Source organism: Dendropsophus ebraccatus, chromosome 11 (assembly GCF_027789765.1).
Source record: "Dendropsophus ebraccatus isolate aDenEbr1 chromosome 11, aDenEbr1.pat, whole genome shotgun sequence".
Lineage (NCBI taxonomy): Eukaryota > Metazoa > Chordata > Amphibia > Anura > Hylidae > Dendropsophus > Dendropsophus ebraccatus.
Genome location: NC_091464.1, coordinates 36,311,261 through 36,383,349, shown reverse-complemented (window position 1 = coordinate 36,383,349; position 72,089 = coordinate 36,311,261).

Sequence of the window (72,089 nt, the reverse complement as noted above, 5' to 3'; positions counted from 1 at the left end):
TGTGAACCCAGCCTAAAGGAGATTTCTGGGCATGAATCTTTTTTATTAAACTGCTGGGGAGAAGGTGGGTGAAAAAATCAACCCGCACATCAGCTCCAGTGCTCGTGTCCGCTGTCCTCTCTTTCGGTCCTCGGTAGAGATGATCGAACCTCTGGATTTTGCAGCACACCTGCAGCATTTGATTCCCGATGTCTTCCCAGTCCGTGGGGAAGGAAGAGACAGCCCGAGTACCGCCTGGAATTCTGGGATAGAGCCTTGGTAATAGGCTGTATCCCGGAATTCCAGGGGGTACTTGAGCTGTCTCCTACTTCCCCATGGACCGGGAAGGCATCGGGAATTAAATGCTGCAAAATCCTGAGGTTCGATCATCTCCAGTCCTTGGTCCCTTAATACCTCTTGGTCTAGAGAGGGCATTTGGGACGTGACGTTCCAAGCCTGCTCAACCAGCTTTGCCACTGACTGGCTGAGCGGGCCTGACATGTCATTTCCCATGTCCCCACTCAGACCTATAAGTGTCAGAAAACCGTATGGAGGCCAGCGGACACCAGCGCTGGAGCCAGGGAGGTAAGTGCATGTTGTTTTTTTCACCAACCTCTCCCTGGCAGTTAAAAAAAAAATGTTCTCCTTTAAGGTTCATGCTAACTTGTATTTTGAGGCTTTTCTTCTTTCCTACTCAACTTCGATCATTCCATGCAGACTATTACCGTCAGTTTAACTGGCAGGTATGGAGTAAACTGGACTCTCAAACCCACTCCATACACCCCTAACAGTTAAAAAATACATACAGTATCTCATCATAACAATACAAAGGATATTATACCCTGTAATATGTAATGTATGAACGTATTATTATGTAATTAAAATTACACTGTCGATTTTGTATCTCAAATCTTCACGTAGAAAAGTTATAGTTTATTATCCTGCTAGTCCAGGGAAAGGTCCAAGACGATTTTTAAGTTCTGTCCTATTTTTAAATAGGACTATTAATCATTTTTCATCCCAGGGTATAAGACTTCATGGATTTATTATCATTATATCTACATAATAATCTATGTTGTGTTGCGATTTTGACACAGCAAAACATTTAAGCATAAACATATGTTATAATGGAAGTTATAAAGGTCAGTTGTCTGAAGGTTTCTGATCCTATATCCAATGCAATTTCCTAAATCTGTATATCCTAATCAAATCCTACCTCCCTTCTGATGCACATTGCTGAGAATCTGTCAAAATATACCTGACTTTCACAACCTTCCTCCTATCAGCTGTTCATAAGTTTTCTACTCAAAAAAAGAGGCAGCTACTATTAATTTATTTGCGCAGAAAAGGACTTTCACAGTAAAGCACCATCCTACTGATGAATGTATTTTACAATTTTCTGACATTATTTATTAGGAACTTATTTTAGTAATCATTTCATGGATGGAGAAAAAAAAACTTTTTCCTATACAAATCCTAAATCTTCAGCAATAGAACTTGACACTGTATGTGTCACTGAATAAACACTAAGCTGGGAGCTTTTTTTTTGTAGAAACCGATGCACATCTGTTAAATTGCCCAAACACAGGAGGCTTATGATGATGATACATATGCTATATTTTCAATTGAATGCCTCCTTTGATTTGCATCTGTAAGCAGTGATAAATGAGTTCATCTATCATATCCAGACAAAGCTGGTGTATGGTTAGTTACTCTTTTTATATAGTTTTAGATTTTTCCATGTAAAATATTGCAGTTGCAATGTCTTCTGCATATTAAGTTGTTCTTTTGAATTTTTCATCTCTAATTATGTATAATATCCGCATGATTCTGTAAGGATTACATAAAAAAAAAAAAAGTTTTCCTGATTCAGTCTCATTCACATTAATGAGTTAGCTGCAAGTAAAATGAATACTTTCCCAAAGTTCATAATTAAATAGCATTGCTAGATACCCACTCAGCCTGAGATATGGCCAGCAATAAATTATAACCTCAGTCCTCTATTAACATGAACAATAGGTATCCGAGTTGTGTCACTGTCGGTAAGAAGAGACATATCTTGAAAAGCTTTCCTGTCAGCTATGAGTGTTTACTTCCACTTTATAGCTTAATGGAGTTTACCTTTAGGAAAAAAGTTATGGTGTATTAAATCTAACCTGCCTGATCCACTGCTGCTGCTGTGTCCCTGCTTCCCACTGCTTCTTGGTGACATCATGACACATAAAATATATCCACTTGGATAGTCAATGGCTGCAATGGTGACCTGCCTAAGCTAATGATTGACAGTGGCATTTTCTGCATCTCAAACACTGCCAGGAAGCAATGAGCAATGAAGACCTAGGCACTGGCAGAACAGCAGCAGTAGATTATCATTTATTTTTAGGAAACCCTAACCACCCCTTTTTTCAACTAGAAAACTCCTAAATAATAATGATGTCGGAGGTTGAAGGTTTTGAATTAATGTTAAAGAAAATATATTGTTTAGAATTTTTTCCCTACTGATTAAAACCAGGTACTAAAACATTATATTCTTTTTCTAACCAGTTCTGATATCATAGTTTGTTTTTCCATTTTTTAAACATTATTGCGGGGGCAGCCATTTTGCCTTTAAGAACATTTAGAGATGCTTCACAGCATTACATAGATAAATAGGTAAATGCTGTCCTATTTACATGAATGGCAGAAGTTGCTGAGCATACTCTATGACCTTTGAAGAGATCATTTCACAGGCAGGGGAGGCTTAGCTGTGAGCTTCATCTATTGTCTTTTGCTATTAACTGTTATCTTTTACTGTGAGGCCATGTTCACACAACATATGTTTTGCATAAATCAGTGCCATTGTTGAAATTTGAAACAACGGCCGTGATTTATGCAACACATACTTTTTGTTTGAATGAAAGGAATCTCAGCTGGATGCGCCCGCATCCCAATTCAACAGAAATGAAAATCATCTGGCCAGTACTGCAGATTTGGCCAGGATGATCTTTGATGCCAGCCATTCCGTGAGTCAGCCGGGTCACAGAACAGCCAGTCTAATACATTGTGTGAACATGGCCTAAGGCTATGTTCCCACAGCATAAGAGGCCGCTGTTCCATGACCCGACTAGGTCACGGAAGGGCAGGTCTCTGAAAAGATTGTCCCGGCTGGTAGTGCAGTAGGGCGCCCGTATTAGAACACTCCACTGCACGCTATAGAGCGAGCAGCCAGATCCGCTCGCTCCATAGTGTGCACTGATATGGGTTTCTGCGGCCGCTATTCACTGAATAGCGGCCGCAGAAAACTGACACGTCAGTTGTTTGCTGCACCGCGTGAGATCCCGGCCGGAGCGTATGCTATGTGTATACACTCCGGCCGGGATCCCATAGAAGAATAGGCAACGTATCTTTTCGCAAAAAGTACGCCATTTGTTGGCGATTTCAAGAACGGCAGTACTTTTACGAAAAGATACGTTGTGTGAACATACCCTAATACTGTATGGATCACCTTACAACAGCCACCTCCTTCTTATTATTAAAAACAAAACAGAAAGTCCCAGCTTAGAATTAGGCTTAGCTATGAGAGTCAAAACTGTAAGATTTTGGGATCATTTTAAGGACTGCTATTTTTACCACTACAAAATATATGATTATGGCTGTGCAATTACATCCAATGACTTGTAGTCATTGGATGTTTTTTTCTTTTCTTCATCCAGATCAGATCCCCATGATGATTCTTTGTAGCCAAGATGTATCTCTGCAGAATAAACATCTAGAGCTCCACATTCTTCTAACGCCCTCCATATATTTCTCTACCTATAGTGCCCCAAATGGTAATAATGCCCCTATGCTCTTTTTAGTATCTTACACAGTAAAGTGGCTAGGTAGGTAGGTTGAAAGGAAGGGCAGTCGCACCCTCCCCCCCCCATTAGGAAGGTAGGTCAGTTAAAGAAGGTAGACAGATGCCTTCATACCCAGTAGCTAGTATACCCTAATAATTAGCCCCCCCTTAGGTAGTCTCCACATGAAGAAGTTCCACCCATATGAATTCCTCTTATACACATGGCCTTTAATATTTTTACAATAGTCAGGACCCCCTGTATGTAGTTTACCCAAAAACCTGATCCCCTGTGTGTAGTTTCTCTAGCAGTCATGTCCTCTTGTAGGTACTTACCTTAGTAGCCAGGTCCCCTGTATTTTTTTCTTTTTCTCAGTATACCTTTTGGTAAAATGTAGGGTGTCATTACAAAGTAAGGGCCCATTCACACAGCAGAATCGGCACTGAAATTCCGCTCTGATTCTTCATCCGCAGACTCGGAGTCTGCAGAGGGAGTTCTGAGGGGAATTTCAGAGCTGATTTCATAGTGGGAGCGGTCCCTTTAATTGGTACAGCTTAAAAAACGGTCCTAATATGGCTCTGTAGGTGGGAAAATGAAAGTGTTATGGCTCTAAGAATGCAAAGAAAAAATAAAAATGCAGGGGTTAAAAAGGAATTGGTCCAGCAGGAACACACTGTGGTATGGGTAGACATCTCATTCCCTTGGGTTAATGCATACCACAGAATTAAGAAGGTAACAAGTGTGAAATTACTTTAAGAGGGACATTTCTTTTTTAATCAGGTAAATATCTACGTACACTTGGGTCATACGCATCTTTAAGAAGCTCTGTCTTTTTTTATTTATTTATTTATTTTTTGCAGTCATTTACATCAGTATTAGATACAGTATGTTTAGGATATTTATGTACTCAAATTGAAGTGGTAGCTCATGTGTGCAATTAAAAAGATGCCTTGAGGTGTACTTCTTAATTACTGTAGTTAATGATGATTAAAGAAACATTTCAGATATTTATCTTTTTTTTTTAATCCTAGAAAACCAGCTCACAGATCTGTGCTGCATGCTAGGAGTGTTAAAGTAATAATGTTGAGAAAATGAATAACAGAATGACTAACACAGCTTAATACGTACTCCAAAGAGAAAAATACATACAATATATATTGCTCTAATAAAGTTAAATCTCTTTGTAATACAGGACACGTTAATATAATTTGGTTCCAATGGTTTCAATGTTAACCCCTTAGTGACCACAGATACAGCTTTCTACAGTGGTCACTAAAGGGCCGTATTCTGATCTGATTTATGGCAGGACCAGAATAAGTGAATACTGTGCTCGTAGGAGATGAGCTGTCAGTGAGACAGCTAATATTCTGCTGTAACTACCTGGTGTGGAGAATTCCGTTAAATGCCGCTGTCAAATCATGACAGCTACCAGAAACGGGTTACAGTGGGGGGAGGAAGTATAGTCACCTGATTAGAAGTCCAGCGGTGAGGTCTGACTTCCAATTTGTATCCAGGGCAGTCTCGCAGATCTTCTGAAATCCCCCAGGCCTGCCTTGGAAATGCCTCTATGTAGCCATGTAAGAGGAATGGCTGTGTAGATTGAATGTCAGAAGAATGCTAACATATACAATACATTGCACCTCAGTAGTAGTGCAGTGTATTGTGGGTAAATCTACATGAGTGTACATTAATGTTCACTAGTGTAAGGCTATGTTCCCACAATGTTTTTTCTTGTCCGTTCTAAATTCATTTTATACACTGTGCACTGGACATCCGTCATACCATTAATTTTAATGTATTGTAGTTAAATCGCAATGTCTTTTTAAATAGAAAAAGCGGACGCCTTATCTCTTTTTTTTTACATTGTGTGAACATAGCCTAAAAGTAAAAAAAGTGTAAAATAAAACATAATAAAACGAATTCCCACATACCCCCAAATAACATAACACTGTATTCCTCATTCAAAATAAACTGTTACATACAGTAAAAAAAAACAAAACAACAACTATACATTTTCACGTCTGTAATGACCCAAGCTATAAAATTATAGTATTATTTATACCACATGGTGCATGCTGTAAAAAAATATTAACAATAAAACAGCATCAGAATTGATGTATTTTGTCAAGCCGCCATTTTGTCAAAATGCCATAAAAGAGATCAAAAAGTCATATATATGTAAAACTTGGTATTAATAAAAACTAGATATTTTTCTCCACAAAAAATGAGCCCAAAACCAGCTGAGTCACCTGAAAGATGGATCTTGACAGGTTTTTGTTTTTTTTTCTTCAGGAAAATTATTTTTATTGTGCTAATAAGTGGTAATAGTTATAGTAACTATACAAATTTGGTATTGCTGATATTGTAGTGACCCAGAGAATACATTTATAATCCTATTTTTACCATACACTGAATGGAGTAAGATAAAAAAGAAAAATAAACATACATTTTTCATTTCTTGATATTTTTTATATTTTTTTCATGATATTTTTATTTATTTTTTTACACACAAAAAACTCACACTAAATAGTGACCAAATTTTGCCCCTAACAAAAAGTACACTATGGCACGCAAAAACCTAGCATACTTTGAATTTTCTCAGCACTATAACCTCATAAAGCAAGACAAGTCATATTTTGAAAAATAAACCCCTTTCCTCCGCAGGATGTACCGGAACGTCCTGCGGCGGGTGGGAAGGTTCAGAGAGGGGACACGTCATGACCCGCCTATTAGGACAGGTAAATGCAGTTGTCAAAAATGCGATCACTCGTTGGGGGTGGGGGAGTTGATCCATTAAACTGTCCGGGCTGGGGCTTAGAGTTGAAATGACACTGTTCATTGATGCTTGACAATCCATGTATCTGGTCTGCAGCAGACCAGAATAATAGAGCACTGATCTGATGGACCAGTGATCTATTATATACACAACATTGGTCTCAATGGGAGATCAGTGCTGTGTATATAGATGTCCCCTAGGCGGCTTCTAATTACTGTATGTGGAAAAAAATTAAGTGTTTTGATTAATAAAAAATCCCCTCCCCTAATGAAAGTCATAATCACTTCCCTTTTTCCATTTTATAAATAAAAATAAAAAAATAAATAAATGAATAAATAAATGAACATAATTGGTATTGCTGTGTGCATAATCGCCCAAACTATTAAATTATCACATTTTTTATCTCACATGGTAAAAAAGTTCCAAAGTGCAAAATTGTGCACTTTTGGTCGCAACAAATTCAGAAAATTTGTGATAAAAAGCGATCAAAAAGTTGCATATATGCAAGTAAGATACCGATAGAAAGTAGAGATCATGGTGCAAAATATAACACCTCACACAGCCCCAAAGACTAAAGGATAAAAGCAGTATAAGGATGGGAATAGAGCAATTTTAAGGGACACTTTATTTTTTTTAAAAGGTTTTCATTTTTAAAAAGCTGTCAAATAAAATAAAAGTCGTGCAAGTTACATATCATTGTAATCGTTTTGACTTGAGGAACATATATAACATGTCAGTTTTACCATGGTGTAAACACAAAACTACCCCAAATAAAAAATATTGGGTTTTATTTTCTGTTTCACAGCGCATATAGTTTTTTTCTAATTTTGTGGCATATTTTATGCAAAAATTAAGTCTTCCATTGCAAATTACAATTAGTGGCGCACTAAAAGTGCTGTGGCCTTTTAAACATGAGAAAGAAAAAATGAAAATTGATGTATTGGCAATCTGCAGAGCGTGGTTCTCAAGGAATGAGAAGGGGTTAAAGCCCAAACTAGCTGCATCACAAAGGGGTTAATACTTAAAACAATTATGTAAAACATTGGAGATTTATGAAGGGTGTAAAATTTAGACTGGTGCAAACTGGCCACAGCCACCAATTACAGCTCCTCCTTCCTTTCACCAGAGCTGGAAGCTGAGCTGAGATTGGTTGCTGTGGGCAGTTTGCACCAGGCTAAATTTTACACCCTTTCATAAATCTCCCTCATTGTCTTTAGGCAGATTTAGACATGACTATGCAAACCTATTCTTTCTAAAACTTTTGCAGAGTCTACAGTTTATAATGATACCTTAAATTCTTGAGGGACCTAAGTGTGAAGACTAGTAAAAAAAATTTATACAAGAAATTTGATAAGAGGAGATATAGTAAACCCTCTATACCATTTGCAGTTTTTTTTTTTCCTATCAAGATAGTATAAAAGCTCCAGGCACTTTCTGGTCATGCAAGCAGGTTAAGTGTTTATTTCATTGTAACATCGCTGTGATGTGAAATAAATGCTTTGTGACATTCCCCTTCCTTGAGAACCACGCTCTGCAGATTGCCAATCCATCAATTTTCTGTTGTCGAGATAACAATTTTATAAAAATCTTGAAATATCGTTATAGAGATTATAGTGTAACAGTTGTCATCCAAGTTGATTGCATGGGAAGGACTGGAGTAAAGGCAGAGGGCATATAGCTGGCTGAGAGAGTGCAGCAGTTATTGTCCTGGTCTTAGACCCCACCTGATTGGCTATTAGAGGGGAAGGGGAGGAGCAGTCATTGTTGTGGCAGAGTGACTACTTTAGTAGTACCAATATTTGTTTTATTCTAGTGTATTCCGTTTTAGATTTATTCATAAGAGGATAGGTTTAAGACATAGTATTCTGCAAGTATGTCTATGACTCCCAAAAGATGTTTATTGGTGGGGTTTGGCAGCAGAGGCTTCTCTTGTTGCCTAGGCAGCTGGAATGCAGCTCTGTCATTTGGGTAGGTTGCACCTTACATCTAATATATAAGGAGTAGTGTTGAGCGAATCTGTCAAAATATTTGGGTTTGGAAGTCCTGAAAAACATGGATACAACCTATGGCAGCCCTAGGGCTGCAGTCTCAGGGAATCAAACACTGACTATTCAGGTTCGAATAACGTTGTCGAGCCCGAACATTTTGACAGGTTATCTTAACACTAATGACATTTGTCAAGGGAAAAAGAAATGAGCTTTTACAGTTTGACATACATCATCCTTTTTTTCTCAGGGGAGATAACCCATTGTAATAGGTGTCTGGCGGCATTCCCCCTTTTGTAAGGGACATTACTAAGAGCTACTGCACCACACACATAGATGAGACATAGATGACAAGACAAGTGGGAGTGGAGCAGGACCCTACCCCGAGTTACGTAAAAAAAAAAAAATGATGTTTTTGATTAATGAAGCTTATATGGAGGGTATCTTATCAAAAAAAGAGAAAATGTAATTGGGTGTACCCAATCCACCTATAACTCTTTTCTACCCCCCCCCCCCCCAAGGTCCACAAGTGTTTTATTTACCCTCCAGGAAGTCCCATTATATCTGGGATTCATTCTCTGACATGCAATGTGTCTCACTATTACAGACACATGCATTATTGTAACCATCATAAAAGATCTAAAATATCTAAAATCTTTGTTAACAGCATCGATGAGTGCTGGGGAGGGGAGGATGAAAGAAATAACATGCTCTCTCCTTCCCCGCACCAGCACTGGTGCCTGTACTCTGGTCCCCCAGTCCTGCCACTTCTGGGTCTATGTGGAACCTGGGACGTGATATGTTAGGCCCGATTGGCCAGTCAGTGGCTGAGGTGGGACCCCACTATGGAAGCTGAATGACTGAGCAGGCCTAACACTGTCCCAGGTCCCCACTCACCTAGAAATGGCCTGGACCGGGGGACCAGAGCTGCAGGATAACGGCACCACCATTCTCCCCAGCAGTCTCTGCCAAAAATTACCCCTGCCGGGAGTTCTTTTTTAATCGAATGTCTGGAAATAGGCTTTATAAACTGGACAAACCGTTTAATATTTATGGAACCATCCTTTTTTACATAGCATATTTCCTTACCTTAATAAAATTCAAGTAATTTTCCTTCTAAGCATATTCTTGTCATAAAAGTAAGAATTTTATATAAAAAAAGTTATAAATATTTAAAAAGGATTGATGTGAGTTTAAATTACCTGACTATTCTAAGGCCCTATGCACACGTTCAGTTTTTTTTCTGGTCCTGAAACAACCCGTGAGAAATTGCGGATTGGACATCCGTATTCCATCCGTATTCCATCCGTATTTCCGTAAATCCGTTTTTGCTGCTGACTGCTTTATGCAAGTGATTAAAGTTGAGTAGTTTAAAAAAAAAAGTCACATGATCGCTTGTCAGCCATTTTACTTTGCCATTTCTGGTTTGCTTTGCTGTGAGACAGTTCTGTTATTTACCTCTGCTTGTCTAGCTTTGGTTTTTGACTTTACTTATCACCGTGAAGATGACCGATCAAGTAGCTGATGAAGCACTCCTGACCTGGCTTGTTTCCCGGCGCTTTGGAGAGCAGGATACGCTTAAAGAAGAGCCGAGGAGCAAGCGTCGGAGATACTGGGTACACCCCATTGTCTCTGCGCGCCCAGAAAGGGGACAGTTTCATCAGCTGTACACCGACCTGCGAAGGTATCCTGACAAGTTCCAGAACTATTGCCGGATGACCATTGCGACCTTTGATCGCCTCCTTGCTGACCTGCGTCCAGGACTGCTATACCGGGATACAGTAATGCGAGAGGCAATTTCACCAGAAGAAAGACTCCTTGTGACCCTCAGGTGCTTTATTTTAATGTTGTGTATTAAAATGCTACTATTGTTTCTTGGAAATTTTTAAATACTAATAATCTTTACTGTCTTTTATTGCAGATTTCTTGCCACTGGTAACTCATTTGCATGCCTGCATTATGAGTTTGCGTTGGGGATTTCCACAATATCCTCTATTGTTGGATTGACCTGCTCAGCCATCTGGGAGCGTCTGAGGGCCCAAGTAATGCCACCCCCCCAGCCTGAAGATTGGATCCGCATCGCTGGGGGCTTTGAAGCAACAGCGCAGTTTCCAAACTGCATCGGTGCCCTGGATGGAAAGCATATTCGTGTGAAGAAGCCATCTAATTCTGGGTCCCTGTATTTCAATTACAAACATTATTTCTCGATGGTCCTGTTGGCATTAGCTGACAGTGACTATCGGTTTGTGGTTGTGGATATAGGGGCCTATGGAAGCGCAGCGGATGCTGGTGTTTTTAGGGCTTCCAGAATTGGAGAGATGCTGAAGTCCAACCACCTGGGCATCCCGGAATCAAGGCCTCTACCTGGATCATCTGGACCTCCAGCTCCATTTGTGATTGTGGCTGATGAAGGGTTTGGCTTACAGACCCACCTCTTGCGTCCTTTTCCAAGGCGAGGCTTGGATGACCGGAGGCGCATTTTCAATTATCGTCTCACTCGTGCGAGGCGGTATGTGGAGTGTGCCTTTGGAATTCTGAGCTCCAAGTGGCGGGTAATGCAGTCTGCCCTTCAGTTGACTCCTGACAAAGTTAAGAAGGTGATACAGGCTTGTGTTATCCTTCACAACTACGTCAGGATTCATGATGCCACAGTCATCCCGGAGGAACAGATGTCAGCCATGCAGTCTGCCCCCATCCCGTTGGAAGGGAACCTGCAAGGAAGGCCTGGATCTTCAGGATTGGCTGTCCGGGACTTCTACGCAGACTACTTTCTATCACCAGCAGGAGCAGTACCATGGCAGAGGGATATCTGTTAAGAGACTTTGATTCTGGACTGGTGCTTCAAGTTCTATTAGTTAGTTTAGTTTTGGTTCCTGTGTTAGTTAGTTAGGGACTCGCAGTAGATGAGGCCCCTTGACGTGGGCTGCGAGCTTCCGATATTTGTGTCCACATTCTCATTTTGGTTTTCAAAATGAGTAATGTAGGCACAATTATCAACTAAGACCTCATCATCTGAGGACATATGTCAAAGTCCACGGGCCACCCTGAACTTTTTTGGAAAAGGAAAGGCTGATGTAGCACTATTGAGCCATTCAAATAACAAATGTTGTATGTGGTGTGAAATAAACGGACAAACCATGATCGCAAACTGTTTTTTTTTAATACTCCAGTAGAAAATCACATATTTTCTTTACATCACAAATGCTTACATCAAACACAAACTCCAATATTTGTGAAAGCTATGTTAAATAAAAACTTCAAAAAAATACTGAGAAAATGGAGGGGTAGATGCCTGCTCCACCTGTCGTGTTGACATTTTCACCAGCATGACTAATCCAGGCTGGTTGGTGGGGTATACCACTCGTGGGTGCGATATGTAACGGTGTACTATGGCTTTTGTAGATTCACTACAAAATAAACTTTTCTAAAACTTTGTAATGTGTGTTATATTAGTGATTGGCCCCTTTCCCGGTTCCCCTCAACCCTACGGCAGACCCGAAAGTGTCATGCACTATACTCACGAGAATCGTGTCAAACCCCTGGGCAACATCTGGTGATAATGAAGATGGTGCCCAGGGGTTTGCACGAATCTGGTGAGTGAAGTGCCTCACACTGTCTGGTCTGGCGTGGGGGGGGGGGCATTCACTAACATAACACACATTTTAAAGTTCAAATGTGTTGAGTGAAAAAATTATAAACAACACACTACCCCTTTAAGACACCAGTTGAACAAACTCACAGATTCAACATCAATTATTAACTGAAAATCCAAACTTTAAAAAACTAATGTGAACTAACATTTACACTTCTAACAGATCCTGAGAGTAGGGAGTGGAAGACGCGTGCTCTGCCGGTTGTGGTGTATTTTGAGGGCTTCGGCATGCCCAATCCTGGCTGTTAGGAGGGGTATACCACTCATGGGAGTGTTGGGAATGTGGACGAGGCGGGTATCGCTGTATGGGAGGGTGGTGATTGGGGGAAGGAGTGTATAAGGTTTGGGTAGGGGTGGCGATGGTTGGGGTGTCCCCATACTTAAACATATCTGCAATTTTGGAGAGTTTGTCTGGGTCAAAATGTTTGCTAAAAGTCTCAACCACAGCCAACAGAGTCCCATAGCATCTCTGGCGTTTCTCTTCAGGTACACTGTCCAGTGCAACTGCCAGGCTGTTGCAGAACAGCTGGTTTGGCTTCTGCTCTCCACGTTTCTTCAGTATTTCGAGGACCTATAAAAAGAAAAAATATGAAGTCTCTATGTACATGTCTCTATGACCTGTTGACAGTGCTTAGAAGAGCCTTACCTCACCTCACCTCACTGTCAATTTGTGATGTGGTTGACACCACATTACGGTTTTCTCTCCTACGACGTTGGCAAATTTGCACTGATTCAGCCGGAGATGTGTCCAGGTTTTCAGCAGCCTCCATGGATTCCCCCTCCCTTGAATCCGGAACTTCTTTCTCCTGATTTCCTTGGGAGCTACCAGAAGCCTTATCTTCTGCTACCAGATTATCAGATGTTCTACAAAGATGTAATAAAAATTTTATAATAAAAAATGGACATTCTAGCCATGCTGGGGGTTGTAGTTTCACAGGAGGGACACTTTAGGTATGGTGGGGGTTGTAGTTTAACAGGAGGGGCACTTTAGGTATGGTGGGGGTTGTAGTTTCACAGGAGGGACACTTTAGGTATGGTGGGGGTTGTAGTTTAACAGGAGGGGAACTTTAGGTATGGTGTGGGGTTGTAGTTTCACAGGAGGGACACTTTAGGTATGGTGGGGGTTGTAGTTTCACAGGAGGGGCACTTTAGGTATGGTGGGGGTTGTAGTTTCACAGGAGGGGCACTTTAGGTATGGTGGGGGTTGTATTTTCACAGGAGGGGCACTTTAGGTATGGTAAAAATGGTAAAAAAAACTTACGGGCCAACGTCCAGGACTTGTTTCAGGAACATTAATTGTTCTGTGTACACATATGTTCTCTTGGGCATACGTCCATCTCCACTGCGGCTTCTCATCTGCATCTCCCTCTTGAACTGATTCCTGCATGTCTGCCACCTAGATTTCAGTCTTTCCACTGATAAAACACAGTACACTTATTAAATACCAATAAAATTGTGCACTACATGACTTTGAAAAACAAAACATACATACATACATACCCAATTCCTGTTTCTCTTTCTTGGACCCTGATGCCCATTGCTGGCCATAAATTTCATGGGCAATCTCAGACCATCCCTTGTCCCTTCCTGTTCGGTTCACATAAAATGCATCTCTTTTGTTCCACAAGTAGGGGCGTTCTTCTATGAGGTGAATGAGCTTCTCCACATCCATTTTTAATCTTCTCTTTCACTTTCTCTGTCTGTTTCTGGGTCCCACCACATGTGCTGCTGCTTTCACTTTCAATTCCCACCGTCATGTGATTCTGCACTTCCTTCTTCCTGTCAGCGGTTGCTTAGGAGACAGAACCATGTGACCCATGAGTCATCCGTATTTTTTCACGGGAATACGGAAATACGGATGCCAAACATGTTTCAATCCGTAAACAATCCGTACGCAATTGATTTCAATGAGAGGATCCGTAAAAAATTCAGGGTCCGCACATGGTCCTCACTAGGACATGTCCTTTTTTTTTTACGGATTGATTTTCATCCATTTCTGCTACTGATCGTGTGAATAGCCCAATAGACTTCAATGTGCACTAACTCGGATACGGAAATACGGATCCGTAAATTACGGAACGTGTGAATAAGGCCTAACAGTTCAAACATACAGTATCTTCAACCAAGGTATTTAGAAATCTATCTTGTTATTTATCAAAGGACCATTACGTTGTACAACAATCCTTTACAAGCAGTTAAAATATTGAATTACTTTGCTACCTACCTCTAAGTTTATCAAGGGATATTTTACTTCATTTATTTTTATGAGGATTTATTAACTAGCATGACACATTTGTGTACATTACAAAAATCAATCATGATTATATTTCATGGCATTTTTCATGCTCTAAAGTGGAAATTTTTACCATTCAGCTCACTGGTGAAACTAATGGGGGCATTTAAAATAATTACTTTCTTTCTTTTGTTTTTCATGAACTGTACAATGATTTATGTTGTTGATTCTTATACAGTATATTCCCATAACCAATTCCACAAAAATTGTATCAATCCAATATTTTCTACGAAAGGTGCAAAAGCTGATTATGTTTCCTATTTCCATAACTTTAATGTGCATTATAGCTTTGTAATTTCTTTTACTATGCTACACAGTTTATGCTAAGTTAATGATTTTTTTTGGCCATTTTTTTGTGAATTTTTTTTTTCCAAACATACTGAAACAGCTAAGGAAGCTTTCTTTATTGTCCTATTTAGCTGTAAAATAATCTATGTTTAGGTCAGTAGGAGACTATGTTCAAACAATGTTTAACAGCATCCGTTGCATAGCAACGGACGCTGTTAAACTGCCGGCTGCAGAGCTGCATTCAGGACCTCTTCTTTTAGGATATTCAGGATACCTCTTCTTTTATTATTGACTTGTGGGCTCCGTCAGGTGTGCCCGCAAATCAATTAACCTTTCACTTCAATGTAATACGCGGCTTCCGCCGCACATTACATTGTGTGAACAGCTCCAGTATTATTTCCGGACGCTGTTAACAGTGGCAGGTACATTATTTTAATACACAAAAACACAGAAAAATGGCAAGATACCGCAATGGCAAGATACAGACCCGCTACAGACATGAAAATAGTTAAAAGCAGCATTCTTAACTGCTAAAAAAATTCCCACAAATACAAGCTCTTGGTTACCATTTTCAACCAGTGTAAACAGTGCTACTTGGTCGTACACTCCACCCATCCCAAGTATGTGGTGTAATTACATTTGCATGCCCAGAGCATTTTTTTTTAACAGTTGGTTGCTGCTTGTTAACTATTTTCATGTCTGTAGTGGGTCTGTATCTTGCCATTGTGGTGAGCTGTTGTATTTCTCTGTGTTTTTGTGTTTGCACTTTCAGCCATAGCAACGTGCTCCTGCCTACTGTGAATGGTGTTCTAGGAGGGCTGACCATATTTGTCTTTTTTCTGTGTTCCAGATGGGGGGGAGTGGCTGCCTCTACTTGGTCGTGCACTCCACCCGTCCCACCCATGTGGAGAGACCATATGGCCATATGGAGAGGCCATAGTACAGTGTAGGTCTGCCCCGAGCATGAGGCCACCTTATCGTGGTGGGGTGGTTTACACTGTTTGCAAATGGTAACCAAGAGCCTCATTATTTCTGTGGGATTTTTTTTTTTTTGCAGTTGAAGGGGGGGGGGGGGGCTGCTTTTAACTATTTTTATGTCTGTAGTGGATCTGTATCTTGCCATTGTGGTGAGCTGTTGCCTTTTTCTGTGTTTTTGTGTGTTTGCAATTTCAGCCATAGCAACGTTCTTGAATGGTGTTCTAGGAGAGCTGACCAAATTTGTCTTTTTTTCTACATTATTTTAATGCCAGTTCTAATAAACTGGGCGTTAGCATAAAATGTGAACACAATGGGCGGCATTGCATCGACTTCAATGCAATGCCGCCCCTGCAGTAAAGAACGGACACTGATTGCATTGCAATCAGCGCCCGTTCTTTACCTAAAAATTACGCTGTGTGAACATAGCCTATATGTTGCAGGCAAATACAATAATCTTTTTCTTTCTTTGCAAAGTCTGGGTGTCATATAGCTTACCAAACTCCAGACTAAGCATTAATATTAAGAACTCTGGATGATGTGATATTCATTTCTGTGTGTTTAAATTTGCACCAATTAATTATAATGTACTGGAAAGAGACAATAAGCAACAGCATTTTTAAAGACTTCTAATCTGTAATAAATCTCCTTGAAACACAGACTAATATTGCATCTGGAGTACTTAAATATTCAAAACATCATAAAAATGAATCATTTATTTTTCCCACTTACACCCACATAAGTTGACAAATGGTTTTATAAGCAGAAGTGATTGAACAAATTCATAATAAAATGAAAACTGTCTAACTTGAAAGTCATTTATTTTAAAGACCCAATGTCACTTTATAAACTACAACTAAGGGCAGTTTCATACTAGCGTTAAACGTAATATAGATGCAAGTCATAGCTCAACCCCCAGTCTGACAGCTGCCGGTTCAGGTCATTAGATCTGTAGTCAGGAAAGGACTTGCATTCATATTGCCTGTGCAAGAATATGTGATGGTAGTTGCCCAGGTCACTTTCATATGGCAGTATTTGGCTATGTTCACACAACGTTTTTTTCAGCTCTGTTTAAAATGACGTCCGTCATTTTGAGTCTAAAATAACGGACGTCATTTAGCAGCCTGACCTCCCCTTAGTGCAGTGACTAGTATTTGCACATTGTTCTAGTTTGGTTACTTATCGGCGGTTGGATGGGGCTTAATTGAAAAGTCCATTGAATTTAATAGCAAAAACGGAGACAGAATGGTGACAAAAGGAAAACTGTGTGTGAACTACAAATAAAAAATGTCCGCTGTTTGCAAAAGACATCCGAAAATAATGTTCATGTTCATTATTTTGACGTCTGCGGCAAAAACGTCCGTTTTTCAATGAATTGTGTGCATTGGACGTCCGTCTTCCCATTGACTCCAAAGCATTGCCAATGCAGTCAGTTAAATCTCGGCAAAAACTGACATTTTTTAAAATATGAAAAACGGACGCCTTTTCAATATTTTTGACATTGTGTAAACATAGCCTTTCAGTAAGTATTTTCTTACCGTTTTTGTAAAAAAAAAATTCCCACTCTTCGGTGTCCCAAACAGCATGTATTTAATAAAAAGTGCATAAAAAAAGGAAAATGCATAATAAACATATACATAGATTGGCTTAACCCTTAGGGGACACAGCCAGTTTTCATTTTTGCGCTTACGCTTTTTCCTCCTCATGTATATAAGGCTATGGAGCCTGCATTTTTCCACCTAGAGACCCAGATGAGCCCTTATTTTTTGCGCAACTAATTGTACTTTGCTATGGCAGATGTAATTTTTGCCTAAAATGTGCCGGGAAACCAGAAAAAAATTATATGTGTGGTGAAATTGAAAGAAAAAAGTTTTTTTTTTTTTTTATTTGGGGGGGGTGTGTGTTTTTACTGCGTTCGCCCTAGGGTAAAACTGACTTGTTATATAAGTTCCTTAAGTTGTTACGATTACAACGATATGTAACATGTATAACTTTTATTTGATTTGCTGGCCTGTAAAAAATTAAAACCTTTTAAAGAAAATATATGTTCCTTAATTCGCTCCATTCCCAGGCTTTTAGCGATTTTATCCTTTGGTCTATGGGGCTGTGTAAGGTGTCAACTTTTGCGCCATGATGTGATCTTTCTATCGGTACCTTGACTGCACATATATGACTTTTTGATCACTTTTTATTACAATATTCTGGATTTGATGCGACCAAAAATGCGCAATTTTGCACTTTGGGATTTTTTTGCGCTTACACCATTTACCGTGTGAGATCAGGAATGTGATTAATTAATAGTTCGGGCGATTACGCACGCGGCGATAGCAAACATGTTTATTTATTTATTTTTATTTATAAAATGGGGAAAGAGGGGTGATTCACACTTTTATTAGGGGAGGGGGTTTTGTGTTATTAAAAATACATTTTTCTTTTACTTTACACATATACTAGAAGCCCCCCTGGGGGACTTCTAGTATATGCACTCTGATCTCTCATAGAGATCCATGCAGTATAGTTATACTGCATGAATCCATGAGATCGGTGTTCTACTGCTTTTGGCTGCTGCAGCCGAAAGCAATAGAATGCCGAGCTGGGATCAGCGCCATTACGGCGCAGACCCCGGCCCCTTTACTGACATTTAGTAATTTCATACACAAGCTTATTTTCATTGTCCTCCATTCACCCTGGAGGCCTGCAGATAGATAACACCTATCCTTATAACACATTCTTATTTAGTTTTCATGCAAACCCAAAGTATTTAGCTATGTATGTGTATTCTTGATTACTGTTCAATCTATCAGCTCCTAAAGGCCTCATTACACCAGCCGATAAGGAGGAGCAAGCAAGCTCCGACCTGTCAGATCAGTGCTCGCTTGCTCCTCGTTCCCCACTAGCTGTCGGCATGTGTAATAGCAAGGGGGTCAGAGTGTGTGTGTGTTTGTGTGTGGGGATGGTGGGGTGTCTTTGCGGGAAGCTGCAGCGAGAGAGGTGCTATTGCACCAAGCGATTAACATTGACCTGATGCAAATAACCATCTAGATGCGGCATCGGCAGCTGACAGTTGCCTGCAATGTAAGGACCTATTGTCATACCTCCTTAATGGCTTCATAATGTAAGCATCTATCATGACTAGACCATTTGACTATCTATAGATTAAAAATAATCATAAAATCTTGTGGGAATAAATTGCTGGAAAGTTATCTGTGCAGTATTTTAGGAAAATGTGACACCAGTAATAGATTAGACAAAAGAAGCTCAGCTTCCTCTCCCCTGTAGAATAATCTCTGCACATGTCATAGAGGTCACAGAGCATGCCTACAAATGTGTCCCATAAAAAGAATAGGGCTAGGGGATACTCATTTTGTCTATGTCCATGAGGCTTGCTGTAAAGCATATCACTAAATGATGTTAAAATACAGCTTCAGCTAGATAGCATCCCAAGTGATATATTTTACTCAAATAAAATAAACTACAATAAAAATAGAAAGATAAAAAAAAATGTCAGGAATATGACTTTGCACTCCTCGGTCTGTGCTGGGCGACCGAGGAAGCGCTGGGCCTCTGGTTGTTTTTTAATTTGCAGTCATCTGAATGCTGTTTTAGCTTCCCAGCCACATCGGCATTTCCTTTTATACTCTGGCAGTGTGGGGGTTAATCCTTCTGAAGGTCTGTCCAGCTGAGCTGGTTGCTAAGATCAGGGCTGATCCAATCAGCTGCCGGACCCAGTCCCTGATCCCAGGTATATAGCAGCAGTCTCCTCATTTCCCTGCTAGCTATTGAGTTGGTTCATGCTAAGCGGTTCTTCTGTGCCTGGATCTTTACCTTGACCTTTGCTTGTTTATCCGCCTGTGTTGTCTGCTGCCCCCCCCCCGACCTTGTTGCCTGTACCCGACTATTCCTCTGCCTCACGGTTTTATACTGCTGTTGCCCGCAGTTGCCGACCTGGATTGTTGACCTTGATTTATTTTGTTTTGTACGTCTGTCTCCGTTTTGTGTGATTGCACTCCTAGTAGTGTAGGGACCACCAACGTGGTTGCCCACAGTAACATAGGACTGTCTTGAGGCAAGTAGGTAGGGTCAGTGGGTGGTACCAGTCAGGGCTCACTGTCTGTTTGTCTCTTACCTGCTTGTCCGCAGTCTGACACCATATGTTTCAGTATACATAAAAATAAATATATGTGTAAGATTTACTTTAGGGATTAGGAAAGCATATACTTTTATTATAATGTGGGGGCTCGTGCGTGTGTGTTGCATATACCTATTTTAGCTGATGTGCTCTTTATGGGTTGTCTGACATCTTGATTTCTTCTTCCTCTTTTATATAGCTTTTCTAATGCAAACTACATTTCCCATGATTACTCTGGCACCAATATGCAACCCAAAAGCTGTGCTTTACCCACATCATAGTATTACTAGTAATATTAAAACAAAGGAACAATCTATACCCTCTTGTCACATAGTAGCCATCCCTTTTTGCTTCTTATTTCATCTTTCCAGTGTTTGCTCCTCCAGATACAGTAATTTCTTAGCTCTTTTTGGCTTCAGTAAATGTTAAATAAAAGATATAGAAAAAACACTACTGGATGGTTTATTATATAGATTATCCTAAATCACTATCATTTTATTTTGATTTAAATAAATGAGGTAAAAACATTCATTCTACTGTAAAAACACATCTATCATTTATGGACACCATGCTGATTGTTTTTTTTTTTTTTTATACAAAATTATGTCAGACATATTTTTCTCACCTTGACAAGAACCAGTTTTCTTAGCACAATCCATATAGAACACAAGCTATTTATATGCAGATGAACACATCTTTAAGGTTCAAATGAATGATATTTTCCATTCTCAGGTGTAATAAACATAATTGAAAATAATAGATTTCTATTCTTTCAACAACCTGACTAAATAAACCTTTTCTCCCTATTGTTACTGTACCATGCCTCTAGTGTTTCAGGAGCTATTTTGCATGCATAATCTACCATTTTCTGGTATTTAAATAGAGGATGGTAATAAAATGATGACAATATAAAAAGCTCAATATATTGCATATTTATTACCGACTGTCTAGCTTGTACAGTGTTTCGCTAAGAAATGTGCTGATATGTCATGTATGATAAGAACATTCAAGGTAAGGTGGAGATTCGATTATTATAATAACATATTTTTAATTGAGATTTCCTTTCAAAACTGTCAATTTATTCCTTCCTACTGTCACAGTTATTTAGTTAGAAGCATTTCGCATGGCTCAACATATTATCATAGCAATGGAAGGCAGTTTGCGAAAATTCATGGACACTGTAGTCTTATAGCAAAGTTTATTCTACCAAACCCATGAAAGGTATTTTTATGTAGATGAAGCTGCTTGTTAAGTATGGAATAAAAAAGAAAAAAAATTAACAATTGGGAAGTAGTTTTTGTGTGAGTTTATTAATAATGGAACTACATAGTATGCTGTTTGCCTCTTGCTCGGTGAATAATCGATGGCATAGACACATAGCAGGAGTTTCGGGGCCAAATGGTGACGTATACTCACCATTTCCTTTTTCTCATATGGGGTATTATTAAGTACATTATGTCTTACACATGAAGGCTGTGTTCACACAACGTAAGTTCCGTGGGACTCACGGCCGTTGTTACAACGCCCATGATTCCCATGGAACTTATGTAGTACTGCCTTCTGAGGGAATCCCGGTCGGAGTGTATACACATAGTATACACTCCACCCGGGATCTCTAGCAGCGCCATAAACAACGGACATGTCAGTTCTCTGCGGCTGCTATTCATTGAATAGCGGCCGCAGAAAACTCTGTCAGTGCACACTATGGAGCAAAAGTCTCCGGCCACACCATTGTGTGCAGTGGGGAGTTCTGATGCAGGTGCACACTGATGCGCCCGCATCAGAACTTAGCGGCGCTAAAGATGATCCCGCCAGTACTGCAGTACCGGCCGCAATGATCTTTTCAGAGACTGGTCGGGTCACGGAATGGCCGGTCTCATACGTAGTGTGAACATAGCTGAAGCAGGGTAGCAGGGTTTGACTTTGTGACAACTTATTTTAAAAGATTACCCAAAATGTGTTTATATAGGTACACATATGTACACATACATTCAAAGGGGTTAGAGGGGGGGGGGGTCATTTATCCTGTTATTGCCTATATACAGTGACAGCATGTTCATATAGGCAGCTCAATATGATACTGGAGGGGTATAAATTCAGCCACTGCTTCACTGAAATGGCACTGGATGTTTAGCACTGTAATGTACAGTATACACTTGTAAACTGGAAAGCATGTGGTTAAAAATTATCTTTGAGTATGTTCTCAAATTCAGTCTAAAATAATAATTTCACACACACACTAATTGGGTACATTACTTAGTGTCACCTGAAAATAAAAAAAGAGCCTAATGAATTACAGCTAATTACTGCTGCAACATAGATTATACCTGTCATACATGTTAACATAACATGGTCCCTAGATACATGAACTAATCCAAATGGAGTTACTCAGATTGTGGTAATGCTAATATCACATTACTATTTAATTTATGTCATTCAGGTCAATACTAAGTCTAATTTAACTTTTTTTATATATGCAGTGCACTAAGTACATTCATGTTTTCAATCTTTGGTTTAAAGTGATAAAAATTATATTTCTAAAGGCCGATGTTTTAGAGAAAAAAAATCTCTGATCTGTGATTTCTGCACCTAAAAATTAGACGTGCGCAGCTTAATGAATCCAGTTTGTGGAAGGGGTGTATGAAGTGTTCATAGAAAAGTTTGTGAGAATTGGACTTAAAGGGATTGTGCAAGGTAAATGTCTATTTTATGATGCTGCCAGGGCTATGGGGGACATAACAGTGCTGTATACTTACCTATCCCACTGTGCCACAAATGCTGGTTCCCAGGCTGACCACCCCACTGTCCACTGCTATAATGCCACATGGACCGGAAATGACTGTTAAGAATAGGCAATATGTTAAGCGGCTATTTCCTGTCCACATGACACATCAGCAAAAGTTCAAATGAAAAGGACGTCAGGAAGCTTGGGAATTGGCATTTGCAGCACAGTGGGATGAAATGGATAAGTACTGTATGCAGGACTGTTATGTCCACTGCAGCCAAGTCAGCAGCATAAAGTAGAAATTTACCCTGCAAAAGCTTGTTGGCTGAAGGATAGCTATCAGAGGGTTGTTGTTAATTGTGTGTATTCCGAGCAGAGACTGGTTACAAGTGGTGTGCCACAAGGGTCTGTTCTGGATCCTGTTCTTTTTTACACATTTGTAAGTGACATAGGAGAAGGTTTGGATGATGTAACAAAAATATGTATTAGAGTTGATGTTTCTGGAGGTGTCTGAAATAAGAAAATCATTTAGCTTTACTAGATAAGTGGTCAAAACAATGGAAACTGCAGTTCAATGCTCTGAAATGTGATATCATGGGTATAACATAATTAATTCGGTCTTAGTGAAGACTTCAAAGGAGAAGGGTTTAGGGGGAAGTTATTTCTGACAGCCGTAAAATAATATATCAGTGCAGCCAGATGGTATATCCAGTAGGAAGAGGGAGATTATGATTCTGCTGTAAATAGCTTTATTGAAAATTCCGGAGACCTCACCTACAAAAAAAAAGTTGATAAAATAGATGAAGTAAAGATGAACAAAGCAAATCTGGCGAATCATGATTAGCTACGGAACAATTTGTAGCGAATCATGATTCGTGAGTTTGCTTCGTTCTGCATGTAGAATTCCCTAGCACCCGTCCAATCAGCTGCTGGTCCCTCTGTGATGTCAGCACAGAGGATAGGAGGATAGGAGGGCTGATTGTGGGTGATGTCAGCACCTCCCCCTCTATATAAGGTGGTTCTTTAATGGATGTAGCCAGCCGGCTGGGTGTGGAGAGGAGAGCGGGATGGCAGCAGGCAGTTACAGTAGAGCAAGGAGAGACTAACAGAGTGATATAAGGACAGAGAAGAGGAATGATGGAAATTGGATGATTGACTGGCTGGTTAAATTTTTTTTTATTGTGATTTTACGATTGCGCTTTAAAATGTTTGCCCTTCTGTAAAACTCCCAGTATTAAAGCTACTATAGTTTTGGCTGTTTTAATGAAATTCGTTAAGATTCGATTTATGAAACGAATTTCCAGCTGCTTCGCTTATCTCTAGCCCTAAGTAGGAATGAGCAAACTTTTGAAAAGTTCGGTTCAGTTCGATCCGGTAAACTTTAATGAGGTTCGGAACCTAAAACGAACCTTGCAATAACGGCTGAATAATTGCAGCTACAACAGTGGGAGTGTGATAGGGTATAGTTTTGTTTAGTTGCAGTTGCTATTACAATGAAAAAAGTGGAAAAAATCAAAGGGCAAAAAAAGTGAAATAAAAAAATTAGCCAAGGTGTAAGTGATTACACGGGACATAGGACACAAAGCTCCTTGGACCCAGTAAGGTGGAAGAAAGACATTTGACAGCAGAACCAGCAGCAGTAATAGTACTGTATTGGACCCAGTGTGGTGGAGAACAGACAATTGATGGAGGAGAAGGAGGCAGTAGCACTTGATTGCACCCAGCCCAGTATGGTTGAAAAGAGACTATTGGAGGAGGCGGCACCAATTGATTGCACCCAGCCCAGTAGGATTGAGAACAGACTATTTGAGTAGGAGGAGGAGGCAGTACCTGATTGCACCCAGGCCAGTATGATTGAGAACAGACTATTCAGGGAGGAGGAGGAGGATGTTCAGCCTTGGAGTGGTGGCCTGGGAATCCTCGCTGATTATGTTTTTCACCGCACTTTCAAAAACACGGACGAGTGGGTTGATGTCGTTGATGCCTGCTCACAGAGTTTTATCCTCAAAAGCGATCAACAGTTGGCAGGACATGCTAGAAGAAATCTGTGCATTATGAGGTTTATAACATGTGCCATACAATGTGTATGACGCAGCCCTCCCTGCTGCACTGCAGAGAAAAGGTTCCTCCCTTTGTGGGCTACAACACTTCCCACCGTTAGTTGACCTTGGTTCAGCCATTCATATACTTCCTCCCTGATGGTATATCTGAGGAGACTAATTTAAGGTCTCACCCTAACAGGGGTGACGTCACACATCTTGATATTCACAGAAAACCAGGATACAAGGGATTATAGGACTTCACCCGAGCTGCACCAGTTCTATGGAATGCATTACCCAAGACTGTCAGACTCACCTCCAATACACAAAGCTTCAAACGTGCCCTCAAAACTCATCTGTTCAAGCAGGCTTACCAGGTTCCCTAATTTGACTGCTACCCTCAACCCCCCCCCCCCTACTACCACCACACACAAACAGACACATACATACACACACAGCAAGCATTTAAGCACTTAGACCTGTGCATGCAGGCATTGGTTGGTGACAGGTTCACCCACCCTTACCTGCATTGCCTTATTTATAAATATGGCCGGAGCATAAGAACAATGAAGCACTTTGCCCCTCTGCCATTTTGTCTTAAACCCCCTCCTAATAGTCAGTAAGCTTATGCATGCGAGCAGGGACCTCAATCCTCATGTATGGGTAATTATATGTATATCTCTGTAATGTCTATTTTTGTCTATTTATGTACCCCCAGAATTGTAAAGTGCTGCGGAATCTGTTGTCGCTATATAAATAAAAACTATTATTATTATTACTTGCATCCTTGTCTATTATGTGAAAAAAGTACAATTTTGTGTCGCCGTTGTTATTTTTACCAGATTCATACTGAACTTTCTCAAAGTTCGTAACAAATCTGGTTCGTTACAGTTCGCTCATCCCTAGCCCTAAGCACAGTCATGGAAAAATAGTTTAATGCAAGGAAAAGGGGACATCTGAGGTTAATTGCGGGAAGATTAGAATCTACATAAGAAAATAGCAAAAATAGGAAAACTGAACAGAGAAGACATCCCCTCTTAGTTACTGGGTATAACTATATGTAGTCACTTATACAGGGGGCAGAGCCTATATAATACTGATATTTATCACTTTACTGTATGATCACTGTATGGAGGCAGCATTGGTCTGTGTATAGTGTTTTGTATGTAGTAACATTAGAATAATAAAGTGTGGTCATGGTGGGATGTTATTATTTGTTAACAGTACAGTGGTCCCTCAAGTTGTAGTGGCCTCAGGTCACAGTACTTTTTAAAGATACAGCGGTCTTTCCAGAACCATTGTAATTTGAGACCATACTCAAACAATGTTAAAAAAAAAATGTTCCTATCTGCAGCATGTATGAATGGCTAGTTGATCTGACCAATAAAAGACATTTTGGGGCAGCCTATGGCTGTATCCATGTTTTCAAGATTCCCTAGGGCGGCATCCAACTTCTCCAGCCACCTGGAGTCAAATGCTGAGTGTTTGGGTTTAGAGAATGTTGCCAAACCTCAACAGTTCGGCAAGTCTGCTCAACACTACTCAATATACAATATTTTCAACATACAATGGTCGTCCTGGAACTAATTAATATTGTAATTTGAGAGGCCCCTGTATATCAAGCAGTCATTATCTAGTAGTGATATTTGTTTTAAAGGTAGCAGTATCATTTACCCCTTTTAGTCTTGATTAATTAGTCTGGGTTTGGTGGTGTTATTTAGTAACTGTGTGATTATTATTTAGAAGTAGATAGTTTTATTACACATAGAAATTAGTTTTTTTTTTTTTTTTTTTTTACAGCAGAGTGGTGGCTGGTAACATGTTAAACGTAGATTTTAAGGCTGTTTTTGGTGCCCCCCCCCCCACCAAAAAAACAAACAAACATACCAATGTATATGTCAAAATATGTGCCAGAGAATAGCTGTATGTTGCTACCTAAATGGCCACAAAAAAGGGTTTCAGACTTAATTTTACAGCTGTTTTACGGCCCCCAAGTTAATACTGTATACAGTATGTGTTTTAATAATCCAATAGGATAAATTGCCTTTTTAGGAAATATAATTATCCATAAAACATTCAAACTATTTTTTTTTCAACGAATGCACATAAGAGCTGTTTGGTAGCATAGCCTCAATGTCTCAACCTCATGATACATTCACTTTAAGTTTTAAAATTTAATTTCACGGTCACTAGGGATCTTTGACTTTGAAAAACAGCCTCATTGGATTACCCTCGTTCCACCAAGCTTCACAAAAATGTAATAAAATATATATTTTTAATATATTTTATAAATAAAAGTATCAATTACCTAGTTTTTAAATGAAATAATGTAAATAATAATATTGATAAACATAGTTCAAAATGCAGGTTTTGTTTTTTATTATTATAAGTAATGGAGTTAAAAGGATTATCCAGGATTAGAAAAACTGGTCTGCCTTCTTTCAGAAATAGCATGACTCTTTTATTCAGTTTTGGGCTGTGGTCACACAACATCTTTTTTGCCCATCTAGTGGCTTTTTTTTTTTTTTGGACAGCTGTCATTTTGGCACCAAAGCTCGACCATTTTATACAAATGATGTCCGCATATTGCCGCTAAAATGACAGTTGTCGAAAAAATGGCGAAAAAAAAACACGTGAACATAGAATCAACGTTTTTTTTTTTTTCATTATTATTTTTACACGCCATTCACTTCCATGGAATTAAGCTGAAAAAAACGCACTCAAACTGGAGAGAAGAGAAGGGCTTGGTTCACAATAAGTAATAAAAAGAGGTGTCTGCCTTTTCTTTTTAAAATAATGTCAGTTATTACAGCATTTTAATTGACCTCAATAGATGTTCAATGAAATGGTGGACGCCTAATGTTTAATTGTTTGCACGAATATCATAATAGTGATCAATTATTTGGATGTCTTTTGCAATGGACATTAATTTTTAGTTGTTCACACACAATTTTTCTTTTTTTAACATCCATTTGTCTTTACTATTGAACTCAATGGACTTTTCAATTAAACACACACCCAAAGGGCAACTAGTCCACTTAAGTTAGAATAATGTACCAACAGCTGTCATTGCACTTGCATTGCATTTTTTGGGACAGGAAAAAATATTGTGGGAGCATAGCCTTGTTGTTTCTGGAAGAAAGTGATCTTTTTTTTATCCTTGGTAACCCCTTTAATTATATACATATGTGGCAATGGGACAATTAAACAGTGTTCCTATATATTTCAGTATATCATTATAGAAAGAATAGAATCTATTGAATTCAATAATATAACTACAGTACCTCATTAAAATGAATACAATATCATTGAATGCACTAGTGTGATTATAAAACCTTAATTCTTGACTAACACCAAGTTTGATAGCCAGAACTACTTTATATTGAATATATGAATGTGTTCTTTTTCTATGAAGTGTAAACAACAAATGAGCCATAATTTCCTTTAATGAGCAATTTCATTTTAGAATGAATTATTAACATGCTATAAAATACAAGCTGCTAAGTAATGTTTACTTTGAAAAGGATAAAAGGACAGATAAACTATTAATGTAATGTGTCTTCAATATTTGACATCCCACTTAGCATGGTCATTATCTACTACATTTTGCATGGTGTATTCTTCATGCTCCCACGACATTGTGAGGATGCCATATGGCTAGGCATGTTTTTCTTCAAATAATTTTTGCATCAACAGCTGGTGAGATGTTTTGACTGTAACAGTGCACATATTTTTTAAGACAGTTTGGGAGAATGATGTAAGTATCAAGAATATACTATGCTTATACTGCAAACAAGCTCTTTAAATGCTTAAATGTAAATTAATTTTATAATAACATGCTCTTTTTCTGGAAAAAAAATGTTTGTGATCATTAAATTGTATTGTATGTTTGTTATCATATTAATTGTATAAAATATGATCCAGTAAAGGTTTATGGTATTGACTTACAAAAGATGGTGCTGAATGCTTAAAGTGTATATTAGGGTTCATTCACATGTACAGAATCTGCAGCAGATTTGATGGCCCAGATTTGATTTGCTTTGAATCTGCAACTTCAAATCTGCTGCAGGTCCTGTACATGTGAACGCATCCTTAGGCCATGTTCACACATGAAACACTGGCCGTTCTGTGACCCGGCTGGGGTTAGTGAAGATCATCCCAGCCGCTACTGCAGTACCGGCCGGATGATATTCATTTGTGTTGAATTGGGATGCAGGCACACAGGTGTGTGCCCGCATCCCAATTCACCATAGTTGACAATGGAGCTCCATTATGACCTGTGGGGCAATGAATAGTGGCCGCACAATTATATGTCAGTATTTTGTACAGCCGCTAGCGATCCTGTCCGGAGTGTATACCATGGTACTAGTTGTATACACACCAGCCAGAATTCCCTCTAACTTTGCACGTAAGTTGTGTATTAATTACGGCCATTGTTGCACATCAGCAACAACGGCTATGATTGATACACAACGTACGTTGTATGAAAATGACCTTAGCGTATATGACCACCTAATAACCCGTGTGCTGCTGGACACACATGCTTAGTCACTCTCCCCACAGCCAGTTCTCTGCATAGTCATACTCTGTTCATTGCATGGCCACTAACACAGATAGGTTTCTGTCATTTTTTGTTATAGAAGAAGTAGAGCTTCTGCAGTAGTAAGCTACAGATGAATTAAGAGGAACTATACAATCCAGATGAGGAATAAAGAAACACGGCACAGGAATAGCTGTGATTCATTCTATAGAAGACATTCTTGTTGCTTAGGCATACACATACACACTGGTATGCCTTAACAACAACCAATGCACTATCATGTTCACAGACTAAAATGCTTATATTTATATTAGCATGTAGACTATTATACAGAATGGGATTAATAATAATAATAATAATAATAATGGGAGAGGCAAAGTGGGTGGGGCTTTAATGAAACCTTACATGGTTTATATGTCAGTTTGTAGATGTATTAACTAAACTATCTGCAAATTGCTAAATATTTGTGAGATCTCACTTCACTTAATAATTGGCATTGCAATTCACAAGGCAAATTCACCAAACATAGCATGACCATATAAATGTTTTTGCATTTTACATTGGTATAAGGAAAAAAACAGTTGTGAATAGATGGCATTGTAGCAGGAACAGTATTTTATTTGCACAGATGATCAGCCTTTTTTTCCCATTTGTGTGGTCACCTAATCTCCTCCTGTGTAACTTCTGGTTATGAGGATTTTTGGAGGATCAGGTTTACTCTATGTTTAGAGATGAACGAAGCGAACCCGGTGAAGCAGAATTTGCTGCCAATCGCGCTGTCATTCTATGAAGCGAATTTACAGCGATTAGTTAAAGAAATTCGCTAGGCAAGGCGCCCGCACATGTTAGCTTACAGTTCTGGCAGGAGCAAAGGATTACCCATAATCCCTTGTGCCCCTCCAATCAACTGAAAATCCCACTGTCATGTCAGCAAACTCCCCTCTCCCTCCCATTGTGGAGGTAACTCTGTATCGAAGAGTAGGATTGCAGCAGGCAGGAAGAGAAATACAGAGATATAGGGATTTAGAGGAGAGGAGGGTAGATTGTGGTTCTATTGGGAGTAGATTTGGGGTGGATTGTGGGTAATTTTCTGCAGCAGCTATCAAGCCAGTATCCAGTTTATCAAGTAATTAGGTGCCTGTTATGCATTATACAAAGTCACTGGGACCAGTGAAGACAAAGTCCATATTATTGAATCACTGGGCGCTGTAAACTCAAAGTGTGTTATACCAATATGCTTACATCATTGAATTGAGCGTCTGGCTTCCAACCTTAAGAGGAGCACTCAACTCACAGTGTGTTATACCAATTCGCTTACATCATTGAAGACAGCAAAATGATGGTCGCCCAATGCACACATTGTATGGCTATGTACAAATGAAACAGAAAAGGGAGGCACTCTATTTAAAAAGATGTCTGTTTTTTTCCAAAACTTAATTGACTTCAATGTAATGCAGTGAAGTCAATGGAATGACAGACGCCCAATGCTTACAGTGTGTTAAATAACGGATGTTGTCTGTATGGTCATCAAATAATGACCATGACAATTATTTTGGGTTATTTTTTTAGTTGTTCACACACAGTTTTTCCTTTTTCACCGTCCTTTGACCGTTTTTACTTTTACATTCAAAGTACTTTTTAATTAAAGACACCCCCAAAGGGCATTCAGTCCTATAAAGCTATAAAAATGTACCGCCAGCCCTCATTGCACTCATTGGCGGACAAATAGAAAAATGACGGACGTAATTTTAAACTCAATATGACAGACATAATTTTTTATTTTCAAAAACGGAGAGGAAAAAGCATAGTGTAAACATAGCCTATAAAATAATGGATGTTGTGTGTCCGGTCATCAAAATAATGATCATCACAGTTATTCACAGATGTCTTTTGCAAACAATGGGCATTAATTTTAGTAAAATGACAGATGTAATTCTAAGGCTATGTTCACACATTGTAAGGCTATGTTCACACAACGTTTTTTCAGCTCCGTTTAAAATTACCTCCGTCATTTTGAGTCTAAAATAACGGATGTCATTTAACAGCCTGGCCTCCCCTTAGTGCAATGACGGCTGTTGGTACATTATTCTAGTTTGGGTTACTAATGGGCTTTTAGGTGTGGCTGAATTAAAAAGTCCATTGAAATTAATAGTAAAAATGAAGGATGGCTATGTTCACACATCAAAAATATTGAAAAGATGGACATTTTCATATTTAAAATAACGCTACGTTTTTTCCTGCGATTAACTGACTGCAATGGCAATGCATTGAAGTCAATGGGAAGACGGACGTCCAATGCACACAGTGTATTGAATAACGGACGTTTTTGCCGTGGACGTCAAAATAATGAACATGATCATTATTTTCGGACGCCTTTTGAAAACAGCGGACGTTTTTTATTAGTAGTTCGTACACAGTTTTTCTTTTGTCACTGTTCTTTCTCCGTTTTTAATATTAAATTCAATGGACCATTCAATTAAGTCGCACCCAAAGTCCAATTAGAAATCCCAAACTAAAATAATAATAATAATAAGGGGAGGCCAGGCTGCTAAATGCCTCAAAATAACGGACGTCATTTTAAACGGAGCTGAAAAAAATGTGTGAACATAACAGATGATTGGTGACAAAAGAAAAACTGTGTGGAAACAACAAATTAAAAAAACTTACGCTGTTTGCAAAAGACGTCCGAAAATAATGATCATGATCATTATTTTGACGTCCGCGGTGAAAACGTCAGTTATTCAATACATTGTGCGCATTGGACGTCCGTCTTTGCATTGACTTCAATGTATTGCCATTGCAGTCAGTTAAATCAATAACAGACGTTTTTTTTAAATATCAAAATTGCCCGCCATTTCTCTATTTTTGACGCTGTGTGAACATAGCCTAATACAACAGACATACTTAACTGGGACCGCTTTATTCAGCGTCAAACTACAGCTGCTGTATAACATGTTCCTGCAGCCAACACTGCCATATAAGCCAGGGGACATAATCATTGAACACAATGTAAAATACGTCTGGCAGCTGTACTTTACATTGTGTGTACAACTATTTTCTACGACTGCTATTCGCCGAACTGCGGCCGTAGAAAATAGACATGCTCATTGTTTTCTGCAGCTGCAGTTCAACAATGGTCATAGTGTATACTGTTGTATACACTATGGCCGTTGTTGCATTGAAATCAATTAATTTCATTACCAACTGACTGTTTTTTCACTAAAAAGAATGGCTGTTGTTAATGAAATGAATACGTTGTGTGAACATAGCCTAACACCTAATAAGAGGATAAGAAGGAATGTCATGTGAACATAGCCATTTGGAGCAGAAGAAAGCCCTCTAGAGTCCTCTGAGTTGGGAAAGTTTAATTTTACTAAGGCTACATTCACAAGTTCAGTAGTTTTTTAGGACTATATATGATGTGTGCTAAATATTCATCCGTATTGCATCCGTAATCCTAATATTTTTGTGGATCAGCAAAGAAGGGAAAAGTGATAGTTATATAAGTGGGAACAGAAAGCAACAAAAAATGTTTTTCTATAAACTAAATATTCTTCTAGGAAACTGTTTTTATATAGAAAACTACTATATTGTAATCCAAATATATCAAGTCAAATTATTCTTAATTATAATAGTTTGCTGTGATTTTCCACGTGGATATAATGCACAGCTCTGTGGGAGTTTAACCTCAGCAATAGATTTATTTCCAATACTATTTGTTGTCAGTGGGCAGTGATAGCATATTAATGAATTCGAGAAAATCGAATATTCTCACTAGATTTATATACATAAAGTAATATATTATTGTCATAGAGCAGAGGTGTATTGGAATACCTTCATTAGCATTTTCTGTGCACATAGCGTATCATTTCAGATAATATAAAAAGAGGTGACAGACAAAATAATGTTTTTCATTTATTATATCCACAGTTGTCTAAAGAGTTATTTTAATTAAGGGAATTTTAAAATGAATATATCTCAAAGGTGCAGAATAAACAATAAGATCTCATTCAGAATGACATATACCCTCGTATTCATTTTAACAACTTCCAGCAATGTGCCATAATCTTACAAAGGGAGCAAATAGTTCCTATAGTACACTGCATTATGATGGCATTAGGATGGGGTGGGCTCAGAACTTTTAGCTGTAAAATAGCACTGGCACACATCAAACATCAGAAGTTTAAAGGGGTAGTAATTTTGCCCCCCCCCCCCATTAATTATGCTGGGGTGCCTTAAAAAATTTTTTTACTCACCTTGCTCACTCTCCTACAGGCTCCATTATCCTGGTCTTCAGTATCATCTGCACCTCATTTCCTTGTGCTATGGTTGACTATAGACATCGCTACTTAGCTAATCATTGAATGAGATGGGACATTGTATATGTATGATGTATTTGTGTATTACAGATCCTTAACATCCTTATGCTACATTCCCACTACATACAGATGACCGCAAACAACGGCCGTTATTGTATTGTTCATGATCATCAATTCCAGCCATAATTTTAGAGCAACGGCTGTGGTTTGGCGTTAAACAACGTCCGTTTACTAGTACAGCCGTAACATGTAGTACAAACAGAGCTAATTGCAGTGAAAGCTGCAGTTACATCATTATAAGAGATGAGCGAACCGTGTTGGGGTTCGAGTCCATCCGAACCCGATCGTTCGGCATTTGATTAGCGGTGACTGCTGAACTTGGATAAAGCTCTAAGGTTGTCTGGAAAACATGGATACAGCCAATGACTATATCCATGATTTCCACATAGCCTTAAGGCTTTATCCAACTTCAGCAGCCACCGCTAATCAAATGCCGAATGTTGGGGTTCGGATGGACTCGAGCATGCTCCAGGTTCGCTCATCTCTAATCATGATCTATCAGATTGTGTGTAGGAGTTTAGAGGGCGCTGTATCTCACATTGATATTGTGAGGAACAGAATTTGTCTGTCACTGGTCTATCAATCTCTGCATTTAAACTTCATTTTCATGTCCTGTACTTTTGACCGTAATTGCAGATATGGACAAAATGGACAAAAGTAAGGACCTATTCATCCCAATTGGGTTATTCCCACATCTGTAATTTTATGGATGTGTGAATAGCTCGTTATCCGCAAAAATAGGTGACAAGCCCTATTGTGGACCACAGTTGCATCACATATTCTTCTATGGAAGTTTATGGGAGTGCCTGAAATTTGCAAACATTATGGAAGTATCGTCCATTACGTCCGTAATTCTGTTGTCACAGTGGAAGATTCCTCTGGCAGCTATTTTAACAAGCAAATTCCTACTTTTATGGATCCCTAAAAAATATGGATAATGGATGCAATATGGATGCATTACTGATGCATTTTTGGCAGATTTTGAACAACAATTGCAGACAGTAAAAGAGTAAATATGGCCTTGGATGGGACTCAATGAAAGTGCAATGATGGGATTCTTTCCCACTTGTCTTGGTTTCTGGTCTTCCCTTCAGTCCCATGATGCCTCTAGCAAATGTATACGGCAATGCTGTACCATATTTGAGGATATAAAGGAATCAAGATAGCAATTAAATCAGATAGTTGTCTCTGCCCCGTTTGAAGAGCTCATTGGTCTTTAGGCTGCTTGTCTAGGCTCAGTTCACACCAGGGCCATCTTAACAGCATCATGGGTCCCTAGGCAGAGCCGTATACTGGACAATCTAGAGGGGCCCCCTATGAGTCCTTGACTCCCAGGCAGCCGCCTACCCTGCCCAATGGGAAAGACAGCTCTGACTGATACTGTGTTAAAGAGTTATTCCGATATCAGAAAATTGTATTAAAATAAAACTATTACAAAATAAAACTATTACCTAAAGATACATGCATTACTGGTAAAGCGTTATAAATTGCTGGGAAAGTGTTATTACTAATATTACTGGCTTCAGCCTAATGAAATTCACTCCTGACAAGAAGTTCAAAAAATAGAAGAACTACAAAATGTTTATTGTCTTTAGCTCCGACTCCGCCCTCTTTAACAGACAAATTATCATCCTCTGATGTCTCACAGGAGCATTGGATAGACCTTGTGTCTGAGCTCTAGCCACAACCCTCTGAGTAATATCACCATCTGAGACCAGCCCATCCAGCCTACATGACCATATCCCTGTCATAAACATAGAAAGGCTATTTTCACACATGGTTTAACAGCGTCCGTTTCATAGCAACGGATGTTGTTAAACAGCTGGCCGCCGGGCGGCACACAGCCCGTTCCTGCAGCTGATACCTCTGTATGGGCTGCAGGAACATTCTTTTTTCACAATTGATTTGTGTGCACTGTTAATTTGGGTGTGCCCCCAAATCAATTAGCCATTGACATCAATGCAATGTACGGCCGCCGCTGCACATTGTGTTGTGTGAACAGCTGATGTTTCAGTGAACAGCGTCTGGAAATAATGGACAGGCATGTTATTCCAACGCCCGATCTTTAGAATGGGCATTAAAATAATGTGCCTGTCCATTATTTCAAGAGATGTATGAACACATTGACTTCAATGAAATGCCGCCCCTGCAGTAAAGAACGGACACTGATGCCATTGCAATCAGCGGGCGTTCTTTACTAATAAAAAACTATGTGTGAACTTAGCCAAACATACTGTAGCTTTTTTTATTGGGACATTTATGAAGACATTTTTTTTTATTTTACAACACAACAAATTACACCTGTTGATTGACCATTGTCTAAAACTAACATAACATAATATATAGTCCCTGCAGATGGTGTTTATAGTACTATCTTTATATTCAATGTGCATTAGCAAAATAAAATAATAATAATCAGAATTTTTAGTAGATCAAGTAAAATAATAAAGATGCAAAATTATTTAAAAAGCAGAACATTTTCTTTTGTACTATACTTTTGACGTGGGAGAAATTCTTGCAAACCTTAGTGATTCACCCACACATAACACCTACACGTTTGATCACTTGACTTATCAAGATAACAATATACTTCATATATTAATAGTGATTCAACTACTTGAATTGTCTTAGTCTTTCTATGTTGCTGTTATTTGTTCAAAAGCAAAGATGATTCAAAACTGATATCTTTTCAAAACATTTGAATAAAATATATATTTTTTTTTATGTATGCCATTATGATATACTCCTTTCATTTTACATTTTGTAGAATTTGCAGAGTTTGGTAATTTTGTTTAGAACCTAAATATGTGAATATACCTTTAGTCTATGTTCCCACTACAGGATTTTATCTGGAAAAGGCGTCCATTTATTGATAATGACGGACGCAAATAATTATCATTATTTGTAGCTGTCATTATCAGTAGACGGCCGTCTTTTCCCGGTAAAATCCTGTAGTTGGAACATAGCCTACCAATTATGGTTTTTAAAGGGTAACAGCCTCGATTCGCTTATCTTTAGTTCTTACCTATTTTCCCCCTGACACTCCTTAGGTAGTTTTGCAATAGTCCTGCTCCTCTTCCTCTTGCCTTGTCTGTGCCTCTTCCCATGCACAGTTTTCAGATTACATTTCCCAGTAGTCAGTTTCCCACACTCATAATATCCTGTTTTTCCCACCCCCATAACCTTACCCCTCCTACCCATGCTTCCCCTCTCCCATCCTCTCTCCGAACTTTTTCTCCCTATCTCTGCCTCCTGTCACATCTGTATCCTCAGTCTGTGCTCAGCAAATAGATTGAAGGAGGGACAGTGATCACATGATCTTTGTTTACTAGTGGGGGGGAGCAGTGTAAGCAGGAGACAAAGTGGATTGCAGGGAGGACAGTTTTCCAGAAACACCCCCGTCATTTTAACATTGTGGGAACATAGCCTAAAATAGGTATAAAATGCTGCTGTATTTTAAATGTGCTACAGTAAAGTCTATGGAGAAAAGTGTTGATGCACACATTTAAAAAATGTTTGTTTTTTCACAATGTGTGCACAGACTAACATTTTTTATAGACTTATATAAGACACATTGTTAGATTTAAAATACAGCCACATTTCATACCTATTTTACTGCTGTATTTTGCTTTTATTTTAATGTGTGTCAACATAGCCTCAACATGGTTTTAAACTAGTGATGAGCAAGTGCTAAAATGCTCATGTGCTCATTACTCGAGACGAGTATTTCCCGATACTCGAGGTGCTCGTTTCGAGTAACGAACCCCATTGAAGTCAATGGGAAACTCCTGTGAAAACCTGTCAACCACAGAAAATGATGGAAACACCAAAGAAATGGACAGGAAACAGCAGTACTACAGGGATTGGCATTACCGGGGTTAGTGGTCCTCTGCAATAATGCTGATCCCTGTATTGGATAATATATTTAATTAATAAAACAAAGTTTCTTCTAAAAAAGTTATTTTCGTTGTTCAATAGTTTAATTAAAACAAATACATACTTGTACAATAAAATTTATTGTTTATATATATATATATATATATATATATATATATATATATGTATATTTATATATACATTTATTTATTTAAAGTATATTTAATTGCAAAAGTATGGATTCATTTAAATTAAACTATTGAACAATGAAAATAACTTTTTAAGAACAAAAATGTGTTTCATTAATTAATTATATTAACTATTACAGGAAGCTATATTAAAGCCGATTCATATTGTCGGTAATAGAGCTCACTGTAATAATTAATACTTTACTTTAATAAAAAAATCAAATGTTTCTTCTAATTATGCTATCAGAACAGCATTATTAGAAGAAACATTTTGATTCATATGTGCGCTCAGTTGATTGGCTGAGCGCACATAAAAAGAGCGGGTCCGCGGCACAGTGACTTCATTGTGCCGTGGACCAGCGAAGAGGCAACATCGGACATCGGAGGGTGAGTATAAAGCTCTCCCTACCCCCTCCCCTGCACTGTACCAATCCCAGCAAGGAAGGGGGTCACTTAACCCCTTCCTTGCTGGTATGGGTGCAGTCTGAAATCAGTTTTGCCCCCAAGGGGTTAAGGGGGATGCAATGCATCCTACCTTAACCCCTTGGGTGCCAGACTGTAAGCAGAGATCTGTAAAGATGCTGCATACTGTAAGGTGCACAACACCGCTCACAATGATGGGTGTTGTGCTCCTGTTTGTGTGTTTTTTGTGTGTTTCTCTTTTTTTGTTTTTCAGATATCGGTATCCTGTGGATTACGTTGGATTCGCTGGACTATATCAATGACCAGCGGTTGTTTGGATTTTAAAAAAAATAAAATGGTCAATGAGGGGTGTGGGGGTGTTTTTCATTTGAATAAAAAAAAATTTCACTTGCGTCTTGTCTTTATTTCTATACTTTATAGACTTAGTAGTGGAAGCCGTTTAATAGACGGAATCCATTACTATTTTCGGGGATATTACTGGGGTAATAAGGGGGAGGTAGTGTTAGCCATTTTATACCGGCTAACACTACCCCCTCTTATTACCCCAGTACCCAATGCCACCAGGGGTACTGGGAAGAGCCAGATGCCAGTGGTCCCGGAGTGTCAAAATTGGTGCTCCTGGACTGGGCGGCAGCAGGCTGGTAATATTTAGGCTGGGGAGGGCCTAAAACAATGGCCCTGGCCACCCTGGTGTAACCAGGCTGCTGTTGCTTGGTTTTTAACCCCGCTGGTTATAAAAATAGGGGGAACCCTACTCGTTTTTTTTCTTCAAATAAATAAATAATAATAAAAAAACGCATAGGGTCCCCCCCTATTTTCATAACCAGCCGGGTTAAAAACCAAGCAACAGCAGCCTGGTAACACTAGGGTGGGAAGGGCCATAGGTTTAGGCCCTCCCCAGCCTAAATATACCCAGCCTGCTGCCGCCCAGTCCAGGAGCGTCACTTTTGACGCTCCAGGACCACTGGCACCCAGCTCTTCCCAGTACCCCTGGTGGCATTGGGTACTGGGGTAATAATGGGGGGGTTAGTGTTAGCCATTTTATACCGGCTAACACTAAGCCCCGACTTAGTAATGGATTGCGTCTATTAGACTGCTTCCACTGCTAAGTCTATAAAGTAAAGAAATAAAGACAAAACACAAGTGACATTTTTTTATTCAAATAAAAACACCCCCACACTCCTCATTTACTATTTTATATAAAAAAAAAATCCAAACAACCGATGGTCATCAACGTAGTCCAGCAAATCCGACCTTATTCACAGGATATCAATATCTGAAAAACAAAAAGGGAGAAACATACAAAAAACACACAAACAGGAGCACAACACCCATCATTGTGAGCTGTGTTGTGCACCTTACAGTATGCAGCATCTTTACAGATCGCTGCTTACAGTCTGGCACCCAAGGGGTTAAGAGAGGATACATTGCATCCCCCTTAACCCATTGGTGGCCAAACTGATGTCAGAATGCACCCCTACCAGCAAGGAAGGGGTTTAGTGACCCCCCCTTCCTTGCTGGGATTGGTGCAGTGCAGGGGAGGGGGTGGGGTGAGCTTTATACTCACCCTCCGATGTACGACATTGCCTCTTCACAGGTCCGTGGCACAATAAAGTCACTGTGCCGCGGACCTGCTCTTTATATGTGCACTCAGCCAATCAGCTGAGCGCACATATGAATCAAAATGTTTCTTCTAATAATGCTGTTCTGATAGCATAATAAGAAGAAGCATTTGACCTCTTACTTCTCACTTCCTGCTTAACCCTAGATTGTAAAAATAGTTTTTGCACTTATTTACTTATTTCTCTTGTGTTAAAACCCCCAAAAAACATTGAAACATAGAAGAAACATTTGATGTTTTAACCAGCAATATGAACTGGCTTTAATAGAGCTTCCTGTAATAGTTAATATAATTAATAAATAAAACACATTTTCGTTCTAAAAAAGTTATTTTTATTGTTGAATAGTTTAATTTTAACGAATCCATACTTTTGCAATTAAATATACTTTAAGGGTACAAACACACGCGCCGTATACGCAGCAGATCTGCAGCAGATTTGATGGTGCAGATTTGATGCTGTGTTCAGTTATTTAGATCTAATCTGCTGCGTATTTGCTGCGTATTGCAGCAGTAAATACGCAGCGTATACGGTGTGTGTGTTTATACCCTAAGGGTAAATTCACACGGGTGGATCCGCCGGGAGACTCGCGCACGAAATCCGCACCTACTCCGCAGCTAATCCGCAATACATGTATTATTCTTATTATTATTAATATGTGTATTGCGGATTAGCTGCGGATTTCGTGCGCGAGACTCCCGGCGGATCCGCCAGTGTGAATTTACCCTAAATAAATAAATCTATATATAAATATACATATATATATATATATATATTTTTTTTTTTTATTTATTTTAACAGTATATTTAATTGCACAGCTGTGGATTCGTTTTAATTAAACTATTGAACAACGAAAATAACTTTTTTAGAACGAAACTTTGTTTTGTTAATTAAATATATTAACCAATACAGGGATTGGCATTGTTGCAGAGGATCGCTAACCTCGGTAATGCCGATCCCTTTATTACTGATTCCCTGCTTTCCCAGGGAGCTGAAACTTTATTAAAACAGCTAAACAAACAATTGTTTATCTTTTTTATCGAACTCGAACCTGAATCTTTGCAAGATGCTCGTCCGAGTAACGATTACCATCAAGTACCCTAATGCTCGAACGAGTACCAAGCTCGGACGAGCATACTCGCTAATCACTATTTTTAACCCCTTAACGACGAATGACTTAAATGTACTCCATCTCATTGCTAAGGGAGTTAAGAGGGGGGCAGCGCCGCAACCCCGCTCTGAACTGCCATGATCCCGGGTGCTCTCTGCAGCCCAGGACCGCGGATATTAGTGGGAGTGGCCCATCGACGCTCCTGCTAATTAAGACTGTAGATCTGGTCTGCAGCAGGCCAGACCAACAGAGCACCAATCTCATGGATCATTGCTGTGTCAGGCTATGTTCACACTGCGTATGAATCCGTCCGTAGTGCGAACTGTGAATATACGCACGTAGTTTTGAGTTTGATGCGTTCGCTTGAAAGTATATGATATACGCCCGCACAGTGCACACTACGTATGAGCTTACGGCCGGATCGTATACGGCACCGTGAAAAATGAATAAGACCATTGTTTGAGGATGGAAATGTTGAAACTAACGGCCGTGGATTTCCATGCGGACCCGTACGAAGTACTTATTTCAGCCAAATTGAAATAGATTTTTCGATCCAAAAGGTTGTGTGTGGTTTACGGAGCTGGGCGAAGATTTACAAGTAAATGACCTGCCTCAGATCGCTTCGAAACAAGCTAGGGAAGCATAAATGTACTACGGGCGTATGTTCGCGGTTTGTGCGCATCCGGCCGCATGTCTATTTTTCCCACGCCCATAGTTTCAGCCGAACATGTACGGCGGCGTACGATCTACGGACGGATTCATACGCAGTGTGAACATAGCCTCATACTACACTGATCTCTATGGGAGATCAGAGCAGTTGTATTAGAAGTCCCCCAGGGGAACTTCTTATTACTGTGTAAGTGAAAAAAAGTGTTTCTATTAATAAACCCCCCTCCCCTAATAAAAGTCTGAATCACCCCTCTTTTCCTATTTTATAAATAAAAATAAATAAACAAACGTGTGTTATCACCGCGGGCGTAATTACCTGAACTATTAAATTATCCCATCCCTGATATCGCACGATAAACAGCGTTTTTTTTAAAAGCCACCAAATAATATACCCGGCCGGCAGTTTTTCCATAGGACAAACGGCATAAAAACGAAGTCCCGCCAAAATAAAAAGAAATGTGTTGAGTTTTTTTTTCAATTTCAATTTTTTTTTCTGGTTTCACAACATATTTTAAGCAAAAAATGAGCAAAGTAAAAATAGTGGGGCTCATGTGGGTCTGTAGGGAAAAAAATGTGCTATGGCCTTTTAAACACGAGGAGAAAAAAATGAAAACTGGCTCTGTCATTAAGGGGTTAAAGTACAGGAATTTTTGAATGTTATTTCTTCCAGGTATTATTTTAAAGTTCCCATTGATTTAAAGATGCGGTGGCAAGCAGATATGATCTGAAAAAATAATGTCACTTAAAAAAAAAAAAGTTGGTTACGTTAGGGTCCGTTCACAATGTGAAAAACAGGTGGAAATTTTGAGCGGAATTCCCGCCGCAGACTCTGCTCAGAATTCCGCCTGCTTCAGTGTCTCACTGATAAGTATAGTACACCTCCGCTCTCCGCGGCTCTCTGCTGAAAGAATATTTTTTTCTACCTGATAGGGAAATACCAAAAGTTAAAAATGGATCACTGTCAGGAAATCCTGATGCTTTCCTGAAGCCTTTTAAGGCCTCCTGATCAGGAATTCCTGACAGTAAAAACTGACACGGCCATGTGAAGGGGGCCTCACCAATCACTGAGGAGAACGGCATGAATGTTCATGATAGGTAGCAGGCGAGCTGATCAGTGCACTGAGGTGTAAGATAACACTCTCAGTGAATCGAATCACCTAAAATATCAATTAAAAAGGGGATACTAAGGGAACATTGCAATGGATGAAGGTAATAAAGCTACTTTCTTACTTAGTGTCCCTGCCCTATTGAAAAATAGCAGCGGGTTAGATTCTTCTAACCTTCTATTTGTCTCCATTTATAGTTAAGGTATAATATGTAAGGCCTAATTAGGTCTCTGATGTGAAGAAGAGCCTTCTAAATTAATACTTTCCAGGTTATATTATTTTCCATTCAACATCTGTTCTCCCTGTTGTGTTTCCCATTCGTACCGTAAGTCAAATCAATGATAATTTTTTTGTTTGTTGAAAAATTGATATATCTAAAATATATATTCAAATTTCATATCAAAATATAACAATAGAAGTAAATTTAACTAAAGTGGTATCTAGAATTTTTTTTTACCAGCTACTTACAATACACTTTATTGATTAGAAGTTTCTTATTGTTATCAATATTGTAATATATTTTATATAACTTATATAACATATGCGACCATATTGCTATGTCAGTACTTGAGCTTTCATTATAGCAATGTTTTTGTTTAATTATATTATACACTTATTAAAAGTGAAAGTTTTGTCTGTTGAAAAGTAAGAAATCTGTTATAGCTGTAATGGACATATGGCATATACAAAAACATTGTAAACACTCATATCATATAAAAAATGTAATGGGTTATCAGTAATTTTATATAAGAGGACATAAATGAATATACAATATTATCTAGATAAATTATTATATTCCTAACACTATGGGAACAACAGTATATGCATTATTTTGTTTAAAGTTAGTTAACCTATAAACCTCATGTTATAGAACAGGACGAACTGAGTAGATAGATAAATATCTTTGTGGGAAAAGAGTAGTATAAATTGTAACGTGTTGATAGAAATCCCTGCTCTGTCTGTGATAAGGATTCCAGTGGGTGGTGTCACTCAATGGACTGGACTCCTTATGTCAGAATATGGGACTAGGAAGACAAAACACAGGTGCAGCCCTGAAGCCCCCACCCCACTGCCTCAACAGCTCTAATGGCAGGGGACAACTGGTCAAAGCTCCCTAATCCTTTCTAAGTTTGAAAATAGAACAAAGACAAGACAAACGCAACACAATACAGGAGGGTCAGAGGTCCAAGTCAGCAGCAAGAGGGCGGTGCAGTACAAAACGTAATCAAAGTCCAAAAGCCGGAAGTCGAAATACCAGGTACGAAAACGCAGGAAGGAATGCTAGGTCAAGGCACACTAGTAAACTAGGCTCTATCGCAGGCAAGGAACACATGAATGGGGAAGATTCTTATAGGGCTGGAGTCCCAGCCCCAGGCGTGATTGGGGATGAGACTCCAGCCCCATGACACATACTACTGATTAACTGGTGATGCTGGCTGCCAATCAGGATGAATGAATGCCACCACGCCCCTAGTAACCCGGCCGGCAGCAAGAGATGCTGTCGGCGCGCTCAGCAACCGCCTGTGCAGGTCAACAGGGACGTCGGCGGCCCTGCTCCTGACACCTAAGCATGGAAACATCCAAGATTTCAATCAATAAATTACAAGTTATACTGAATCTTTTCCTATACAAATATATATTAATCCACTCAGCTCCTTCTGCTCTATAACATGATGCTGATAGCTTAGGTAGCATTTTCATGCCAACACATTCTCTTTAATAAAGAATTTTTATAAAGTTGCACAATTTTGCAATCAGTAAATAATTGAATTAAAAAGAAATAATGGTGAGCGAGCATGCTCAGCGGAGCACCTAGTGGTGCTTGGTCTGGTGTCTCATGCTACTGTTCTGAAACAGTGTATCAGTAAAGTAGTGTGAATGACATAACTGTTTTGGAGCTCCCTGCATTATCATTTATTATGAATATGGGAGCTCCAAAACAGTTTAAATACTAGAAATATACAAAAATTAGAATGGAAAAATGCAGAAGGTGACTGCATGACACATTAGAACTTCGGCGGTATGCCATCAATTAAACCAAGCACAATCCACTCTGACAAGCAGGGGGGACCTAGTTAAAGGGGTTACCAAGCGTTTAAAAAAAAATGGCCATTTTCATGCAGAGACAGCACCACTCTGCTATATGAATAGGTATAGAATCAGTTAGCTTTTAGAACAACTCCATTAGAATCAAAGGAGCTATACCACAGAGGGGTGGGGGGTTTCCTCCCACTATGGGTGGGTTGTCAGGCCTCCAATGCTTCAGCCCGGGCCTGATGGTATATTCATTTTAAATTCTAAAAATTTCCTTGTGCAGACCTTGAATAGGTTTATAAATTTCTTACAGTCTAGCGCAGGTACCACAATGCAATGACTTAATCTTGCTCCTTGTGCCAGAGTTAAGCACTTTGAGCCTCTACTGGCCTCTTGTAGTTCATAGCCATTGGCTTGCAAGAGTAAGGGGCAATTCACATTTTCCATAATTAAGGTCCGCACATGGGTAGTGTTCTATGAACCAGAATTTGGAACTTTCTGCATCATTATTTAATATGATGCTGGAAGCTTTGAAACTGTTTAAACCTCTGCGCTAAATGTACTGACATGTTGTCTCAGTACAGTAGTGCAAAGATTTTAACAATTTTGGTTCTCCCGCCATCATAATGATGAGTTAGTAGCTCCGAACTCTGCTCCATAGCACACTGTGCTTATTTATGGACCATGCACGGAACGTGAGATGGAGAGAGGATGAAGACACATTCATACAAATAAAAGTGATGCTCAACCAGTAGAGATAAGCAAGCAGTGAAATATTCAAAAGTTCGAAATTCGATTTGAATGGATCGCGATGTTCAACTATTCGATTGAATGTCGAACACAATTGAAGTCTATGGGAGAAAAATCTTGTTTCTTGGAAACCTAAATTCGACCACTTGGAGGTCACCAAGTCCTCGATTACACCACTGAAATTGATGCACACACCACTAGAATGCCACTGGGACAACAGGTGAAGCATGCCTGGGTCCATCTAACATGCCCAAGTCGCATTATTTTGCCGCTATCAGAGCCTCTAAACAATACACTGCAAACACAATATGGCTATGTTCACACAACGTCAAAAATAAAGAAAAGGCGGCTGATTTTGATATTTTAAAAAATGTCAGGTTTCGCCACGATTTAACTGACTGCAATGGCAATGCATTGAAGCCAATGGTAAGATGGACGCCTAATGCACACAATGCATTAAATAACAGACGTTTTTTGCCACAGACGTCAAAATAATGAACATGATCATTATTTTTGGACATCTTTTGCAAACAGTGGAGGTTTTTTATTAGTTTTTCACACACAGTTTTTCTTTTTCCACCGTTCTTTCTCAGTTTTTACAATTAAATTCAATGGACTTTTCAATTAAGCCACAAAGGGCAATTAGTAACCCAAACTAAAGTAATGTGCAAACACACATCATTGCACTAAGGGGGGGCCAGACAGCTTAATAACATCCATAATTTTAGACTCAAAATAACAGACGTCATTTTAAACTAAACTGAAAAAAATGTTGCGTGAACATAGCCTATAACCTCTATAAAAACAATATAACCTCTATGTAGAGTAAAAATAAACACCAGGAAACCTTCTTTCCTCTCCATTAGCATGGACATAAAGCCGACTTTTAAACAAAAGAAACATTTTTATGCACCCCTTTAAATAACGTTGCCTATGACAGCGACAGATAGCATGGGCAAGAGGGAAATCAAACAGCACCCAATGCTAACTGTCATTGTGTGTGTGATGTGGTCAGACATGTCCTACACATAAATGGGTGTTGGTCTCATGGAAACCATGTAAAATTTAAATTGAGGCCCTTGAGTGAGGTGAGCCCTCCAAAAACCCTGGGTGTTATAGGAGAACTGATAACAATACAGTCTTCCTAAGAGACCCCAGAATTTGAATGTTCACACTTGAAATTCTTTAAAGGGAACCTGTCACCCCCCTGTGGTGGGGTGAAGGCCGCCCGACCCCCACTAGAGCCCCGGATACTTATCCCATCTCGCCAAGTCCCGCTCCTGGAACTGGTCCTGGGATGGAGATATCCTTGTCGGAAGCCCAGCATGTGCGCTGCAGAGATGAGTCCGACACCCATAGAGAATGACGGCTCCATTCATTCTCTATGGGCGTCGGACTCATCTATGAAGCTCGCGCCGGGCTTCAGACAAGGATATCTCCATCCCAGGATCGGCTCCAGGAGCGGGACTTGGCGAGATGGGGTAAGTATCCGGGGCTCTAGCGGGGGGTCGAGCGGCCTTCACCCCGGTATCTAAGAGAGGGTAAGAGGGGTAGCCCTGGAAAACCAGGATACATTTTATTTTTTAGGCGCTTTTAGTAAAGAAAATAATAAAAAAAAATATCAAAATATTCTTTGAATTTGTTGGAAAAACCACCCACTAATGTAGCAGAGCTGTGTATATATATATATATATATATATATATATATATATAAATATACAGTATATGTGTGTGTGTGTGTTTGTTTCTGCTAGCTGGCAGGTGACCTCTACAAATCTTTTTTTTATTTTAAAATCTATTATAGTGCCAAAGACCCTTATAGCGCAGCTTTAACTCTCCAGTACCAGGCTTTTGTTGAACCTACTGACATTAATCAGTTGCGAAGCGTATATTTTTAGAAGATTGAAATTACTATATAATATATTTTTTTAAATGTGAGATTCACAGTTCAAAAACTTGATCTCTTGGGAAAATCAATGTTTGATTAAAGGGGTATTATCACTGTCTTGTCCTAATCTAAAAGGAGGAGAGGTTAAGGAAAAAGCAGAATGATCTATTTACTAGTTGATTTTCACAGTTTGATATATCTGTACAATATGAATTATTAGGAAATAAACTTTTAGTGAAAAATATTGTAGTTCAGTTTTAGCATTCTGGGACTATAAAGTCTCGTTTTTACATTGTTTATGCCAATTTCAATAAGAAATACAGTAGAATTAAGCTTGTTTTGGGCACAAATAATTGATTACTGACAGAGCCAATACTCTGTATAGATAATAAAAAAAATTCACTGCAGACCTTTCTAAAAAAAAATATGGCTTCAGGAGGAAAATTGGGAATATTACCTAATATTTTTACTGCAGTCATCTTTCAATTCTTACTTCTGGCGCTTGAGTAATTTTGTAAAAAATCAATTTAATTAAATGAAAACAAAACAATTTCCAAAAGAGCATATTGATAGATTTTTCAGAAGTATTTGTATCATTAAATGAGCTACGTGTCAAGTATACAACTGCCAAAGGTCTCTTCCACTTTACAAAGAGGCTTACTCATTGATATGCATTCATAACTGCAACATTGTGTAGCATATATATTAATCAACGTCAGTTACTCTTGAAAAAATCCATCAGTGTATATCATGAATCATCGTGATCACACATTTATTCAAATAGCCCCCGGCTAATAAACAAAAGAAATTAAAATAAAAATGTGCAGAATGTCAAGCAGATCAATGCTAACTTATTTGTGTATACTCAAACATTATTCTTACAATCCCCAGGCTATTACAGATTTATTCTTTCAAAGTGATGTTGTAGCAATTAAAAATCAATTGTTCAACACAGGAAAAAAATGCAGCATTTTGTCACATGATGCCATACACTGGTAAATCTGGTGCACTTGAAGATCGTCTACTTAAAAGAAGTTTGGCAGATTATGAAATCCGGCAGCCGGCAGGGGCAGGGGGGAAATTTACTAAAATGGAAAAGACAGTAAATGTGGTCAGCTCCCAATGATCACCATGCTCTTCTTAGATCACGTGGAAAGTGTAGAGCACGGGGGATGAAGCCCCTGGATTCCAGGGTGTCAAAGGCAAGAAAGAAGAAATGGATTCCTCCAGCTCATATAAAATTCCACTTTATTATTTCAAACGTCTAAAATAGTAGCCGACACGTTTCGAGCCTACTCGGCTCTTAGTCATGGCATCTATACAATTAGACAAACAGACTTAGTGTTAATATACAAAATTACAAACATGGTTAAAAACATATATACATGAGTGCACATACCTAGATATCGCATACACAAGAACAGAATAGTATACACCATGGACAGAAACACAGACTCTTCACCCTCATAATAAAAATTAGTCTGATACTTGTTATGGTGGCTCATATTGCATAATAGAAAAAAGTTATCTCTATGGCATAAGCATAACAAGTTCTTATTAGAATATATATAAATCATACTGACTATTGTACAATGCATAAGTATAAATGAGGGAGAGAAGTGAGGAGGAGAAACATAGTACCTGCATCTGCACAAATCTAGGGGAAAATACTCATAATTCATCCCAAAAAGAGGTCACCAGGAGACATCTGGACTCTGAAAAAATGTAAGTACAAACACCTGACCAGGCTATACTGATCCCCAAATGCAAAAAGAAAATAATGAGGAAAACATCCAAAAAGACACATATATGTAGAGGGGGCAGAACTGCCCTTGTATTTACTGACCTCCGGGACCATAGCTGCAGGAGAGATTCAACATACCGCCGCTCACCTTGCCGGCGTCTGGAGCACACATCCATGCATCCAGCCTTATGTGAGAGAAAACTGGAAGTGGCCCCATGCGTCACATCCGCCCGGTGGAACGCAAAATGCGTTCCACCGCCAGCAATGCACATACATCAGTCTAAACCGCCCGGTGGAACGCATAATGCGCTCCAACACCTGCAGGGCACATCCCACTGTCTGGAGAATTCCTGAAGGTGCGCTCCAACATGGAACGCATATGCCGTGAGTCATACCCGCCCGATGGAACGCAAAAGCGTTCCAACGCCGCAAATGCGTTCCACCGCCATCAGTAGCATATGCCCCGCTGTTCAATACAGCTATAATGAGCAATAATCACAAGGAAAGACTAGTAGTGAAACGGGAGACAAAAGGTGGATCAGAACACGCCTACGGGTCAAATTCGAAGCCTGGGCCAATCATATATCAAAAAGAAAGAGAAAAAGCTATATAGAAACAAAAATCTAAATAAAGACAAAATGTAATTATTATAGAAAATTTGATAATTATAAAAATAAAAAATGTAGTACAATGGCAAAAATAACAACGATTGACAAAAAATATATATGTAATGTGAAATCAGATACACCATCAATACAAAAACATTAGATCACTCCTGATGTTGAGTCCATATGGTGACCGTGTACCTAATTTAAAAATCCACTGAGCTTCCTTTCTAAGTAGTTTCTTTCTCCAATCACCACCCCTAATGGGTTCCTGTACTTTCTCTATGGCAAAACAGCTGAACGTATCAAGGCTACCACCATGTGTGGTGCAGAAATGTCTGGCCGCCCCAGACAACTGCACCCCTCCATGTTTGATACTGCTAACGTGTTCGGCAATTCTTGTTTTAAGTTTTCTAATGGAACATCCCACATACTGTAAGTTACATTCACGGCAATAAATGACATATATGATGTGATCAGACTCACAGCTTAGGGGGTGATAGATGTTATAGGTTTTACCTCCATTACTGGCACAAAAAGTTTTGCATCTGTTGGCATATTGGCACATCCCACACCGTGATTTCCCACATGGGGAGAAGCCTCCTTTGCCCGTAGATCTCAAATTTCTGGTTAATTTTTTGCTGGTAAATAGACTTGGGGAAAGCAGTGTGCCCAAGGAGGGGCCCCTGCGGGAAACAAAATGGCATCCCTCGTCTAAGATGTCCGCCAGAGCCTCGTCATGGCGAAGGATGCCCAAATGTTTTTTAATAATGGTTCTGATCGCCCCAAACTCTCTGCTATAGGGGGTACAAAAGAAAATTCCTCCACCAAATCTATCACTATTCTTGCTATTTTTATTGTTGCTGTTGCCAAGGTAATGGTTTCTGGACTTCTTAATGGCTAGCCCTTTTGCTCTATTGAGGTTCTGTGGGGAATATCCCCTCTCTCTCAGCCTCGATTCGGTTTCCTGAATTTGGCGGTGAGCTGTTCCCGTATTGGAACAGGCTCTCACTGTGCGGATAAATTCACCCACAGGTATTGACTGAATGGTGTGTCTAGGGTGCTGGCTTGTGGCATGTAGCAACGTATTGCCTGCTGTAGGTTTTCTGAAAATAGCAGTCTCCACTCTGCCTGTGTGGATGTTGGCTGTCAGTTCTAAGTCAAGGAAAGAAATTTTGTTTGTGGACGTCTCATATCTGAACCGCAAATTGAATTCGTTATTATTAATGGCGGCAAAAAAGGATGGTATGGACGACACTTTGCCCGACCACACAATCAGTATGTCGTCGATGTATCGCCCATACCACCCAATACTGCCACCGAAAACATTTACTTCCGAGTAGATGGCCACCTCCTCCCACCACGCCATCACCAGGTTCGCCAGTGATGGTGAGAATTTCGTGCCCATAGGCGCGCCCACCAACTGCATATAGAAAACTCCATCGAAGGAGAAAAAATTGTTGGTCAATAAGTACTTAATTGAGTCCAGTATGAATTCGCACAATTCCTCAGTATAGGGACTATGTCTGTACAGATGATGTGCCACAGCTGTTATGGCCACATCATGGGGAATCGAGGAGTATAACGCGGTGACATCACAAGTCAACCATGAAAAATTCTCCTCCCACCTGAATTTGTCAAAAACTCGAAGAACCTCCTTGCTGTCTCGTATATAGCCTGGGGTTCTAAGGACCAAAGGCTGAAGGAGTGAATCTATCCACAAGCATAGGTTCTCATTAAGAGAACCTATCCCTGCTATAATAGGTCTTAAAGGGGGTGGGGAGACCCCCTTATGAATTTTGGGTAACCCATGAAAGATGGGCATCACGGGGTTGTCTGGTATTAAAAATTTAGCTTCCCTATCGGTAAGTAAACCCTCATTAACTCCATGGTTAATAAGAGATGTCAGCAGTTTCTTGCATTTACTAGTGGGGTCAGTGGTAAGGGATACATAGGTTTGGTGGTCGTCAAGGACAGATAGGACCGAATCCCTATACATAAAGCTGTCCATGACGACCACCTTCCCACCCTTGTCCGCATTTTTGATAACCACATCCTCCAACTCTGTTAATTCAGCAAGGGCTTTTCTTTGCTTTCGTTGCTTTTTCGTTTTACTTCTGCCCATGCCTGCAGTAAGTGGGATCTCGGAGCGAACACGTCATGACCCTTTTGATGGACTGGCCGCTCAGCCAGTCAGTGACTGGGGCAGAACGTGGCTCCAGTCACTGATTGGCTGAGCGGCAAGTCCATCAGCTGGGATAGGCTTTTTCCCCTAGAGTTATGACATCATCACAATGTGGAGGGAAAAATGCTCTCCAGCGGGGGTCCCAAGGCCGGTCCTATCGCTTACTGCAAGCACGAGGAGAGGTAAGTTAGTACTTGTAATCAATCATATTTGTTATTATTTCTACCTTTAAGACACTTTTCCGCCAAGCCTGAAAAAGGGGTATGGCTTTTGTAAAAGGTGGCATGGCCTAAAGTTTAGAAAATATGCACAGAAAAAATGCACCAAAATCTGGCTAACAATTCTGGCACACATTAAGCAAACTAATAGTTGGTCTAACCTTGGAGAAGACTTCAGATGTTACAGATATATCAAATAGCATGTGCCACATTGATAAATCTTACACATCTGTCTTCTCTAAGTTTGCACATAAAGGCCCAGGTTTATCAAAGGATGTAAAATATACACTGGTGTAAACTGCCCACAGCAACCAATCACAGCTCAGCTTTTATTTTACCAGAGCTGAAAGCTAGGCCGTGATTGGTTGCTATGGGAAGTTTACACCAGTGTGTATTTTACACCCTTTGAAGAATCTCCCCAAAATACAGTAGTTTAAAATAGACAGGGTCTTTTAGCAAGCAGGCTTACTAACTTATCTCTATTCTCTACTCTTGGAATAATGCATACATCTTCATTTTGGTTCCTTTCAAAGAAAATAAAGCTTTTAAATTGCCTTCTATAGCATGACACAAGGTCGCATGTCAAATGTCTATACCAGAGGTGCTAAACCTCAAATACAAGTGACAATGCAGCACTCTGTCTAAATAGGCCAATTAGCACAGTGAAGTAAGATGGATTTTACTTCAAAAATATCAATTTTGTTAGACCAGGTGATACAAATGCAGGTACATGGTACACCATACATACTGGATTCATCACATATAGATACAGTTTTCCATGTTCAATACATTACTAACAGTAATAAAGTCAGTGTATATAGTCTATATCAAAGGAACATAGTCTAATCTGGAGGGACATCTCAGACTGTTGGCATGGTTGTGTACCAGAGGTAACAGATTGAATTTATTGACCTATATTCTGGAAATGTTACAAAGACATTAAATTTTTTAAATAGGAAGTGTAGGAGAAGGATAGATGGTTGCCATTTGTTTTTCATGATAGTGTTACAACGCCAAACTCCAAGCCATATGACTCCAGAGATGATGATTAGTTGGAATAGAAACCTGGGAAGAGATATAACATGATTGTGAACAATGTAGTGTGGCGGCCGCAGCGGGCTACAGGACCATAGGGATCCCAGGTTGTGTAGGGCGCTGGTGCTCAGTGGACCACAGAATAGCGTGGTTATTCCTTTTACCAGGCGGCCGAAATGCGTTGTGTTTCTTGAATAAAACTCTTTTATGGAATAACCACGCTATTCTGTGGTCCACTGAGCACCAGCACCCTACACAAGCCGGGATCCCTATGGTCCTGTAGCCCGCTGCGGCCGGCACACTACACTGTTAACTGTACGACTCCCTTGACGTACCCCGGCAGGAGCTGCGGTGTCTCTCCATTCACGCTTCACATAGAGTTGTGCCTATAATTTAGCACAACTCTACTGTCATTTATTGCACTAGGAGGCGCCCCCGCTCTCTCTTTTTATCTCCTCTATGATTGTGAATAACCAACACTGAGAAGACACATAGAGAAGGAGAGCTGCAGACCAGGGACGTGAGGGCAGCGAGGGGAGTGATAAGAACCTTCCCTGTTGTTGATGTATCATGAGGGACGGCGGCTCATAGTGACTTAATGTCCTTTTACACGGAACAATTATTGGCCGAATTTGGCATTTATGGCCGATAATTGTCCATTGTAATAGACTGCAAAAGATCAGCCCACATGAACGATGTTAGCTGATTGTTGCTGTCGTTTGTCCTTTAACATGTTGAGAGATAAACAACTGTGATAGCAGCGATCTGCTGCCCCCCCTGCAGCTCTTGTGGTTCCCCCAGTACTCACCCACTCTCTGCTGCCATGTTTATTGATGGCGGCAGCAAGTGGGGAACGATTCCAGGGCTCGTTTGCCCTGTGTAATAGAGGCTTTAGTACAGTATGCATGATGGACCTCTGGGCTGGGTCCCGTTGCAGATGCCCCCTGGATTATATTACATATGGGACTTTAAGTGGTAATTTTTATAGGGATATTATAACTTTAAGGCAAAAATTCATGAATATTTTTGAGGCCTTTATTATGCTTTTTTGTTTTTTTAATTTGAAAGAATTTCTTATGGTTTTATCTAGCATTGCACTGACACATTCTCCAGAAGTAGTAAGGATTTTTTGTAGAAACATATCATATTTTTGATTGACAGAACGGGCTAAAGACTTAGAAGGCTGGAGGAGGACACTGGGGGAACATGTACAGGTGTAAAAAACTTTTTTTCCCCTTGATGTGAGACTGCTATCCTGCCGAACTTGTTCTAACCTTTGCAAAAAGTTTGGTTTGTTAGCAAACAGAAATTTTTTGCAAAGTTCAAAACTAACCCGGGTTCGACAGGTTCGTTTCGCTCATCTCTATTAATAAAGAACATTATTTCTTTAAAAAAGTGTATACTTTTCTCTTTTTTTTTTTTTTACATCTCCTTTGACATCTATGCAAAATTTATTGAAATAGCATACACTGTATAGAATGTCAATGCTAGGCTTTAGCAATAGAGCAGTCTTGACAGCTATAGATCCTTAGTCTAGGCACTGGGCTGCCATGACAGTGGATCAGCCCTTTGTAAACTTGTCACAGGGAGCCTTTCTGCTTTCATCAGCAGCTTGGGATGAATGCCAGACAAAAATTCACAAAATTCAGGTTTGCAATCCTTGTGGCATAATATCTAAGAAGACTCAAAGTTGTAATGTCTGCCATAGGTTCCAAATACTTATGTTAATGTACCTCTTTAATTTTTTTATAGACTGGTGCAAAATGCCCACGGCAACCAATCACAGCTCAGCTTTCATGTTACCAGAGCAGCAAGCTAAGCTGTAATTGGTTGCTGTGGGCAGTTTGCACCTATCTAAATTTTACATCCTTTGTTATTATGGAGTATTGAGTGCAGAGTGATGGGGAGGGGGTATTATTAGTTTTTAATTTTAACCCAAGGCTACAATATAACAAAATGTAAAAAAAAAAAAAAGTAACAGGGCCTGAATATTTTCTGAAATGAATTGCATACAACACAAATTTATAATACACACCTACAGTACCAGTTAAAAGTTTCGTCAGATATGACTGAATGTTGATTTATCGTGCTTTCGAGATATTTTGATCTAAAGGCATATGGCCTCCTGTTTTAGTGTATGCTACACTACTTATTTCTTCCTCTATAAGAAGTGTACTGTATGTGATTTGACAGTTTTCAGGAATCAACACAATCAAAGCTTTTCATATTTATGCAACATACGTCTGGCTTTGAAACCACAGTAGAACATATGGAAACATATAAGAAGTGTATGCAAAAGTATTTTCGGATTCATCTGTCCAGACTAAATTGGTTCTTTGTAAATAATCCAATAATGATTTAGTTATCGCATTTTATTCAATATAAAATGTTAACCCTATGTTTACCACTCTTATTCTGTGTGCATACAATTAACAGGTGTTTTTTTTAGGTCAATTATTTGAAGTCTTTGGTGTAGTAACTACGATGTAAAAAGCTCAATAGAACTAAAGGGTGGAAGTGATATACTAAGAATATATACAGATAAAAAAGAGTGGAAGTCTAAGAACCCTATTACTTTCTTACTTTCATCCTCAGTGCCATTTTCGCTAAATCTTCATTTTAGGCGATTTGGTGCACTGGGGTGGGACTACCACCCTCAGTGCACCGATCAGCTCTGCTGACCCACCCCTCCTTTACTAGTATGACCCTTAGTAGTGCCAAGTTCTTTCTTATACCCAGTTGTAGAACAATGTTCAAATAAATAATGAAAAAATTATATATTTGGGGGACCTGTAGCAAACCACCCAAAAATGGTATGTTACTACCATAACTACAACATAGTTTAGAGGGTCCTGATTGCACACATTTTTACAGTTTCTGGATATACCTGCTAGACTGGACTCACACTGAGATGCAGGAGAGAAACAGACAGTGGACCCTAGGCTCAGCCCCATCCTCTGTCCCTTCCTACTTGCCGCTATCTGTCCTAAGCGGCAGCGGGCAACTGGGCTGTGGTCCCTGGCCTTAATACATGCAACAAAAGACACAAAACACAATCAGAATGGTCAATAATTCGGGTCACAACAATCGGGCAACAAAGGTACAAAATCGGAGTCCAGTAAGTTAAAAGCCAAGGGTCAAAAGGTTAGGTCAGGGCAAATAACAGTGGTCAAGGTAGCAGTAACAACAGAGGCAAAGGAAGCAGGCAAGAGACAGAGCTCAATAACCGGCAATAAGAGGCAGGTCGGCACGGACTATATATAGGAGACCAGAGGTCCAGTCCAGAAGCTGACAGACTCCTAATCCCCTTAGAACACCTGGGGCAAAAGCAACCTGACTGGCACAGAACACTGTCAGACAAGCTTAGCAGCAGCAGTGTTGACGGCAAAGTTGTCAGAAGCATCACAGGTAAAGCAGGTGTGGTTAAACAAACCCAGACAAAAACAGACCAGTGTTTAAACAGGGTTAAGGACACTGCACAAAACATAAAAAAAACCTGAATAATGGAGTAAATATCATGTGATGGATGAGATTTTATAGCCAAGGGGTGGGTATTAGACATACACACCCCTCCATGTAAGACATTTACACCCCCTGATTGTGTAATCACTCCCATTAATAAATATAAAGCAACACCCTTCTGACTATTAATTGAATTGTCAGACCAACTATAAACTATGGGGGCTAGGAGGGCATATCTAGAAATTGTAAAAAGATATGTAATCAGGGGTATCTAAGCTATTTTAGGTCATGTTCACACAACGTATGTTTTGCATAAGTCACGGCCGTTGTTGCAATTTGCAACAACAGCCTTGATTTATGCAAAACATACGTTGTATTTGAATGAATGGAATCCCGTCCGGAGCGTAATCTATTCCACTATTCCAACTGGTCGCATGACAAACTGACTTATTTTTGTCATTGAATAGCGGCCACACAGACATGTCAGTTCACACAATGGAGAGTGCGGCTCTGGCCGCACTCTCCATTGTGTGCAATGTTGAATTGGGATATGGGCACACACGGATGCACCTGCATCCGAATTCAACAGAAATGAAGACCAACCGACCAGTACTGCAGTGATGATCTTCCTTAACACCAGCCATTCTGTAACCTTTCGGGGTCACAGAACAGCTGGTGTTTCATGCTGTGTGAACCAGGCCTTATAGTAGGAACCGCTCATTTTGGGGGATTGGCCAAAGGTCATTTTTAAGTAAACAGACACATACATAAACATGTGGACAGAAATTTTCACACTCACTGCCTGTGCTATTTTTCACATTACTGATTTTACTCTCTAATAAATTAATCAAATAGAGATCAAATAGTGCATACATAATTATTCCTAGCCCTTAGAAATGGAGAATAAATAAATAAATAAATATAAATAAATAAATATAAAAACTTTTAAATAGAGATAAATGAATTAATGTCAGCCTAGCAGCAGATCAAGCATACCAGCTGGTGGCAGTCAGAGCTTTAAATGTACAGCACAATATACTGCAGGAGGCTGGTGAATGAGAACTTGAGATATTGTTCATAATGCTTTTTATTGTACTTGGTTGACAGCTTTTACAGAAGCAGATTGCGTAATTAATTTGGACATAGATCTTTTTCCTTGGTGGCATTCTATTTCAGCTTTATGATTTAGGGTCAAACCAAATGAACTAGACTCACACATATGCCACAGAGATTTCTAGCAATGAAATGCAGCATCTTTTTGAAACTGTGCCACTTCATGGAAACTGGCAGGACATAATAGAGAATTGTCTGTACAGTAGGCTTTATGATAATACATTTAAAAGCAATGCCAACAAAAGTCATCATCATAATGTTACTACTGTTGCTATTATCTTTTTGAATGAAATGAAAAATTTCACTTAAATAAAAGAAATAAAAAATGTATGCAAGAGATAAAATGACTAGAGAAAAGTGAATATATTCGTTTGAGCATACTATTCGCTCCAGGATTGAGGTGCTCTAAAGTAAACAATACTTTTAATAGCACTGTGTGGTACTCGTGTAAAATAGTATGTATCTTCCTTAGATGTTTTTAAGGGCCACCTCCTCCCCGATTCTTTTGAAGAAAAAAAAATCTGAGCCTGGACTTCTCTAAATTAACCAATAATTTAGCCAATAGAGGTAGTGCAGGGCTTAGTTTTAATAGTTAGTTAGGTGACTAGCTAACAAACACCCAAAAGACTAGTAACACAAAAACAAACAAAAAAGGATATTACATACAATATACCAGCACTATACGGCATACTTATATTGATAGTGGTAAACTGGTAGCAGGGGGGATGCTCTGTTGATACTACAGCTAACACTTGTCTCCCAGGGAGAAACACATAGGGGGGTCTGGTGGGGAAGCCGGGGGAGGCTCTTGTGATGCTACAGCTGACACTTGTGTCCCAGAGGAAGCACTCAGGGGGGTGCAGTGGAGCAGCCGGGGGAGGCTCTGTTGAAGCTACAGCTGACACTTGTGTCCCAGGGGAGGCCTTCAGGGGGGTCCAGTGCAGGCAGCCAGGGGAGGCTCTGTTGATGCTACAGTTTAACCCTCGTACTCTCCACACTCACACCAAAAGTAAGCAGAATTGTCCAACAATAGTCCAAAGTGTATGGGGATCTTAACAGTGGTGACCAAGAACCCAATGGGTCACTTTAGCTAAGCTCAAAAGACCCTGAGTGCTGATAGGAGAAACTTCCAGAAGATCAGCCATCACTGCAGCCTCTACCAAGCTGAGCTTTATGGTAGAGTGGCCAGAAAGAAGCCTCTGCTCTGTAATAGACACAAAATACCAAATAGAGTTTGCTAAAAACACTTAAAGGGATCTCTGTAAGAATGAAGATTATCTGGCATAATGAAACCAAGAGTGAATTAACTGTCCCCAATGCTAAAAGTTCTGTCTGGAAACCAGGCGCTGCTCATCACCTTCCCAATAACATATTTTTCAGCAGCTGGGATACTGAGACTAATCAGGCTTGAGGGAAAGCTGAATGGAACAAAGTACAGAGATATTCTTGAAAAAAAACTGATTCAGAGTACTGCTTTCATTTTTCCATTACGGGGTGCAGAATAATGGGGGAAAAATAAAAAAATGTAATAAGAGAAGCGGTCTGAAGACTTTCCAGTTGCATTGCATATTAAACACAATTATAAAACACACCTACTAAGACATGACTGAATGTTGATTTTTCTTGATTTTGAGATATTTTGATCTAAAGGCAGATGGCCTCCTGCTTTAGTGTATGCTGCACTGCGTATTTCTTCCTCTATAGAAACTAGAGTGTATGTGATGTGACAGTTTTAAGGAATCAAAGCAATCATAGCTTTTTATATTTATGCAACATACGTCTGGCTTTGAAACCACAGTAGAACATATGGAAACATATAGGAAGCGTTCGAAAAAGTATTTTTCTGATTCATCTGTCCAGACTTCACTGGTTCTTTGTAGTTAATCCAATCAACTTACAGCCCTGTGTCAAATTGGCATGGCCTAGGGTGTTTATGCCCTAGACCAACATTGCCTCTCTGTTCCTTCTCCCCACCCTCTACAACATTACAAATGCCCCTGAGCAGGATTTCTCCTATTCATTCATTTTTTAAATAAATAAATAATTGGGGGGAAAAAAAACAAAAAACCTGTGTAGGGTTCCCCCTATTTTTCAAGCAACAGCAGCCTAGTAACACCAGGGTGGGAAGGGCCATTGTTTTTGGCCCTCCCCCAGCCTCAATATCACCAGCCTTCTGCGCCCAGTCCAGGAGCACCAATTTTGACACTTCGGGACCACAGGCACCCGGCTCTTCCCAGTACCCCTGTTGGCATTGGGTACTGGGGTAATAATGGGGGGGGGGGGGGGGTTAGTGTTAGCCATTTTATACCGGCTAACACTGAGCCCCGACTTAGTAATGGATTCCGTCTATTGTACGGCTTCCACTACTAAGTCTATAAAGTAAAGAAATAAAGACACCACACAAGTGAAAAATATTTTTTATTCAAATAAAAACACCCCCACACCCCTTGTTGTCCATTTAAAAAAAAAAAAAAATCCCAACAACCGCTGGTCATCGACGTAGTCCATCGAATCCGCCGCAATCCACAGGATAGCGATATCTGAAAAACAAAAAGGGAGAAACACACAAAAAACACATAAACAGGAGCACAACACTTATCATTGTGCACCTTACAGTATGCAGCATCTTTACAGATCGCTGCTTACAGTGTGGCACCCAAAGGGTTAAGGGAGGATGCATTGCATCCCCTTTAACCCTTTGGGTGCCATACTGAACGATCTGGCCCCCAGGGGTTTAAGTAAGGGTCCCCACTTAACCCCTTGGGGGCCAGACTGATGTCAGACTGCACCCATACCAGCAAGGAAGGGGTTAAGTGACCCCAATGTTAAATATGATGTGTTTTACAATGAACAATATCTTGGTATAATACAATGTAAGTCATATATATACTGCTGACCTCACCATAATAGCACAACACTATTCACTGTATAAAGTGATTGTAATACTGACATTATAACATCATATTCTATACTAAGGAGACGTGTATAAGTTGGAAATAGATACGTAAGTGTACACAGCACTATTCACGGATCCATGACTATGTAGGGTGTTAAGGCTGTACACAGCACGATAACTATACATCCATGAGTGGAAACAGGTTATGCTGATGTATAGAGAAAGAGTTCTATATTTGTTATGGTCATATATGTGCAGACACAAACACTCAAGTATAATAAACACGCCCACACACATGACATTGACAGTGAGTCATGAACCTATATAAGATGGGAGTTACCAAGATGGAGGTTGGTTGGATCAGGGCTGTACAGAAGGTATGAGCCCTATGTCACAAGAAGGATCCAGAGCCTTCAAGGAGAAGGTTGTGATGTAAGCGTGAGGAATCCATGATGGAAGCGTGAAGGAAGGAATGTCTCCCAGGATGCTTGAGTGAAGCAACAGCTGCCTGAAGCTCGTGACGATTTGTAAGACAAACCCTTCACTTCAAAGGATATATGAACTATGGACACTAGACACTAAAGACTGTAAGACGTTTCTCTGATATTCTTTTATATTCATTTCTGTAACTTCCACTACTTTTAAAGAAGAAGCAATAAATCTCCATTTTATAAAGAAACCCTCTGATGTCATCCTATTGCGGCGAGCCATAAACTACAGGTGCCAACGCCATTTTCTACAGTTGGCGTGCCAGCCATACCAAGCTCCTTTAGCTTGAACAGGGGGGAAGAGTCGAGACCCCAGAGACATACGTTTCAAGCTTTCGGAACACGGAGAACCTAAGGACAGTAGGAAGGACAACGGGAATCCAGACACGTGACTGTGCTGATGATCACAAACAAGTTTGTAAGTATGGAAACTTTATCTTCTATTGGGAAATGTACTGTAGAATGTACAGTAAAGTCTAGTGATAAGCCAGATTTAAGTATAGCATGGATGCATTTGTATTCACAATGTAGTGCTATGAATAGAAACTTAGATGAAGATTTAAAATTAAGAAACATTGCACATTTGGTGAATGTTTATCATTCTTTTGTTGAACAATGTATGGATCCTAGTGTAACGACTGTAACTGATCCAAAAATAGACACAGCTACGCAGTGTAGTATTTCTGAAGAGAATGTGTCAATGGGCCATGCTGAAGACAGTTCTTTTCAGAAGAAACTTTTAAATATAAAGGAAGCCAGCTTAAAACTGAAGTTACAAGGGTACTTGATAAACCTAAGTAAGGATTTACCTGCATATGATGAAACAGTGCATGTATGCAGAAACTCAGAGATTTTTGAGAGTTTTGCTGAGAAATTTGATCTATCAAATGAGCAAAAAAACCAATTGTTTAGACTTTGGCTACCAGTAAATATAAGTAGATGCCTAGAATTAAAAAAGTGTTTTGACAATGATGAATGGTTACATTGTGATGACGTAGGACGGTTAAGGTTACTCTGCAGTGCTACAGAGGTTCTTACTTTGGACATTTTGAATAAATTAAGAATTGGCTGGAACGAATGTACTTTTACATTCATGTCTATTTACCAAAGAGCATATAAAGCAATTTGTTCTAACTTGTTCAATTTAAAAGATAACTTTATACAGAAGTTCAATTTCTTAGATCCTGTAACCAGAGTATTGGCATCTGACAAGGAATCTATTTTGGAAGCTGCCAAGGTAATCGATATCGCCAGACGGCAGGAGTGGCAGAGTAAGTCAAAGTCCCACAGAGAAATCCCACAAAAAGAGATTAAAATGTCAAAACAGCCATGCATCTCTAAAACATATTTCAATGATGAAATTTATTTAGAGAGACGTAAAAAGATTCATGTAAAACCCAAATCTTACTTTGAGACAATGTCAAAAGTAAATGATTCAGGAGTGAGTGTGACAGCTGTTCAGACACCTAAAAGTAGGGAGAGACCAAGGATACGTGATCCTCGGCCTGTCACAGAGCTGTCAAGCACAGACAGATTGGTACCAAATGGTTCCAAAGCTGACATGCTTGCACTCATAAATAACAAGATCAGGAAAATGCATAAATTAGGAGAACCTCAATATTTGAGAAATGCATTTCATATAGTCAATGATTTTCTAAATCATGAAGTGTTCAGACCTGGAATAGGGATTGGCTAGATGTTTCATATGATATGTGAAAGATATTAATTACTGGTAACGGACCCGGCTTTGTACTAAGGACTTGAGTTATTTAATTACGGAATAAAAAGTAGTTATTATGTATTATTAGTAATATATATGAGATATTATTAATATGTATAATGTAATGCAAAATAATACATAATAATAAGGATAATAATAAGAATAATAATTTTTATTTTTATAGCACCAGCAGATTCCGTAGCACTTATAATCATAGTTTAGATCCTGAGAACATAGAAAGGGAATTAATGACAGTTTTAAAAGTGTAACTGGTATAGATATATACAGTGTATATGGTTTAAGCTAATAACCTTTCTCCCCCTAGGAATTCTTTTTAAATGTCAGAGGCTATAAATAAGTGTATGGGTTATTCAGAAGTCAGGAAACATATGTATGTACAAGGATTCTGTATTGTATCTATTACCTTTCCATTTGTTATTAACTTTAGTAGTTAATTTCAGGAATCACTCCCAATGGCTAAATTCTTAAATGTATGATATGTGATTCTAATGATATTTTCTCTCATTATAGAATCTTCACAAAAAAGAGTATGAGCATTTTTGTGGTTAATGATGGAATGTAAAGTAATAGTTTTGTGTTAGCCTGCAATGCTTTTTAATGATGTAGCTAATTTGTCATAACAAAATCTGTCACTAATATAAGAGGAATTGCATTTGCTGAGATTAAACAATGTATTGTACTGTTGCATGTTATTCTCATTCAGTGCATGTATTAAGGCATGTGTTTGGATAAGTGATTGATGGGAACAGGAGGGCCTGGAATGTCCGTAGAGTTATAAGAGATAAATACAGATATATGTTTTCTCTCTCTCCCTCTCGTGTTTCATGTCTATATGTTTTCGTCTGTGAAAACAACATTTTAAAGAAAGGCCTATATTTTTCTTCAACGTGGAAGAATCGGTATATTGAGGTACAACCAATACACCAAGACTTGTTGGATCCATTAAACATCTATTTTTTAGAAGTATCCTAGGAATATACTTAAGGTTTTTATGCGCATTATTTTTTAAGAAGAGACTAAATGTGGAAATCCTCTGAGATGAATGAATGTACACATGTCAGGTATAAGTGATGTGTGACATGTGTTATAGCAGCTGCTCAGTATGTGTATGGTACCGCGCGTGTGTGTGTGATGGGATGTATCATGTTACTAAGGTAAAGTGTCTTATTTGTTAAGAAGGTTAAACATGAGATAATATTAGGAGAAATATTAAGTGTACAATATTCTATCCTGGGTATCATCATAAGAACACTGATATTTATTTGATGTTTATCCAAATAATATACAAAGACACATTTTCAGCGATACATTATGGTTTAGGGGTTATATTTAATCATGTCATTATAAATATGTCATTATCAGAAGGTTAAGTTCATTCTTTAACAAATGTTGTTTCAGTTTCTTACAGGACTATTTGATGGTGTCATTTCAGTTCTTTCAGTTGAGAAGTCCAATACACAAACACAAATGTGTGAACACACAGTGTGTGCATATATCTACGAGCATATGTGTTTGATAACAGTATGAATATATACACACACATATATACACACAACTCTATGTTTCATTTGGGTATGTTTATTTTTAATGTGTTCTCATTAGAACTACGATACTACTGATGTCTGCCTCAGGTTACAAGAAGATAACTGTCTGCCAAGAATAGCAAGACATATCACATAAAATATTTCATTCACTCATACAAATATGGTGGTTATAGAAGGTCAATAATATTATATTGCGGTATTATTAATAAATATAGCAAATACATGTGGTGATAGTGTTCCAGTAAATAAAGGAAGTAGTATATAATATAAGAACATGTGAAAGCACACTGACTTTTAACGAAAACAAGGTCTATAACAATAATATTGTTTCATTGATTAGGAATGGTGTTTTTTAAAGGTAAAAACATTCAAACTATATTTTTGGTAAATTGTGGCAATGCTTCTTCACTGAATATGGTTACAATAGTCTGCATTTTTGATAGTATTATTTTTGGTAACATATTCATTGAATGAAACATTCTGTTATTTATTCTATCTGAATAATGTTGAAAACATCTTTGGGTATAAGCACACTAAGTCATTTCATGCTTAAGATAATTTAAAGTGATCTAACTATTGCAAGACCATATTCTATTCTTACTGAATACATACATGAATATTCTAGTAAATGAGGTTTTTGAGTAAAATAGATATGGGAATAGTTAAGGTAAAATAGAGTGATATGCTATGGTACACTGTGATTATCATAGGATAGTAATAATCACCAAGTTTTTGGTGTAGGATAGGGAAGAAAAAGTAGATCTTCAATCAAGACATCAAAGCCTAGAATTTTTGTATGGATTTTTGATTTTTTCCAGCGTTGATCAGTAGCCAGAGAAAGAGACTGAGCTGTAATTCTTATCCCAGTAAAGCACTTGAAGGGAACAGATAAATCATGGACTGTTTTACTATTCTTTTCTCTGATCAACTGGCATGCTGAGACTTCTAGTACCACAAGCTTCTAGATGGCTATTGAACTTTCTTCAGGTGATCTATCCTGGGACTATGCTAAAGTATCTTCATGATTGACATTCTTTTGTTTGTTACATTTTTAACTATGTCAAGCCAACTACAGATGCCATGACCGGAAGTCGAGTGGGCAGAATGTGAGGGAAGCTTAAAAGTCTGCACAATCCTCTTCTGCTAGCAGCAAGTCTACAAGTGAGTTTAAAAGACTTTGTTCATTTCATTAAATCTCCTCCAGTGGTCATGATGGCAAAGGACAAAAGATGGCATATGTAAGTGATGGTTGCTGGACTATGCTTTTATCAAGTGTAAGTTATACAAGATTCTATCATCCTCAGCGAGTTGTTGGAAAAGATTGCTCCTAAAGTCTGAGAACAATGGACTTTGTGCTATAAGCTAAATCTTTATCTCCACAATCTGGATGAGAAATGACTGTGTTATGTTACAAGATGTCTGCTCCAGGTACTGACGTTACAGAGTTAAAGATGACCCTTGTAAAGACTACAGAAGTCAGATGAAATGAGGAAGTCGTTTGCACAAACAAGGGGGGTCAAGAAGTGCTAACTCTTTATGTGTTTTTTTCAGTAGCCTAGCAGGTGTCAGCTGACAGCTTCAATTCCAGAAGAGACAAAGACTCAATGACTCTTTACCATGCAAAGGAAAAGAGATGGATTATTGTATGAGGGATAATATTAAGACATTCATTTTGTTGTTTACTTTTTCAGCGAAGGAATTATTTTTCAAAAGACTTTGCCAATCTTATTTTGATTAATTAACAACAAAGGGATGTATAACCTAAAGACTTTGCTACACCAAGAAGAGTAAAGTCATCTGAACTACCAGGTTTCCATGGATCCAGATGAAGACAAGAAGATACATTTTTTAGACTAGGCCTAGCTAGAATTCTATCTTTTTATAAAATCAAATCACAGTTTCTCATAACATAATAATTTAAATGCTACAAATCTATTATGGGTAAAGTGATAATTTCCATAGACTTGTTATTAAAGTGATAGACGTTGTCTGTGTGTTTATAAGAAGAATGAAGAAAGAAGATTCCGTGATCTCTAATGTATAAAAGGTATTGTTCATTGGAAAGTCTAGATACATTGAGGAGTCAATACAATGTATTTCATCCTCAAGAGGGGGAAATGTTAAATATGATGTGTTTTACAATGAACAATATCTTGGTATAATACAATGTAAGTCATATATATACTGCTGACCTCACCATAATAGCACAACACTATTCACTGTATAAAGTGATTGTAATACTGACATTATAACATCATATTCTATACTAAGGAGACGTGTATAAGTTGGAAATAGATACGTAAGTGTACACAGCACTATTCACGGATCCATGACTATGTAGGGTGTTAAGGCTGTACACAGCACGATAACTATACATCCATGAGTGGAAACAGGTTATGCTGATGTATAGAGAAAGAGTTCTATATTTGTTATGGTCATATATGTGCAGACACAAACACTCAAGTATAATAAACACGCCCACACACATGACATTGACAGTGAGTCATGAACCTATATAAGATGGGAGTTACCAAGATGGAGGTTGGTTGGATCAGGGCTGTACAGAAGGTATGAGCCCTATGTCACAAGAAGGATCCAGAGCCTTCAAGGAGAAGGTTGTGATGTAAGCGTGAGGAATCCATGATGGAAGCGTGAAGGAAGGAATGTCTCCCAGGATGCTTGAGTGAAGCAACAGCTGCCTGAAGCTCGTGACGATTTGTAAGACAAACCCTTCACTTCAAAGGATATATGAACTATGGACACTAGACACTAAAGACTGTAAGACGTTTCTCTGATATTCTTTTATATTCATTTCTGTAACTTCCACTACTTTTAAAGAAGAAGCAATAAATCTCCATTTTATAAAGAAACCCTCTGATGTCATCCTATTGCGGCGAGCCATAAACTACAGGTGCCAACGCCATTTTCTACAACCCCCCCTTCCTTGCTGGGATGGGTGTAGTGTGGGGAAGGGGGAGCTTTGTTCTCACCGTCCGATGTCTTCTATCTTTTCTCTTCTCTCTTCGCTGGTCCCCAGTACACTGAGTTTAGTATGACGGGACCGGCTCTTTATATGTCCGCTCAGCCAATCAGACATATAAATCTAAATGTTTCTTCTAATGTTGCTATTGTGATAAAAAAATTTGCATTATTAGAAGAAACATTTGCTGTTTTAATTAAAGTATTAATTAGTACATTCAGCTATATTACATTCAGCTATATTTAATGAATAAAACACATTTTTGTTCTAATAAAGTTAGAATACATACTTTTGCAATTAAATATTCTGTAAATAAATAAATAAATATACTTATTTATTTTTTATTAACAGTATATTTAATTGCAAAAGCATGGATTCATTTTAATTAAGCTATTGAACAACGAAAATAACTTTTTTAGAACAAAACTTTTTTTTATTAATTAAATATTAACTATTACAGGAATCGGCATTATTGACGGGGATAGCTAACCCCAGTAATACCGTGCCCTGTAATACTGATTCCCTGCTTTCCCAGATGCATTCCAGAGGTGTTTCCATCACTTTCTAAAGATGTCTTGGACTTGGTGACCTCCAGTTTGTCGAATCTTGATTTCCAGGTCGCAAGGATTTTTCTCCCATAGACTACAATGGGATTCGATATTCGATCGAATATTTGAATATTGGGAGCTATTCAAATCGAATCCAATCGAATTGAATATTTCACTATTTGCTCATCTCTAATGTTTATTTTTATTTTTTAAATAACCAGATAGTCTTTAGAGGCTTAACCAGCAGAACTCTTTGTGACACAGTTTGTTGTGCACCATTTCTTCTAGCTGCATGACACAACACTGCTGAGTCCTACAGACCTACAGTACTCAAAAATACAGCTGGGTCAAACAGCACCATGGAATGTAGGGAAAAAGGGCCAGTTTGTAGGAGCGGCAGATTTTATGGAGTGGCCATAAATTATACTGTCTGTTACACACCACTGACTTTATTGACACCATTACCTACAAATGATAGCTGAACACAGAGGTAGAATGCAAGGAAGTCAGGATTGCAAACATTTTGCAGCTATTATAATATACTTCAGATATTACTACACCACCCAGTGATCACTACCCATTTACATGGAGCACAAGGTGTAATGGTAGTATGACCATGAATAAGATCACAATGAGTACTCATGAGTCATTCATGAATCAATTTTCCGCCCAGTACGCCAGGGGGGCAGGGAGTAGGTGTGCGGAGGGGGCAGAACGGGGGGCGCAGACTCAGTCCGCTCAATTCATCATTTTGTTCGCAATAAAATAGGAAACCTACTCCAGCTCTGAGCTGGCATTGGTTTCCTGGCGCGAGTACCCGTGCGCACGGGATTTATGGAGAGGCAGTGCGCCTCTAAATAAATCTCTGTACTCTCGGGGCTGCGGGGACATTTTTAAGTCCGGCACAGAGAACGCCGGACTTAATAAATGTCCCCCAGTGTGTGCACAGATGCAGCTAGAGACCAACAGTTCTTTCATTTTTTCTACTATATCTACTATGCAGTGCTAAGCACTTAAAAGGGAGAGGAATCAAGGAACACCCAGACACACGTCGAGAACACATCTACACAAAGCAGGTCAGTATCTTGAACACAAAAGGTACTAGCCTGGATAGGACAACGTTACTGTAAAGGTCAGACCAAAGTCTAAACAACTACAAGTAAAGTATCTCACTATAAAGTATATCGTCAAGTTCCGGCAGAGTACACAGCTACATTGGGTTGGGGCTCCTCTGACAAACTTCCCTACTCTACTCGGCAAGCACCACTACAACTACCTCTCTTCTATTCTACTTCTCAAGCACCTCCTTAGAGCACAACAAGTTCAAGCACTAAAAGTCTGTGCCAAAGATTTTTCTGTTCCATGACCGTGTACTGTTATACTGAAGAACTTGACAGTAAAGCTGTTCTATTCTTACATGACTGGGACTCTGTCATATTCTGTACGCACCAGCACCCACACACACAAACCCCACACCTTGTTTTTGAGTCCAAGAGACCCACACAAACCCAGCACGTTACTGAACATTGGGGAATACAGCCAGCCACACAAAACAAGCAGGTACCAACATCACGCCTGTGTGCTGGACAAAATGTATTACTAACATGCAATAATAATGGAATGACTATAATAGTAGTAGCAGCAGCAGTAGTAGTAGCAGTGGTTCTGCTTCTGAGGCCTATGTACTGTATTTTCATGTAAAAGAACTAAAATACAACATCTCCTCTATGTACAATTCACAGTTTTAGTGTAATGCAATGCAGATCATAAATAAAGCTTATTTTTAATTAAAACCTTATTATATTTTTATGAAGCCATCTTACTCTTGTGCTACAATATACAATATAAGTCAGAGAAGGCATTTATTTGATCTGTGCATTATCTACTGCTTAACATGGCTCATTGTAAATTTTTCATACTTTTTGTCATTCTGGACGCATATTTTTATTTACTTATCTTAAAGTCATAATGTGAGTACTGCATTACTGAGGCTTGGTGCAACATTGTAAAAGAAGACACTTATAATATGTGCACTCTATGTAAAAAAAAAATTGTGTTAATTTCTAAGTGTATGTATATATATATATATATATATATATATATATATATATATATATATATATATATATATATTTATTTATTTATTTATTTTGCCAATCTGCAGTAACAGCCATTAAATGTTTGAATTACAATTAGATATTACTCTGCATAACCTATAACAGGGTATAATGTTCTGCTGTGTCCACTAGAGGTCAGCATTTCAGAAACAAGAATGCAGAATTATGAAACATTTTAGAACTTAGAACATGTCATTGAAATGTCTAATGTGTTTTCAGTTGTTAGGTGTTTACAATTTTATAATCATGAAAGAAATATTCTGTAAGAATTCACATTAAAAGGCACATAAAATGAAAACAAATATTTTAATCTTAAATGTGAAATATTAGCATTTCAATTTAAAAGGGAATTTATGCTGATCATCCATAACAGTTATGTATTATTGCTTATTATTGTGGAGGTCCCCCTCTTGCTGCCAAAACAGACTCTTAGAGGCATGGACTCAGTAACATTTAAAAAAATGTCTTGTGAAATTTGGCACCTATAGTTTTGCATGAGATCTTAGGCATGTGACGAAGAAGAGGCACTCACAATTGATAACCTTACTAGCTCAACAATATATTTGTTACCGAAGATACATAGGGACATCAATAGTCCACCTGGACATCCCATCCTCTCAGGTAATGTCAGCTTTTGTGAACCCCTGTGTATACACATTGACCATGTACTGCGTCCGAAGGTGAAAACATTGCTGTTTTATATATATATATATATATATATATATATATATATATATATATATATACTAGAAAATGTACCCGGCGCTGCCCGGGTATAAAGTGTCAGTATGTTAATTAGTAATTAGATTTGTTCTAAGGTGCCCAGGAGGCCAAGCTAAAGGTATTGTTTCAGCTGAGTTAATCAGTGGAATTTGTGTATACCTGTAGTGCATAGTTGAAGGGGTTCTGTATACCCACAATGTATAGTTTTTAGGGGTCTTGCATATCTGTAGTGCATAGTTGGGGGGCTGTATACCTATAGTGTATAGTTGAGGGAGGTCCTGTATACCTGCAGTGTACAGTTGGTGAAGGTCCTGTATACCTGTACTGTATAGTTTGCGGGGTCCTGTATACCTGTAGTATATAGTTGGTGCTGTATACCTGTAATGTATAGTTGGTGGAGGTCTTGTATACCTGTAGTTTATAGTTTGAGGGTCCTGGATACCTGTAGTGTATAATTGGTGGAGGTGTTGTATACCTGTAGTATATAGTTCGGGGGTCCTATATACCTGTAGTAAATAGTTTGAGGGTCCTGTATAACTATAGTATAGAGTTGGTGGAGGTCCTGTATACCTGTAGTGTATAGTTTGGGGTCCTATATACCTGTAGTATATAGCTGGTGGAGTTCCTGTATACCTGTAGTATATTTGGGGTCCTGTATACTTGTAGTATAGAGTTGGTGAAGGTGCTGTATACCTGTATTATAGAGTTGATGTAGGTCCTGTATACCTGTAGTGTATGGTTTTGAGGTCCTGTATACCTGTAGTGTATAGTTTGGGGTCCTATATACCTGTAATATATAGTTGGTGAAGTTCCTGTATACCTGTAGTGTATAGTTTTGGGGTCCTGTATACCTGTAGTGTATAGTTTGGGGTCCTGTATACCTGTAGTATATAGTTGGTGGAGGTCCTGTATACCTGAAGTATATAGTTGGTGGAGGTCCTGTATACCTGCAGTATATAGTTTTGGGGTCCTGTATACCTGTAGTGTAAAGTTTGGGGTCCTGTATACCTGTAGTATATAGTTTTGTGGAGGTCCCGTGCACTTGTAGTGTATAGTTTTGGGGTCCTGTTTACCTGTAGTGTCCTGTATACCTGCAGGGTTGTATTTACCCGTATGGCAGTGTTACTCAGTCACAGTGTGTCGGTATTGGTCATGTCTGGTATGGGGGTGTTATCCAGTCACAGTATGGCGGTATTGGTCAGATCTGGTGTGGCGGTGTTATCCAGTCACGGTATGGTGGTATCGGTCAGGTCTGGTATAGTGGTGTTATCCAGTCACAGTATGGCAGTATTGGTCAGGTCTGATATGATGGTGTTATCCAGTCACAGTATGGTGGTATTGGTCAGGACTGGTGTGGCGGTGTTACCCAGTCACAGTTTGCCGGTATTGGTCAGGTCTGGTATGGCAGTGTTATCCAGTCACAGTATGGCGGTATTGGTCAGGTCTGGTAT